Genomic DNA, 63,756 nt, shown 5'->3' with positions numbered 1-63,756 from the left:
CTATCACTTGTCTGTCAGTGGTGTATAAACTATTAACTTCACTTTTAAAAAGTAAAATGTATAAATTTTGTTCTGCCCATAAGCTACTAGCAGATGAACAACAAGGTTGCATTGAAGAGTCGATGGGCTGTAAAGTACAGCTAACTATAGATGGTATTATATTGCATCAAGCTAATAGAAGAAAGAGAAATTTACACATGTGTTACATCGACTACAAAAAAGCTTTCGATTCAGTTCCGCATGATTGGCTATTAAAAACCCTGGACATCCAAAGAATCAACCCAAGAATAAAACAACTATTGAAAGTCTGTATGGATAATTGGAAGATAAACCTGCACCTAAATCGTGATAAACTAGGTTCTGTGCACATAAGAAGAGGTATATACCAGTGTGACTCACTATCTCCACTCTGGTTCTGCCTAGCGATTAATCCTCTATCTACATTACTCCAAGACTCTACAAACGGTTTTAGGGTTGACACTAAATGTACAAAATGTGTGTCCCACTTATTATATATGGATGATCTAAAGCTATATGCAGAAACCGAGCAAAAATTACACACCTTAATCAAAACGGTAAAATGCTTTAGTGACGATATCTGTATGTCTTTTGGCCTGGATAAGTGTGGCATCATAAGCATTAAAAAGGGCAAGGCAACGAACACCAACATTGAATTTGAAGGCATCGAGGAATTGAACTCCGCCTCTATTTATAAATATCTTGGAATAAACCAGAATGCCAAGATAAACCATAAGAAATTAAAAGAGGACTTTCTTGGCAAATATAGGCAAAGAGTTAATAAAATCCTCAACACCAAACTGTCTGGCAGTAATCTCATCACTGCAATCAACAGCTGGGCCGTCCCTGTGCTCCTTTACACGTTCAGTGTGATCAAATGGACTGACACCAACCTACATGACATTGAGAGACTCACTAGAAAATTACTAACCAAGTTTCGATGTCTACACCCCAAGTCCTCCACCATAAGGTTATACCTGCCCAGGAAGGATGGGGGTCGTGGATTGCAGAACATCTTCAATTTGTGTAAGATGCAAGTTTTAAAAATACGATCAAAACTGCTCGCCTCCAGCAACAAATTAGTTTCCTTCCTACGGAAATACGACTCCGATGCAACCCCTCTGAACCTACATAATGCTGATGTCAATATCGTTTTGGACGACGTAGGGCATGAGATTCGCCAATGGGAAGAAAAAACACTCCACGGAAAATTTCCGGCTTCATTACATGGGGACAACATCGACAAGGCTGCTTCCTTAACATGGCTCAAAGCAGGTCATCTCTACCCTGAAACAGAAGGCTTTGTTACAGCAATAGAGGACAGAGTAATCAGGACAAAAAATTACGAGAAGCATATCCTGAAACTCAATGTTGTCGACAAATGCCGAAAATGTGGAAATGTGGGCGAGTCGATTGAACACATTATGGCAGGATGTCCAGCCCTATCAGAATCAGCCTACCTAGGTCGCCATAACCAAGTTGCAAAGTTAATACACCAACACCTGGCTTTGACGTACAAATTGATCGGTAAGGACACTCCTCCTTATTATAAATACTCTCCGCAAGAGGTTCTCGAGTCTACTGAACATCTGCTGTACTGGGATAGGCCTATTCTGACCGACAAAACGGTAGATTTCAATCGCCCGGACCTGCTGTTCATCGAAAAAAAAAGAAAAACCGCTACCATTATCGATATTGCCGTACCACTGTCTCATAATTTAAGAAAAACTGAGATAGAAAAACAAAGAAAATATGGGAACCTAGGCTTGGAGATTAAGCGTCTATGGAAATTGTCCAAAATAACAATATACCCCATTGTTATATCAACCGAGGGGATAATAAAAACTGACCTCACAGACACCTTCAAGCCCCTAAACTTTCCTAGGAACATCCTCGTTGCCTGTCCAAGGGCGGTACTGCTGCAGATCTGCCACATCACCAGAAAATTCCTCAGTGGAAACTGTTAAAGGGACTACGATGAATTTTGTTTCTCTTTAGCGAAACTCGACCCTGGCAGCGCCAGAGAATGACTACTCGTTCATTTCTAACATAATAATAATAATAATAATAATAATAATAATAATAATAATAATAATAATAGTAATAATGATGGCCGCCGGAAGCTATGGCGTGTTTTCCTTCTCTCTGACTCAGTGCACTTTTTAGCGAGATCAAGGAGGTATTTGTACTCTAGACTTTACAAATACTGAAGTACTGCTACATGGTTGTAGGTCTGCATATATTTAGGACTTTTTTATGCATTGGGTTTGAAAACTTTCTTGGTTTTAAGATCACTTCTTATCCGAGGCTAGGGACGCCATTTTCGCTGCGTCACTTCCATGTTTACTAGACCTAGATCTAAAAAGCTTCTGTACTGAGACAGTAGATCAAAATAAACTAGTTAACGCACGTTCATTTTTTTTATCTTCATTTTTGAATTTTGAGGAAATAGAACGGACCCATTGCTTCTTCCAGGACAGAGATGAATATGAAATAAATTAGGCCGTAAATATTATTCACCAATGAGTCGAGTGCTTACTGAGGGTAATTCACAACCTCATGACCAAACACAAGAAGTCGGTCTACTCCCTGACTCGCACCCCACACAATTGAGAGGTGCTGTTGGTGGTAGAACAAGAGGAGCCAAAAGGATCAAATGGACGAGAGAAATGAATATAGACATCATCAAATCGTTCTTCCGTGTAAACATTTGTGATGATAAACCTCTCCCAGGTTATAGGCAAAAACTCTCCCTGGAATTTAACAAATTATACCCTAATCTAAACCTTACAGAGCAGAATGTTGTAGACAGAAGATCTGTAATAATTAAAAAATGTTATTTGACCCCTGCAGAAATTGACGTGATAAGAAGGGAAGTAGGTCATGAGCTTCATATACAAGAGCTCATCTCAGACATAAACGAAACGCCCACACAGCCGACGAACGAAGACATTAGTAGAACACCCAACCAACAAGAGAATGACCCAACATCGGCAATAAGCAATGAGCTACACTCAAAATTTTCTAATCTTATAGACCGTTATAAAAACACCAATCTTAACTCTAGGCCTCGTATCCCCAAGCTAAACGTCAAGAAAGAGACAAACACATATATTAATGAAATAAATAAAGTCTTAGCCAACCATTTTGAAACACCAAGAAACTTATTTGAGACACACCTCGCTATATACTGCGCCGCTGTGGCTGTCACGGAGCTCTCTGGACAAAAGACCTTCGAACTAGGCCCAATTAATCAAAGACCAAAACAACATGTGCCAGCATGGAAAAGGCGCATTGAAGACAATATTAATCAACTGAGAAGCCAAATGGATACAATCGGACAATATCTGAGAAACAACCATTCCGCGAAAATACTTAACAAAATAAAGACAATACTAAAAACAACTGGAATCAAATTGACGGACTGTGATAGCCACGCACGACTCTTATGTTTGAAAGATACTCTGAGACAGAAAGCTAAACTAAAGGGAGCTAGGTTAAAGCGCTACAACGAAACCACCAAAAGAAAGGAGCATAACGCTTTATTTCAGCACACGAGAAAACAGTTCTTCCGTAAACTAGCTGATAATGGTGCTGACAAAATTCAAACCATTGATAGCACTAAACACGGCTCCTTTACCGACTACTGGGCGGCGCTTTGGTCCGACCCGCTACATTACAATGTGCAGGCTGACTGGATTGAGGAAATCCAAACTAAAAACAACCTAATACCAGAAATGCCTGATGAGGATTTCACAGCTGAGGAAGTCTCCGCAGCTATTTCAAAAACCCACAACTGGACTGCTCCTGGACCGGACAATATACACAACTTTTGGCTGAAAAAACTTACAGCCGTACATGCACCACTAACATCAAGTTTTAACGAGCTAATATCAGAACCGTCTTCAATGCTGTTAGAACTCACTGAAGGGAAAACATCTCTCCTCCCCAAAAAAGGGGATCCGAACCAACCATCAAACTATCGCCCTATCACTTGTCTGTCAGTGGTGTATAAACTATTAACTTCACTTTTAAAAAGTAAAATGTATAAATTTTGTTCTGCCCATAAGCTACTAGCAGATGAACAACAAGGTTGCATTGAAGAGTCGATGGGCTGTAAAGTACAGCTAACTATAGATGGTATTATATTGCATCAAGCTAATAGAAGAAAGAGAAATTTACACATGTGTTACATCGACTACAAAAAAGCTTTCGATTCAGTTCCGCATGATTGGCTATTAAAAACCCTGGACATCCATAGAATCAACCCAAGAATAAAACAACTATTAAAAGTCTGTATGAATAATTGGAAGATAAACCTGCACCTAAATCGTGATAAACTAGGTTCTGTGCACATAAGAAGAGGTATATACCAGGGTGACTCACTATCTCCACTCTGGTTCTGCCTAGCGATTAATCCTCTATCTACATTACTCCAAGACTCTACAAACGGTTTTAGGGTTGACACTAAATGTACAAAATGTGTGTCCCACTTATTATACATGGATGATCTAAAGCTATATGCAGAAACCGAGCAAAAATTACACACCTTAATCAAAACGGTAAAATGCTTTAGTGACGATATCTGTATGTCTTTTGGCCTGGATAAGTGTGGCATCATAAGCATTAAAAAGGGCAAGGCAACGAACACCAACATTGCATTTGAAGGCATCGAGGAATTGAACTCCGCCTCTATTTATAAATATCTTGGAATAAACCAGAATGCCAAGATAAACCATAAGAAATTAAAAGAGGACTTTCTTGGCAAATATAGGCAAAGAGTTAATAAAATCCTCAACACCAAACTGTCTGGCAGTAATCTCATCACTGCAATTAACAGCTGGGCCGTCCCTGTGCTCCTTTACACGTTCGGTGTGATCAAATGGACTGACACCGACCTACATGACATTGACAGACTCACTAGAAAATTACTAACCAAGTTTCGATGCCTACACCCCAAGTCCTCCACCATAAGGTTATACCTGCCCAGGAAGGATGGGGGTCGTGGATTGCAGAACATCTTCAAATTGTGTAAGATGCAAGTTTTAAAAATACGATCAAAACTTCTCGCCTCCAGCAACGAATTAGTTTCCTTCCTACGGAAATACGACTCCGATGCAACCCCTCTGAACCTACACAATGCTGATGTCAATATCGGTTTGGACGACGTAGGGCATGAGATTCGCCAATGGGAAGAAAAAACACTCCACGGAAAATTTCCGGCTTCATTACATGGGGACAACATCGACAAGGCTGCTTCCTTAACATGGCTCAAAGCAGGTCATCTCTACCCTGAAACAGAAGGCTTTATTACAGCAATACAGGACAGAGTAATCAGGACAAAAAATTACGAGAAGCATATCCTGAAACTCAATGTTGTCGACAAATGCCGAAAATGTGGAAATGTGGGCGAGTCGATTGAACACATTATGGCAGGATGTCCAGCCCTATCAGAATCAGCCTACCTAGGTCGCCATAACCAAGTTGCAAAGTTAATACACCAACACCTGGCTTTGACGTACAAATTGATCGATAAGGACACTCCCCCTTATTATAAATACTCTCCGCAAGAGGTTCTCGAGTCTACTGAACATCTGCTGTACTGGGATAGGCCTATTCTGACCGACAAAACGGTAGATTTCAATCGCCCGGATCTGCTGTTCATCGATAAAAAAGAAAAAACCGCTACCATTATCGATATCGCCGTACCACTGTCTCATAATTTAAGAAAAACTGAGATAGAAAAACAAAGAAAATATGGGAACCTAGGCTTGGAGATTAAGCGTCTATGGAAATTGTCCAAAATAACAATATACCCCATTGTTATATCAACCGAGGGGATAATAACAACTGACCTCACAGACACCTTCAAGGCCCTTAACTCTCCTAGGAACATCTTCGTTGCCTGTCAGAGGGCGGTACTGCTGCAGACCTGCCACATCACCAGAAAATTCCTCAGTGGAAACTGTTAAAGGGACTACGATGAATTTTGTTTCTCTTTAGCGAAACTCGACCCTGGCAGCGCCAGAGAATGACTACTCGTTCATTTCTAACATAATAATAATAATAATAATAATAATAATAATTCAAATAAAATAACAACAAGAAAAAAAAAACAAAATTAAAAAATAGAATAATACGCTTTCTGATAAGGGATGTTACTTTAATGAGTGTTATTAATATAACTATATCGAACATATCTTGTGTGTAGTCGCTCTTTATGTTGTTTGTATTATTTATGTGTATTTTTCTGTTGTGTTGTCTTTATATGAGAAAAAGAGTCCTTGTAATCACAACAAATTTCCATAAGGATTAATGAAGCAGTCTTAGTCTTAGTCATATGTTTTATTATTATAAAGCCCTAATACAATAAACAAATTCCTTTACATTTCTGTGGCATTGCACGTCTCGAGAGGTGATCTTTTCCCTTTGAAACTTCTTGTGTGACTAACGAAGCCGCGGTGACAGGATGGGCAGCTGTAAATACCAGGCACCGTTGCACTTTCACCCTTCTTTCTACTATTGTTGTGTATGGCATCTGCTATCCGAGACCCTATCTTTATACTCGCTTGCCATGTGTATCTACCCAATGTCCTTTTTTCCCAGGTGGGAAAAGCTTTAGATTTAAAACTAATTAATTTAAATGGTTGTGAAATTTCAACACTGAACAAAGAAAAAGGTCACCCAAAGAAAAAGGTCACCCAAAGTAAAAGGTCATCCACAACATAAATGAATGATATCCTGATAAAGACTGGAAAGATTTGAGAAATTTGGTTACTCCAATTGTCACAGCAAACCTACGAAGAACTGTCACAGTATCCCCTTCGACTAACTGTCACAGCACCCATAGGTCAAACTCTCACAGCACCCCAATGACGAACTGTTTAGACACCCTTACTACTATTGATAATTAATTATAAATATTAAAGTCAGCTCCCCTTGTTTACGTCGCTAAGGCAACAACCAGACAACCACTCCATTGGCAGTGGCCTTTTGAATTATTAAGGTTATGTCTGTTTATCAGCGGACTGTTCTTCTTCTACTTCTAGCCAGCTTTATTGCTGCTGAGCTGTGAGCTCTTTTGCGGACTGTGCCAAAGAAAAAAAGTGTGTGGACCGTTAAAAAGATGTTACGCCCACAGTTGTCTTAACTTTAAACTGCTAGTTTTATAAGGAAGAGTTTTTAATCTCTTATAAAGTGAATTGTATTATTTTTTTCATTTTGTATCATACTGACACGTATCTTAATTAAGAAAATATGAATCCAATATTGTTTCTTGTCACATTTCTATCAGGTAAGCTTTACATTTTTAAGTTTTTAACAACAAAAGAAAATACATACTGTATATTTTAAAAAAATCCGATATTAGGACTTAATCTTGCCTATATTGGTGTAACAAAGTGTTGCTTAAACAATATAACATATATAAAGCAAACGGGTGTCTCAAAATTTGCTGTGCATTAAAAAACCCTATTGGTAAGTATTTGTTTCTATTAGTAGACTTTATCTGTAATAAAATAACAACAACAGAGCAAACAAGATTAATCACAAAAGTAAATGAAACCATAAAAAAACATAAAAAAAACAAAGCTTATATTAAATGTAATTGTACCAATAAGTTTGGATTATTAATGCAATTCACACGGCAATCATCGTAGCCTAGTATTTATGTGCGATAGAAATACTTTTACCAATTGTTTTTTATTAGCTTTTAGCATTTTGAATGTGCCATGATCCTATCACATGCCTGGACCAGTTGTGAAAGAAGAAGGGAGAAGGGAGGTCTCTTGGTGAATGTTTGCATGATTGTTTTTTAAATCCATAAACAAAATGTTCACTTAAGGTCAAGATTTCTCAAGGAGACTAATTTAACGTATACAAACACAACTGTCAAGTACGATTTCTTTCTCTTGTTCAAGACACCAAACAAAAGAATTAATCACCAAAAGTTAAGTAACTAATTGATTTTTTTAAATTGATTCTGATACTGTCAGTCAAAAGAAATAAATGTGCAAAATTTCAAATTGATACGAGAGTCCAAACTTTTTTATCACATAGACAGACAGTGTGAGTTGTTAAAAAAACTTTCTAAAAACAAACGCGCAAGTCACATTGTGGATGTTTGCGCGAGTAATATCAAAAAGAAAATATTTTGTTCAGTCAGTGCACAGCAAACTTTCAGACACCTGGTAAATAAAAACACAAGAGAAATAGAGGAAGACGGTTGACAAGTTCAGCGTGGTGCTCCAGAAGTACCAACAGACTACGGGGTAGGTGAAGGTGTATAAAGTATATCAACTATGAGCATAATGATAGGAATGCCTGGTGCGGAATGCGCACGGGACTGTCGTTCGGTGGTCTCGATGTTCCCGGTTTCATGCCCTGCCCGATGCAATTCCCCGTCGTCCTGCGAGAGGTTTGGACTATGATGTAAATTATCTTCAAATTTGAAGAAAACATCCGAAAAATGACAAAAATTTGACTAACAAACTATATAGTCAGTAGTGTAAATAGACAAGATTTGACTAACAAACTATATAGTCAGTAGTGTAAATAGACAAGATTTGACTAACAAACTATATAGTCAGTAGTGTAAATAGACAAGATTTGACTAACAAACTATATAGTCAGTAGTGTAAATAGACAAGATTTGACTAACAAACTATATAGTCAGTAGTGTAAATAGACAAGATTTGACTAACAAACTATATAGTCAGTAGTGTAAATAGACAAGATTTGACTAACAAACTATATAGTCAGTAGTGTAAATAGACAAGATTTGACTAACAAACTATATAGTCAGTAGTGTAAATAGACAAGATTTGACTAACAAACTATATAGTCAGTAGTGTAAATAGACAAGATTTGACTAACAAACTATATAGTCAGTAGTGTAAATAGACAAGATTTGACTAACAAACTATATAGTCAGTAGTGTAAATAGACAAGATTTGACTAACAAACTATATAGTCAGTAGTGTAAATAGACAAGATTTGACTAACAAACTATATAGTCAGTAGTGTAAATAGACAAGATTTGACTAACAAACTATATAGTCAGTAGTGTAAATAGACAAGATTTCGAATGAGGAACTGTGGTCTAGAGCAAAGCAGCAGCCAAATGAAGTAAGATTTGAAACTAGGACCGCTTGGTTCTCCAGTCAAGCGCTTTATCACTCAGCCATCACGCCGTTATACTTGTAGTTCACACGAATGATGGCGTAATTATTTTTTCAAACTCATTCGTCACGTGATGAAATCTATTGCTACGTTTTCCAATTTAATTTTGTTTGAGAACAGGAGTTGAAACAACATAACCTTCACCTTTACCTATCTCTTAGTCTTCCAGGCCGTTGGGGCACCACACATGATATGTCTACCGTCTTTCCTCATTCACCAGTCTTTTGCCTTGGATAGAGCCTCTTTCAATGGCAGGCCCGTCCATTTTTATATGTTGTCTTCCGTCGTATTCTCTGTTTGCCTCTTCTTTTTTTCCTGGTACTGTTCCTTGAAGGAAGGTCTTTGCAAGCCCCGAATACTTTGTAACATGGACATAAAGGAGTAGTTTCCGTTTTTTTTTTTACATAGTTAGCAGGTCGTCGTGGGGTCCAATCGCTATAGTAATCCTGTCTCTTCGTTTATGTTTCGGTCTTTAAGCATGACACTATCTCTAAGAAAAACAAAACAGAACGTTACACAAGAATGTGTATAATTTTGTATATACCTACTTTTATACTTTTAGTAACACTGTGCCATGCAGCATTGACAACTACAAAATTTCAATTTCAAGTCGACTTGTATAAGACAATCCTCTCAATCAACAAGAACTTTTCCACTCAGACTTCAACTCGCTGCGCCATGAAATGTGCACAAGAGACAACGTGCAGGGTTACCAGTACGATACTGAGATACAAGTCTGTGCACTGGGTAATGCATTTATAAAATACTATGGTTAGTTGGTGAATATGTTTTTCTGGTTATTTGAATTTTGATATTTTTATAGACCTTGCGATATCTGATGTAAAAGGTATGTTATCTGACAATTGACTAGGGTGCCTAGCGGCCAGCACAACGGCCAAACGCCTAAACTTCCCCCAACATATGTCAGAAACCAATTAAAGTTGTTTGGACCTGGGAGTCATAAAAATCACGATGTTTGAAATCACACTTGACAGTATTTAAACTCGATCCCGCTCGGTTTGGAAGACTAGCGCTTTACCACTCGGCCATCATGTTTTTATTATTATTTGTTTTTTCGTGTTTTTTTTCGGAAGATGCACAGAACTGACCAGTCCATGTCTCGCTATTTTTTTTTCTTTTCCTAAAGTGAACAATTTAATTTTTTAAATTATATATGCAAGCAGATTTTTCAAAAATTACAACACTTTGAAATGAAAAACTTTAGGGAGGTATCTTGTTTTTTTAAAAGGTCATGGACTTCTTCGTTAATAACTCAGGTTTCATTCATAGATTCGCGCATTGGTACACAAAATTTGCAACTAAGGTCACAACAGAAAAAATTGTCAATGGATCTAATCTTATCCTATGTAATACATTATAAAATATATTTTCCATTTATTAACTAACCCATTGAATGGAATACTGATTCAAATGTTTTTTTTTTTAAAAAGGATTTTGATACGAACTTCGTTTTAGTTACAAGTTAAAAAATAACAAACTACTTTTATAGCGCGCAGTTTCGACACACAATAGTTGTGCACTTGACAGTCTAAATAAGGCTAAATAGAGCCAGTGGCGTAGCAACTAGCAAGGTACCCGTGCGCCAGGGTTCAAGAATATGTTGATGGACTCCTTCCTCCCCACCCCGCATGAAAAATATTTTATGTGACAAAGAAATCTAGTAGTTTGTATGTATCGGTACATTTACTAAAAGACATTTCAATGCAAGTTCATGAGCACAGCTGACAGAATAATTTTTGGTCATGTTTAAGTACTGTTTAACACAGTGAACATAATGCGCAAGCGGCTACTTTTGTCGAAACAAGACCTGAGGGGTATTGTACTGTCCGCTCATATTGGAAAACCGTCTTTGCCTTGACATCGTAAGTAATTTAAAGAAAGATGGTGTTACGTGCGCAGCATAGTGACAATGTGGAATGGTGAGAATGCGTATTGAAATAGTGTTTACAGTGTTAATGAAGATTAAATTAGTTATAAACTATGATGTTGTCGTTTGTGTTGGTGTAGTGTTAAAAAAGTCTCATCATAGAACAAAACGTAACAGATGGTGGGTGATATGTTATTTTTTAGTCATTCCTGCTGACTTCTGGTTCTCACAAATATAAAAAAAACAACAACTACAAGTGACTCTCTGATCGCCAATCTTTTTGAGTATGCCGTCTGGTCTCGTCATCGGAGCTCACAAAACAGTTTCAGAAAATACTGCTAATTTAATCAACTTTTAATACTTCTTGGATGCTGTCAATCATTATTGAGAAAATTGGCGCAGATTGAATCGCCTTTAGTATTTTTACTATGTAATAAAATGTAATAAAAGAGGGAAAAAACAAAAGAAAAAATGGAAGTATGGGACTTAAAACTCACCACCAACGCACCGCAACCATATTACATTAAACCTGGTGAAAGCAGTTCCTTAATCTCTGACTCTAGGTTAAAACATGGGTTAATGTTTTGAAGTTAATATAAAGCTTGATAGGACGTTTAGAGTATATAAAGGAAACTTTTTTATTTTTTAAAACTATTTTTCTACAAAATTGCAGAGTTGGGCAGGCCACTATTGGTCATTAGGCATGGGACCAGGCGATATGAAACCCCAACGCGCCATGAAGTGCCGTAGTTAGAGTTGAAAAGGCCTTACGCTATTTGAGATATGGGGCCCCATATAAGCCCAGATATTGTGTATAAATACTAAATATTTCTTGAAGGCCCTAAGCTAGAGCTTAGTCCTAGTCCCATGGTTGTTACACCATCGGGTGTGGGCCCCTAAATGGTCGTGGAAGCCATGGATGCTACACCACTAAATAGAGCCAGATCTAGATATATTTATAATAATATATATATATTATAAATGTATTAATTAATAATGTAAAAAAAAAATATTAAGACAATATCTTATCTTCTGACAGCTTAGGGGTGCAGATTTATTTATATTGTAAAAAGAAGTATCACATTAAGAAATGAATTGGATACGAACAGCTTAGTACATCATTACCCGATAACAAAAGGCCTACTATTCCTGATCATAACATTGGCCTAGATCTAGTAATTTTAAGATTAAACGTGTAAAGTTATACGAATTCTAGTTTAGATCTAGTACATTATATATCAAGATTTTAGATACATAAATCTAGACTTAGACCTAGCTCTAGTTTGTATGACAAATGACAATGGAGATATTAATTTTTATTTACGTCAAGTCATTTTAGCTAGCTCATTACCTAAAGTAGGTCAAGAATTTTTTTAGTGTTGCCAATTTATCTAATTTTGTAAGAAGAATAAATGTTTTTTAGTTTCTCTTTATTACATGTAACATGTTATTAATTTTGAATGAAAGGATAAGGTTAATAATTATTACTTTTAAAAAATATAAGTGTACGCAAAATGAGATATTGAGATGCTGTTGCTGAGGGTAAAGCACTTGAAACCGGAAGTCCTGTGTTTAAATCCTGGTGAAGACCCTAGGTGGACCACTTCGGGGGCCGATTTTGAGTTTATGTTTTCACAAAACTGTCTTTGTAACCTTGCTTGTTTGAAGTTTGATTGTATCGCTCATTTACTTCACTAAATATTTTAAGCATTAAAATGTAAATATTACATACACTTTTATATAATTCTAAACATAAGACAAGAACTTCAACCTAATGGAATCAGAACAGAGAAAGACAGTATTGTAATCACAAAATCAAAGAGCTCTGAGCCGAGACTTTCTCCAATTCAATCATTCTTAAGCTGGTCTATCAAACATTAATACAGGAACCCATCAGCGGCTTAGCATACGCCGCTATTTAGTGACGGATGAAACTTCCTAAAAGACAATGTTGTCCAAATGGGGTGGGTTTGGGCAAACGACTGTTTTCGCATGCCTAGAGAGCGAGGATGGCGCGGTTACGGGCGGAAGGAAGGTTAGAGAGTTGGCGTGCGTGCGCGCGTGTTGTCTGGCATGGTTGTGGACGTAGAGAATTATATATACAGAGAAGATTACTCGTTCTCCGAGTTTTCTGAGACGCGCTCTTTGTCGCCGCGAAAGTTACTTGGGGTAACTCTAGTCCAACTTGTAGAAATAAAAGAGTTATCTTTCCATAACATTTTCATCATGTAGGCGTGCGTGCGTGTCCCGCATTGTTGGGCAACGCAGAGAATTATATATACAGATAGGTCAGTTTTATTTCACTTTCGAGTCAACACAGCTTTTTGACATCAACAGACATTTTTTTATTCACAGATTCTTTTTATTCTGTACTTTAAAACGTTGGTTATCTGTTTCTGTAAGTTCCAGTTTATCTCATGCTTAACACCCCAAAGCTTTAAAAACATATTTTCTACTTTTAGTGCTTTTTAATAAAGGCGTTATTAGCGGCCAACAAAAGGGGAAAAGACGCTATAAGTTTTGTGTGGATTGTCTGTCCGTCCCCCCGTCCGTCCGTCCCATATAGATCTCGTAAACTAGAAAAGATAGTAACAATCCGACGTCATGATATTTTAGACCATTCAAAGTTCTGATGCAACAGCTACTTTTTTTCTTTCTGAAAACTAAAAATCTAATTTTTGAAATCAATTATGCAAGCAGTTTTTTTCACAAAAATATACCATTTTTACAACTATTCACTATTAATAGATACAAACACTGGGGTCTACTTAGTAAGGGTAACAATAATTTACCATATTTTTAACACATTTTGCAAATTGTTGTAGATTTTTATCCAAAAAAAAAATAAAAAAATTTTACCAATGTATTGGTAATTTAAATACGTTCTGTCACATACTAACTAATAAATTAAAAAACAAAATTAAAAAAAATTGTTTACTTTATTTTAAAGAAAAAAAAAATCTATTTAGTATGCATATAAGTTGGAAATAATTTAAAACCACATTTAATAAGTACATATAACACTAACCTCTGGCATTATGTAGTAGGACTGCATTCTTGAGGCTTGGAATAAGAGATTGACCCTTTACAAAGCAACTAGGTCAATAAGATAGTCATTACACGACATCAGTTAAGCCAGCTTCCAATATAATTTCTCTATCGCCTATGTCTTGGTCTTCCGACCGTTGGGGTATCACATACGATCGGTCAACCTTATTTCTCCTTTCCTCTCTGTACATTGCCTTTGATATTCTTTTTTCTTGAAAAAGAGATTGACTCTTTACAAAACAATTGCATCAATTAGATAATCATTATATGACATCAGTTAGGCCACATCTAGCTTTCCCTTTACTTTCACGATCGGTCAACCTTCTTTCTCCACTCTTCTTAGCTTTTAATAGAATTTCATTCTGATATTCTTTCTGAAAATATTGTTACGTATTTCTGGATCTTCTGGCTAAATGTACTAGTAGACACACAAATAAAAACACTGCAAAGAACTTGACGACTCAACTTTCAGCTTCATATAACTTTAATGACTATTAACTCTAACATTACTGTAACATGTAGCGTAGAAGACTGTACAATATCTGTCAGATTACAGTTAGCTATACTTCGTTACAATTCATCTCTTCACTTCGTTGCAATTTATCTCTTCTCAACTTGCATCGAGCCGTATTCCACAGAACAGACCAACGACACACTTCCCAGTGTCGCTCCAGGTCTCCCTAGCTGAACCAAGTCGTACTCAAGTCTACCGAATCAGAGCCGTACACGTCTTACATCGACTGTATCGACTGTAACGGCTCAAGTCCACTGTAGTTCGCTGTATAGACTTTAACGACAGTAGTCCACTCCAGTTAACTCTACCCTAGTTAACTTGCATCGAGTCGTACACATCTCTCTTCTACTGTCTCGTACAGTAGACAACAGTACCGACGACTCACTCACGACTGACTTTCACATTAACTCTCTGGCTTATATAAAGTCCCTAATCGCTCCTCCAAAGTTGTACAAACACTCCTAGTATCCTCTGGAATAACATGTGAGGAAACGTCACATCCTGTCTTTGTTTATACATGTAGATGCCAGAAAACATCGGCTGCATTGTCATCTTGCCGGGGTCACAAGTTGTGACCTCTATCTGTCACTGGACATTGCTAGTACCTTCTGGAACAACACGTAAGGACACGTCACATCCTGTCTTTGTTGATACATGTACATTCCAGAGAACAACCGCTGCTGTGTTATCTCGCCGGGGTCATACGTTGACCTCTACCTATCACTGTCATTTGTAACCTGTCGTTTACATGCCTAAGTGGACCTCTTCGGGGGCAATTTTGAATTTGTGTTTTCTCAAAAAACTGCCTTTATAGCCTTGTTTAATTTTTTTTTTTTTGGGGGGGGGGGGGAAGCGCAGTGGCTGAGAGGTTAATTGCTTAGCTTCTAAACCAGGGGTCCTGGTGTTCGAATCTCGGTGAAGACTGGGATATTGAATTTTGGGATTTGATTTTTAGGGCGCCCCTGTGATCAACAGACCCTAGTGGCTTCATTTGGGCACATTAAGGAAGGTTGGTCGTTGTGTTAGCAACAGAAACGGAGGACGTTAACATCACCTGCTCTATAGATCGCAAGGTCTGAAAGAGGAAAACTTTTACTTTTACATTTTAAAACTTGTACTATTTTAAATGTTTTATTTTCTATATTTTGTTCAGGCTCAACGGTGAAGTCATCAACAGTGAAAAGATTCTCTAGTCAGAAACTGTATTGGACGGGACGGTCTCCAGGACCAGCAATATGCGATGCCACTATTTGGGATGTACAGACAGTAGACGACGGGAAACGTATTTGCATTCGGCGTCTTGGCTTATATTCCTATTCACAATCTCAAGCTTATTCTATTTGTAAAGGTACTACTATCTACAAATCATAATAGAACCAACTACGCCCTTCACTGTATCATGATTGCGTTAACTGTCAAGACAAGATTTTTGTCGACCATAACTACGTAAATAGGGGGCACGGTGGATGTACTGTAAAGAACTTGGCTTTCAAACCTGAAGTCCTGGGGTTCGAATCTCGGTGAAGACTTGGATTTTGAATTTCGGGATTTTTAGGGCACCCCTGAGTCCACCCAACTCTAATGGGTACCTGACTAAAGTTGGTAAAGTAAAGGCGATTGGTCGTTGTGCTGGCCACAAGACACTCTGCTCGTTAAACGTTGGCCAAAGAAACAGAAGACCTTAACATCATCTGTCCAATAGATTGCAGGGTCAGAAAGGGAAACTTTACTTAACTACTTAAATAGGAGTCATTCCCTTTACTACATTTTCTACAGGTTTCTTGTTTTAAGTAGAATTGTGTGTACAATTATCTATAATCGATGACAATACACGAATCAATAAAAAAAATTAACACATTAGTTAATAAATTAGTGGTAATTAAATCAATTTTGTTTTATATTGCAGAAAGGGCGGTAATCAGGGAGGTAATCAGGGCGGTAATCAGCGCTCTGTCCATTGAACGTGCTTTTGTTTTCAAATAATAATTTTTGTGCATGTTGGATAACAAACCTGATGTATTTATCTAAATTTTTTTGTATTTAATAATTACAAACCAATAACAAATGAGATAAAAAAACAAACTTAATGAATTAGTTCATTAAAAGTTATTTAATTAAAAGTATCTTTACAAAAAAAAAAAACATTTCTTATTTCTCAGTGACTTTTCAAGGCGATCTGGTTGGTGCCGACACAAACTACAAAGTCACCCTCTTGAATTCTTATAATGTGGAACTTTGGGTAGGCCTGGAATATGACACAGGTACTCAGAAACATTATTGGTCCTATGATGGTAGCCCTCTGGATGATACTTGGAAAGCTTACATCTTTGGTAATTCTTTAGTCTTTATTGACGTGTTTTAAAAAAGTACAATTCATAAACATAAATATAATTTTAGTTTGATTCAATTAAAAAACAACAACAAATGCTATTAAATATATGCCCTGCCCTAGGTTAAAATGACAAACTTTATGATAAAAAAATTAAGAGAAGAATTAGAGCCGGCACTTATGCACCTTATGACCAAAATGTACAACTTCGAGGTTATTTCAACACTAGCAGATTTTTTTGTTTACCCACACTGTCTAAACTACTCTAGACAATAGCCGTTTTATCGGCATCTTGGACTTTGAAGTAGAAAAGTAAAGTGTCTTACGGTGCAAGCTGTAATGTATGCTCTAATTTCTGAGTGTTATTGTATAGTGTTTCTCAAATTGTGATCCGCTGATCTCAAGAGGTCTTCGAAACGACCTCAAGGGGTCCGCAGAAAAATGAAAAGTGAATAGAATAAATCGTTATAGTGGGCTTCAACTCTGGCCTGTGACGTCGCAAATTGAGGGCACTATAGACCAATAGCTCATTGGGAAGCGTGGTCGAGAGGCCAAGTGCGCTTGGCTACCTAGAAGGGGCTCGAGGTTCGACACCCGACTCGGGCAGAGTTGTGTTTACTGAGCGGAAAAGCAACTCCTAGATACCCCCCCCCAACTGGTCCACAAATGAGATTGGACTAAAAGCGCTCTGAGCATGCTATAAGCATGAAAGTAGCGCTGTATAAAAGCTATAATAATAATTATCACGTCGTACAGACCTGTGACGTGGCAACGAGCTATTGGTCACGTTGCAGGTCAGTGTTTAGGTCTCCTTTGACGATTGGGCTTTGATGCGATAGAAAACGTTATAAATATTTATTATTGAGGATTCATTTTTCAATAGTATATCTGATGTACAGAAAAAAGGAAGTTTTGATAGTTTTAGTTGGCAAGATGGAAGTTTAATTGAGCGTCCTTGACACTTTTTAGTTTATGGTTCAAATCTCCAATATCCTTCTGTGGACTAGGGTGAATATGACCTGAGAGTGGGGATTGTGTAGTTTTTCATGTGATACCCTGCTCTAACCTACATAAAAGTTTCATATCTAAAGTCTAAAATCCTTTTTTTTTTGCCTGGCCTTCTTTTTTGGGTTTCTTTTTGTCGCCTGCGTCTGTCATCCGTGGCAGATTTTTTTTTTATCTTTCGGTCAAAAATATGGTTCTTATAGCTTCTTAAAATTGCTTATGAATGTTTGTTTTCTTAAAGTAGTCTTATCAATTTTAAAAGTGAACTTTGGTGTGTGTGTGTGTTGTGTGTGTGTGTGTGTGAGAGAGAGAGAGAGAGAGAGAGAGAGGTGTGGGAAAAATCTAACATTAGTATTAACTATTTGGAAAGTTATTTATAATTTAATGTATTCGTACCTATTAGTATAGAATGTAACTTCGTTTTTTTTTGTCCTTTTTTAGGTCAAAACTATGTTTCTGGGAATTGTGCGACCTTCTACAACTCAAAGATCTACTTTAAATCTTGCTCCCTAGCACTTGGCTACGTATGTGAACTTGGTTAGGTATGGATATGACATATATGGCTGCATATATTTACGACGTTATTTCCCATTGACTTATGGATATGAACTATTAACTGTTAAGTGAATGACATTCTACGCTCTGCATCAATGAAGAGTGGGCATTTTGTTTATTTAATTGGTTTCAAAGTTAATACTAAAACAAGTTTTAGATAGTATGAATATAGATTCAGTAAATGTTAAAATTTTAGTAACATTGATCGTTAATTAAAATGTTATCTTGCGAGTTTCCACTCTCATCCATCCAATAATAATATAACAAAATATTACAATTATAAAACAATTTAAAACCTTAATGCAATAAAGTACAAATGATTTTCTTAATAATGAAAATGTTTGTTTGTAACTTTATACACTCCTGTATTGTCTAAGTGCACTATTAAACTCTATATTGATAGCTATTCTAAGTGCTTTTTCTTTATATCATCTAGAGCAGCGATGCCCAAACTACGGCCCGCGGGCCAGATCCGGCCCGCGACGTGCTTCTAACCGGCCCGCCAAAGCATTGGAACAAAATGTAAAAAAAAAAAAAAAAAAATGAAAAAAATAATTTTTTTTTTTTAAAATTAAAAAATTAGAATGTTGAAAAAATATTCTCTTTCATTTAGGATTCTCACTCATTCTTTGATGAATTCCATCTTTATGTTGGTATTTTAATATTTATAGTAAATATTTTTTGTATTGTAAGAAAACAAGTGTTGTTTTTTTTTCAATGGCGATAAAACTAGACAGCTATTTTTACTTCTTGGAAAATTCCGCTACTGTCTTGAGCTAGCCGTGTCCTTGACACCTTGTGTGTGCAACAAAGAGCATCATCGATGCATCATTTTGGGTTGCGTACTTTTGATGTCAAAGCGATTGATACCGTAGTGTTTAACGTTTAAGATTGAATGAAATGGCAGAGCCTAAGAAACGAAAAGTGGACTCTGAATGTAGAAACTTTCAAGAAAAGTGGACAGAGCTTTACTTTTGTTGTGGAATATGATAGTAAGCCAACATGTTTGATTTGTAAAGAAAGTGTGGCTGTTTTTAAAGAACATAAAAGGCATTATGAAGCCAAACACATAAACACATATGGTGGCATTCTTGGTTTGAGCCGCGAAGACAAGATTGGCAAGTTACGACTAGAGATTGGGGGATTGACAAGAATATTTAACAAAAAAAGACAAGAAAAAGAGTGTGCGATAAGGGCCAGCTAAAGAGTTGCTCACATCTTAAGTAGAGTAATGAAGCCTTTTTCCGATGGCGAATGTGTAAAAAAGTGCTTGCTAGCAGTGATGGAAGAAATGTGTCCTGAAAAGAAGAATACAGTAGAAGCTGTCAGCATTTCTCGCATGACAATTACAAGGCGAGTGGAAGATATGGGGGTAAATCTTCATTTACAATTAAAAGACAGAGCAGCAGAATTTGAAATGTTTTCTATTGCTGCTGACGAGTCCACTGACATAACTGATAGTGCGCAACTCTTGGTATTTATTCGCGGTAAAAACATCAATTTTGATATAAAAGAGGAGTTAGCAGCTATGAGGAGCATTCATGGGACTACAACTGGAGAAGACCTGTTCAAAGAAGTGTCAACCATCATAGAGGACCTTGCTCTTCCTTGGAATAAATTAGTTGGAGTGACTACTGATGGCGCTAGAAATATGGTTGGATGTCACAGCGGGCTAACAGCATGAGTTATTTAAAAAGTTGTTGAGTCAACTGGAACTGAACCCCTGCGGCTTCACTGTATCATTCACCAACAAAATCTCTGTGGAAAGGTTTTGAATCTGGACCATGTGATGATGATTGTGCTCAACACTGTAAATTTCATCAAATCACAGGCGTTGAATCACAGAACTTTCAACGATTTTCTGACAGAAATAGAGTCCGAATATGAAGACGTTCTATTTCACAATGAAGTGCGGGATGGTTAAGCCGAGGAAAGGTGTTAAAACGTTTTGTTTTTTTTTATTTGAGACACGAAATTGAAATATTTAGGACCGATAAATCAAAACAAGTGCCACAACTGAACGACCAATCATGGTTCTGGGATTTGGCTATTTTATGAGACATCACATCACATCTAAATGAACTCAACACCAAACTTAAAGGGAAAGACAAATTGATTTCGCATGTGTATGCAAACATATGTGTTTCAAAAAAAAATTGCATCTCTTCATTCAACAGGCGGAAAAGGTGCATCTTGTCCACTTTCCAAATTGTACCACTCTACAAAATGATAAGCAGCTAAATATGTCTTCCCCTAAAGAAAGAATGATCCAACTTCTGAGGCTCTTGATGAATAATTTCAGTAAAAGATTTGTGGATTTTCAGAATTTAAAAAATGAAATCCGTCTTTTTGAAAATCCGTTTGCAGACGATGTGTCAAGTGCCCGACAGATCTGCAACTGGAACGGATTGACTTACAAACCAGACATCCCTGCTTGACAAATTTCAAGTGATGCAGACCATTAACTTTTACTCTATGTTACCTGCAGAAACTTTTCCAAATCTTCGAAATAAGCGCTAAGGATGATCACAATGTTTTCAAGCACTTATTTGTGTGAACAAATTTATTCAATGATGAAACGGGTGAAAACCAAGTGACGTAATCGCCTCACGGATGAACATCTAGATTCAGTGCTCCGACCTGGTGTTTCATCTATGCAGCCAGATATTGAAAAGATGGTTTTGGATAAACTTCATGTATCACATTAATTTATGTAAGTAGGTCCACAAATAAAACTTTAAAAAGCTTATTGTATTTTTTTTTCATTTTGGTGTTATGGCCCGCGACACGAATGTCGAAAATTAAAATGGCCCGCAGACCGAATAAGGTTGGACATCACTGATCTAGAGCAGGGGTCTTTCAAACTAGGGGTAGCCTAAGGGCCATCGAAAATATGTTTTTTTTGTGTGTGTTTATATTTCGACGTGTAAAACTTGACATTTTGCAAAATTTTTCCATTGAAAGTTTCAATTTCATTAATGTCATTCGAAGATAAATAATGCAGACACTTAAATCAAAATGTTTTAAAACATTTTCATTGTAGCAGCGTAAATATTTGTAACAATTTAAATTAATGTAAATTAACTCATAACGTCACGTGACAATATTTTGGAATCATATGATGACGTCCTGACGTCATTGAAAATCTATTTCGTTTGTAATTAATAATACACACTCTTTTACTAGTCCATGTTATTGAAAGTAACATTTCATTATTAAGCAAACAATTAAAATGGATCTCGATCAAAAGAACGCTAAAAAAACACAAAATATAATGCCAATTTCTTTACGGTATATTTTTACTTTAATAGTTGACGCATGAATTCAAAAGCACTTCAACGCTGACAAGGATCCCCAGAATTTTAGATATAAGTTTAGGAATATAAATGATGGTGATTTTGAAAACGACTTTCTCTTTAGCAGCACGTGATGTATAAGAAAAAATTGTTTCTTTTTTTAATGCTAAAATCTTTTGGGACACAATGAATGGTGTCTGCACAGATGGTGCTCCAAGTTTGCTAGTATCTTGGTCTGGATTTTAACTTTCGGCAAATAATGAGTCACCAAGAGCCATGGGAGCTCATCGACAAATATTAGTGATGAAGACATGGCCACAACAATTACAAAATGCAATAAAAAGCTTCAAATGCAACATGCCACGATTTGTTTTGAAAAAAACAAATCCAATCCTTCCATCACAAAAGAGAAACAAGACACCGAAAGCAAAGACAAACAGACAGAAAACTTTTTTTATTTCTCAGGCAGTCAAATCATTTAATAGAAACTATTTAATATAAACTTTTCGCATGTAAATTATGAGTGAGTCTGGTGAGAATGTACATTTTGGTCTTTGATAGTTATAATGTTTTGTTTGGTGTAATGCACAAATTGTAAGACAAATTTCCTTACGGACAATAAAGATTTGTATTATTATTATGTTAGAAATGAAGGATTAGTCATTCTCTGGCGCTGCCAAGGTCGAGTTTAGCTAAAGAGAAACAAAATTCATCGTAGTCCCTTTAACAGTTTCCACTGAGGAATTTTCTGGTGAAAAAACATAAATCAATTAAAAAGTTAACCAATTAGACACTTCATTTGAAACAAATAATTTATTTGGTATCGAAAAGGGAAAAAAATTCTACATTAAAGAGAGTTATAATTGTATATGCTTTTCCCATAATATAGATTATTTTAAAAGTAGTTTTATATTTAGCTGATAACATTTTAAACTCACTGTTGACACATTTTTGCATCTAAGGTCACAATGGAAAAAGTATCAATGGATCATTTTAAAATAGATTTTCCATTTATTAACTATCTCATGAATTAGAATATTGATTCAAATGTTGTTTTTAAAAAGAATTTTAATACGAACTTCGTTTCAATTGTAAGTTTAATAAAAAAACGAACTACATTTATACCGCGCAGTTTTCCCTACTCGTCATTAGGCTATACACTTGACGACCATCTAAATTACAATAAATAGAGGCCAGACATAGATCTACATTTAGATTTAATTGTATTAAGCAATTTGAACAAAATTTACATGTATAATCCATTAAGGAAATAGTTAATCTTCTAATAGCTTTGGGTGCGGATTTATTTATTATGTAAGCAGTAGTATCACATCAAGAAGTGAATCTGATGCGAACAGCATAAGTGCACGATAACCCAGTAGTAAACCTACTTATCCTGATCATAATATTGACCTAGATCTAGCTCTAATAGATCTACATTCTATTTCTAGATCAAATCTAGATTCTAGTCTAGATTAGGCTATAGATTTAGTTCTAGGGTCTATTTAGTCTAGAAACACAAAGTCTAAATCTAGACATAATCTAGATTCTAAATCGAGATCTAAATCTAAATTAAGGTCTTGATCCAGATCAAGAGTCATATCTAGATCAAGAGTCTAGATCCTGATCTAAACTAGATTAAGTTATAGAACTAGTCTAGAAATCTAGTTCAAGCCTAGATCACAATTCTAGCTTTAGTCTGAATTTTAGTTCTAGATTTTACTTACTTACTTACTTAATGCTGTGTACTCCCATTGGAGCATAGGGCCCAACCACGCCTCTCCACCGAACTCGGCTCTGAGCAGCTTTCTTCATCTGCTCCCATGTCATTCCAGTACCTCCACCTTCACTGATGACTGACCTCCTCCAGGTTTGCTTGGGTCTGCCCACTTTCCTCTTTCCTTGTGGGTCCCAGTCAAGTGCCTGCCTTGCAACATTGGTAGCTGATTTTCGCAGGGTGTGTCATATCCAGCTCCATTTTCGTTTTGTGATGTCCTGGGCTATGGGCTTTTGTCTAGTTCTCTCCCACAAATCTACAGTAGTTATCTTTTCTGGCCAACTAATTCCTAATATCCGGCGTATTAACAAAAGTCTGGAGCTTTTCCATATTTGTTTTAGTGTCTCTCCAAATTTCTGAACCGTATAGAAGGAGAGACTTAACGTTTGTATTATAGATTCGTATTTTGTTATGTAGAGATAGTGCCTTAGAGCGCCAGATTGTTTGAAGAGTTGAAAATGCAGACCTAGCTTTATTGATCCGAATTAGTATATCATCATCAGCTCCGCCGTCTTTACTAACTCTACTTCCCAGATAAGTGAAGTGGACCGTATCAAGGATGTTCTCTCCCTGTAGCATGACTGGGTTCTCTTGTCTGTTGTTGATCCTCATAACTTCTGTTTTCTTTTTGTTGATTAGGAGTCCAGTCTTTTTCGCTTTTTCTGAGAGAAGTAGGTATCTTGGTGCAGTGGCGTCATTGGTGGGGGGGGGGGGAGGGCGGGGCGAGGGTGCGGTCCGCACCGGTCGACACCATTTTGGGGGTGGCAACCAAGCCTCTTTGAAATCTTGTTTATTTTTGTTATTGATAAATGTGTTGTCATCGACAATGAATAATTGTGCAAAGTTTCAACTTGATCCGAGAATGGGAAGTAGGAGAAGAAGAATCCTGACAGACAGAAAGAGTGAGTTAATAAAAGCTTTGTAAAAATGTAAAGACATTCATGAGAAATGAAGAAAAACGCATACATAACATTTCAGACATATTAAAAATAATATATATAAATATTGTTATTGTCGTGCGCGCGTGAAGTTTTCTTTACATTTAATACTGGTGTTTTAGCGTATAGGAAGTAGTTTCTTTTAAGTGCGTTTTGTTGTCTAGAGTATTGTGTATGTGTGTGTTTACGTCATCCTTAGTTCCCGCAAGAGAGAGAGCTTCTGTTGTGATCTAGGTAGCTGGTCTGGTTGTTTGTTTCCCCCTTGGTGTTAGGCTTTGGGCTATGGGAAAGCGTGTCGCCTTTCCGCCCTTGGAGTTGTGCAGTAACTCTTGTTGTTGAGGTGTTGGGAGTTGAGGTTACGTTGGGCACCGAGATGGAGTGTGAGCGTGAAGGTGTGTTATGTAAATTTATTGGCGTGATGTTAGACTAATTATTTATTCAATGATAACTTCAATGATAGTGATGTATATGTAAATATGTTGATAACTTATAATTAATTATTATTAAATATTGTTCATATTGATAACTGTTGTTATTCACTAACTGTTCAGTTGAATAACTGTTATTCGATGTTCGTATTTTACATGCCATTATTTTTAGGTTCTTGTGTTACTCTGTTCAGGCTGGGGATACGGGACCATCATATCATACCCTACTTAAGCGACTAAACCCCACCTGACAGTTATAACCCTATTCGCGACGCAAAAGGGTTAACTGTGTGTGATCAGCATACAGTTTAGCGTGCTATATTGAAAGGCAAGGGACAGTAATGACATGAACTTTGCACCTGAATAGCGCCCGTGTTATGGTCATCTGATCATAAGCCTGCTCAGACCAGAGACACAGTGTGTAGGAAAGCGGCAGTTCAAGACCGGAGAGCGTTGAGACCGGGACTGTTAGTCTGGCTATGAAGTCGGTCCTGGTGCAGTCCTCCAGTGAAACGTACGAGTCCAGTGTCGCGTAGTATAGACAAGTGTCTACTTCTTTCTCCTAACTCTGTTTTTTTTTTTTATTTCCTCTACTGGTAGTACGTGTACGGGGCGAGAGTGTCTTGTATTTTTTTTGTTTTTGAATTGTTTTGCTACGTCACAAAGTCCGGTGACATCTATGGGTCATTCTTTGTCATGAGGCAGTTCACCCTCTGAGTTTGGTTGTAACGGACGGTGTGTTGGCCCGTAAAACGTTATTTGTCTGTACCAGTTTCTCAGACTTATTATTCAGTTGGATTTTTGGGACCCCTGTTTAGGGTGAGTTATTCGTTTGTGATATCTATTATTGTATGTTGTATGAGGTTGTCACTATTTCTATTTTTAGTGTAGAAGTTGAGAGTATTGTGTTTATTTCGTTTATAGGGTGCCAGTGTTGGAGTTGTGGGCGTCGCTTGCCGTCTCAGAAATACATATTGAAGTTTTTTCATTGTCATTGTCAAACTTTACTATTACCGAGGTTGGCAGTGTTGCGACGCCAGTCGGTCAGAGTCTGGTGGACCATAAAGCCAGGGTGACAAGTTAATAGCCGTGGCAAAGGTGCTTAAATTAATTATTGTATAATATCTTCATATATACCTATTATATATATATATATATATATATATATATATATATATATATATATCTAATATATATACTGTCTATTTGTCATCCTCATTGTACATACACATATATGTTTCATACAATTAAATTCATTTATTTTTGTTGTTATTTAAACTATTCACCTAGTTGTTTACTGTATGTACGACTGTGTGTGAGTGATGTTCTTGTCAGGTTGAACCCCGGGACCTTAACAGTATACAGCTAGTTAAAAACGCAAATAAATCCTAAACCTGACATCCAGGAAAAGACAGTAGAGTTTATGAGTAGTACAGTGATATACAGTCTAACGTTGTAGTAGTTGATTGTGCTGCCAATTGTGTCATATTGGCTGTTTGATTTGACCATTATTAAAGTACCAGATTATTTGGAGCCTTGTTGTCAAGTTCTTGATGTGTTGATGAGATGTGTTGTGTTTAGCAGTGTTTACATGAAGCCTGATTAGGAGAGAGAATCGTAACATTATATATATATATATATATATGAACCAGTGAACCAGGTCTCAGAACCATACTGTTATCGTGATCGCTTTTTTAAAAGCATTATTTATATATATATATAAATGAGTTTTACATATACGTTAATAAAGAAGCCAAGGCACCTTTGGTGAAAGTGTTTAAAGAGCCTTTATTGTTTCTGTACAGCAACCAGGTTTCAGAACCATAGGAAGGGTTGAGAGAACTGCTGCTTGGTAGACCTTAATTTATTATTTGTGCATAAATTAAAAGCGGGTTAAAGTGCTGCTGCTAGTTTTAGCCATACGGTTACCTTCTTCCCAAGTAATGCGTCATGGATATCGTGCTTCCAAAGGCTAATTGGTTTACCACGTTGAAGGAGTGGCCGTTCAATGTGATTTGTAGGGATGTGCACATTATATTTGGGGATTTCCGGAACATAACTTCTGATTTCTCTAGGTTGGAACGATGCAACAGTATAAGCTGGCTAACTGCAGACTGAAGCTCAGGTACATTGTAAGCAAATTTATATATAAATACAAAATATCATTCTTAATATAAACTAATATTTATCTATCTATATGTATTGTAGTTATTTATGAACTGTTTCCAATGTTTATAGAATGTGAATCAATTCAAACGAGTTTTCAGCATTTCACATATACTGTAGTTCATTTTCCACTCGGAAACAACTATAATATTTTCATCATTGACGACACTTAAAAGTTCAGTCGGCAGCAAGGGGAGATAACTCTTATGTACCATTATAACAATTCTGGCCGGATTAGCTGGACTTTGTGCGTATATGGCTGATCTGATAGTAAACATTGACCAGTCCTCGTTCATTAAAAAACTTCTACTACAGACAAGTAAAATTCTCCAACAACTGTTCATTGCATTCACAATTCCACTGGCTTTGTCTAAAGAAGCTATTAAATCTCTGTCAAGAATAAATGTACTTAATTTTATTTTTGTTTCTAAATTCTCGCGTAATTCATTGCAAGGAAATCGATAGTCCTCATCTGAATAGCCAATATAAACATCTGTCTTATAATCCGATCGGGTGTGAAGTTTGAAATTGCCAAATATTTGTAGCAAATACGAAACAAAAAAGTTTTTATTCTTTAAAACCATAAATATTATGAATACGCCAATAACATACAGACATAATGTTATTAATGCAACGTAAAAGAAGAATTCGCCCCAACATTGTCTCCAAAGAGATTCTAGATCAGAGAACGTCAATGTGTTTGTCCTTTCACCATCTTTGTTCATGCAGGTGTAGTTTCTTTTGTTGTCTAAACGAACTAAAGTTGAATTCAACCATTGAAGAAAAGATCAATCATGGCAACCGCAAGAAAGTATGTTTCCATTTAACATGAGCTGAAATCCTTTGTTCTTTGAATTTAAATAGTCAAAGACTGCAGTAGTTTCCGCTGTGAGCGTTGTGATAACGTTAAAACTAATATCTAAAGTTTTGAGATTCGGTGTGAGTTTTAAATCAAACGGAATGTCTTTGAACAGATTAGTAGATAAGCTTATATAGATTAGTTCCGAATTTCGAGAAAATGTTCCTTTGCTTAAAGTATTTAGAGAATTCTCAGAGAGGTCAAGCTGTTTTAGTTTTGTTGTATTTTGAAAGACACGGTTACTTTTGATAGCGGAAAAATCTCTATCCAGTCCACAGTTAGAAAGAGCGACGTTCTCTAAACCGAAAAACTCATCGAAAAAATAGTCAGCAAAATTTGAAAGATCGTTTCCTGACAATATTAGAGTTTTGAGAGACGACAAGCCTTGAATACGGCCAACTAATGTGTTAACTCCGCAATCTGAGAAATCAATATATTCAATGTTAACAGGTCCCCGAAAGACTAAGTCTCGTTGTAAAGATAAACGTTGGAATAATCTCGGGGAATGCCACATTTTAAAATCTTTTGGTATAGTTGCATACAATGTTCCATTTAGCATATAAAATATTTTATTCATCGCTGCTTGTGTCTCGTGCGTAATGTTTTTAGTCAAGGGGAATGCACCTTCTACATTTAACGCCATTTCATCGTAGAATGACAAATCAAAATGTAAAATCTCTTCAACGAAATAATTTCTATTTAAACTGAAACGAGGGAAAGGGGAAAACTCTTCACATACTCGCAATGCGTTGCCTACAAATGCTGTTTGTAGGTTTTCAGACAAAATAAATGGAATTAAAGCAAAAGGACTTCCAATTAGGGGGTTCATGTCCACTTTTATATGGCGTAGACAACGGTTCAATGAGGCTCTGGTATCAATAAAAGCATCAGTTGTTATGTAAAAAATATAGCATTTTATTATTGCAATTGTATTTACACAAATGTCTTTTAAATACCTAAAGTCATTTCTAGTGAGAAAGCCATCTATCATTGGATTAGTCATACCTTGCGTCGTTGAGACGCCTTCAAAATAAATCTCAGACATATTTCTGCCTTTAAACGGCCACAACAAAGATAAAACCAGTTGTAAATTAATCACGTCATATTCCATTCTTAGACTTGTCAGGTTGTTTAAATGTGCAAATACTTGATCATCCATCGATTTGATAAAATACATGTCTCTTAGAATCAATGTCTTCACGCCGCTGACGTTCTCAAACGATGTGTTTGTTATATTTTGTGTCCAGCCAGTAATCTCTAACACTTCCAGGCTTGTTAAGTTTCGAAACTCTGGTTCAAAATACAGAGTGTAGGTCACTGTACTGATGGACAGATTCCGTAACTGTGTAAGTGGTAGCAACATCAAACCTGGAACATTAGATTTTTGCTTTAAAAGTTTTTGTATCAGAATCAACGTCTCCAGACTTTTTAATGGTTCAAAAAAACCTCTCAAATGTCTATTAAAGGCGATTTCATTATTACCGAGACTTAAATATTTCAAAGATGTCAAACCCTCAAAGGCAAGAGGTTCAATGTATGAAATCTTGTTATTGGAAATATCTAAATGAATTAGATGAAGTAAGTGTTCAAATGTGGAATTGACCAATTTACTGAGTATGTTGTCCTGCAAAAAGATAAGCTCTGTGTTATTTGGAAACCATGAAGAATTGATTTCCTTTAAATGTAGATTTGAACAGTCTACAGTGACGTCATGCTCTATACACATGGAGTCAGAATTCACAGAAAAATCCACATTTAGTGAAAACCTATTCTTAGCATTTTTCGAAGACCTCGCATTGTCAAGCTGTCCAAGTAACTGAAATAGACCTGTTAAAAAATTAATTGTACTATTTTAGTTTTAGATTATTAATAACAAAAATGGAATAAATTTTAAACTATTGACACATCTTAATGCCTTTGATTAATTTGTCGAGGTAGATTAATGCTTAAACTATGAATATATTTCAATTTACTAAACTGATAAAAGAAAGTGTTTTCCATTTCCCACTTTTCATTATGCAATATAAGCGCTTATATCTTGTCTATCAATTTGTTTCTGTTTTTTAACGGTTAACGAGGGTGTCATGTGTCAAGCAACCGCCTTTACTTTTCCCCAACTAACGTCAGATACCCGTTAGAGCTGGGTGGACTCAGAGGAGCCCGAAAGATCCTGAAATTAAAAGTCCCAGTCCTCACCAGGATTCGAACCCCGGACACCGGTTCGGTAGCCAAGCGCTTTACCGCTCAGCAACCGCGACTCCTAAATCCTACTCTGGCTACTGATAAAGTTTGATCATGGCTGCTTAACAAGTACACGCCTTCCATATAATTGGAAACGACCGATATCACCGGTTCATTTGTCTGTACTTGTTTCTGAATTGACATCCCGTTCTAAAATAGAATCAAACTTACTGAACAGTTTACTTCGACATTAAAAAATACACTAACGCCCGTGATGTTTTTAAGTTTTCAGTTAATTAAGTTAAGAAATTTGGTAATGCCTAATTATTTTACTTTCCCCTTTTAGACCTATCGGGCAGATTATGTTAAAGGCCATCTATTTTTTTGGCCAACGTTTAACAGGGTGTTATGTGGCCAGCACAACGGCCAATCGCCTCTACTTTCCTCAACTTAAGTCAGGTACCCATAAGGTTTGTGTGGACTTAGAGGCACCCTAAAAATCCCGAAGTTTAAAATCCCAGTCTTTCCAGAGATTCGAACACAGGACCCCAGGTTCGGAAGCCAAGCGCTTAACCACTCAACCACCGCGCCCATGACAAAATAAAATCCCCCCTACCAATAAAAAACAACACTAACCTTTCCTCCTAGACGGAAATAATTCTTTCGCGTCGAAATCGTCCCATTGGTGTATTTTATCGTATCCATCTTTTATTGAATAACTTATGGTGTCAGAAGATGGGCGTGTTATTATGCTACACACAATTAGAGCAAGCGCCTTTATTAAAGTAAAGGCCATTACTTTTACAGCTTAGTCACTTTTACAAGCAAAGTAGCAAACTGTGTATATTTAATAACATAACGTGGCACTAATGTTGATCTCAACACATGTACTTTGTTTAAATGTGTCTTTATATATCTTACATGCTCATAAATAGAATCACTTGTAAAACTATCTGATTTACTTCCTAGTTATGCGAAGGAAAAAAACAACAGGATTTTTTCGTTTTTACGTTTCACATAGCTCATCATCTAAGTGTGTTTTTATATAATGATAATATAAAAATATTATTTATTACTTTATAATAATATATTTCATAATGGTCAGTTTTCACATCAATTAGAAACTGGAAATTATTAAAGAAATACATGTTTTGTAAACTGATATTAACAAACAATAATACCATGAGCATGGAATGTAACTCTGAGTAGAACCTCGTTGAAAAATATTTTTTTTTCCTGTAAGTTCATGCTATAAGAAGACATCCAATAAAAGAAATCATCTTTCTTCTTCCATTATTTGCCAATGACCTAGATTTTTCCTGCCGTGATATTATGCTTCTTTGCTATTATATTGTTACGAATCTCACTATCCAGGCTCTCTGCAAACTGCACCATACACCACCAACGTAAAGAATTTGACAACTCAGGGCTCCAGAGTAACGTAACACTTTAATAAGTGAATAAATAACAGCCAATACTGTACAATTGGCAACAAGTACACTGTACAAATATCTCTCCGATAACACCGTACCGCCGTATCAACTCTTGCACTGGCCTCTCCGTCTCGTTCCGGGCTTGCACTGGGTTCAACAGTTCAGGACTGACTTCACACACTAGACTCGTTGTGTCGGACTCGATCACAGACCAAGATCAAGACGCCAGTCGTCTCAACTGTACTTTACAGTACTCCGCACTGAACCGTCGTAATGCTCCGTACATAACCACACCGTTGAACTGTGCTGTAGTCGACCGTGTTCTGAACCCCTGCCGTGAACCTTCTGTCGTGAACACTCTTGACTGGACACCTCCACTCTTAATATAGGGTCCCTACTGGCCTTCTAAAACCGGACGGAACATCGCTCGACGTTTCTAGCTTCGTCACATGACTACATCCCTCGTGACGCCCCTGAGCTCTGTTCACGACGGCGATCCTTCCCGAACCATCCTGTTGACACTCGACTCGGCTGACCTTCGTAACTCGTCACGGTTGACCGCTCGTCTAGCGCAGGCCTGGGGCGATTTGAGTCGGCTGACTACACTCACACCACTACCACCATATGTGTCACCACCAGGTTTATAACAATAGTTTGCTTACAGTCCCGATTCGACATTGATGCTGTTGTAGCTATCCAAAGATCACTTCCACGATAAGAATCTAATCTATACTTTATTTTTATTTACTAATCTATACATCTAATAATTTCCTTCTCTAGAAAACATTCTAGATTTAGGATCTAGCTTGAAGGATTAATTCAAACATGGATATCTCACTGGCGATCTATGCAGCAATAATTGTAAGATTGCAGTTGCCAAGGACTGCTAGATCTAGAATTTGAATCTAAATATAGACAAAATCTAGACTATAACTAAATATTTAGTCAGGAACAAATTTAGATCTATAATAATGATATATATCTAGATCTAGATTCAGAAGAATCTTTTTTACTGTAAGGACTAATTCTTGATGGTGGAGTGGGGGCCGGTTAAGACTAGACTCTCGGATGTTTGATCTCTAGACTCTCGGATGTTTGCTCTCTAGACTCACGGATGTTTGTTCTCTAGACTCTCGGATGTTTGTTCTCTAGACTCTCGGATGTTTGTTCTCTAGACTCAGGGATGTTTGTTCTCTAGACTCTCGAATGTTTGTTCTCTAGACTCTCGGATGTTTGTTCTCTAGACTCTCGGATGTTTGTTCTCTAGACTCACGGATGTTTTTTCTCTAGACTCTCGGATGTTTGTTCTCTAGACTCTCGGATGTTTGTTCTCTAGACTCACGGATGTTTGTTCTCTAGACTCTCGGATGTATGTTCTCTAGTCTCTAGGATGTTTTTTCTCTAGACTCTCGGATGTTTGTTCTCTAGACACACGGATGTTTGTTCTCTAGACTCTCAGATGTTTGTTCTCTAGACTCTCGGATGTTTGTTCTCTAGACTCTCGGATGTTTGTTCGCTAGACTCTCGGATGTTTGTTCTCTAGACTCTCGGATGTTTGTTCTCTAGACTCTCGGATGTTTGTTCTCTAGACTCGCAGATGTTTGTTCTCTAGACTCTCGGACGTTTGTTCTCTAGACTCTCGGATGTTTGTTCTCACCCTGGGCCACTTCCACCGTTTCATTCAATCGAGACCATTCATTAGAGAAGGCCTCAACACTCACCTTCAACGTCGCAACTTGTGGGCAGTGGAGACCAATATCTAGCTGTCACGTTGCAAAGACCTGCAGATTCATTATTATTATTTTATGTTATTATTCTGGTTCTAAGATTATTCTCTGTTTTAAATTTGTCATAACTATTTAAAGAAAATACCTAACAAAACATGATTCAATTAAACAAAAACAGCCAATTCGTCAATTAATAATTGGAGAGTAGATCTAATTTTTGTTTGATACCGAAAACGGAACATAACTTCTACATAATTGATATAGTCTCAAGGGTAGGGGTTCTTCCCCTTCTAGATAATTTTTATTTAAAAAAAAAAGGATTTTTAAGAATACTTTGCTTGTTATTGACATGAATAAGATGACAGACTGAAGACTGACATAACACACTAAGAAACTTAAGAAACACCTGAACATGCTGAACAAGGAAGATTGCACGAAGAAAACACACGGGGAGTTATTCCCTTAGATTCGTGTTTTCTTTCTTGTTAGAGTATTTTTTTATATTTATTTTCTTACCGTGTAAATGCAAGTCTTTTGAAAGGTCACGGTTGATGGCCTGCAATGCGACTGAGTATTGTGCTATCACCTAACTGTTTCAAGTTGACTTGATGGTTACGGTTGGATTTGGTCTTACATTTTTCATCGTGTTACTTGGTTTTACAAATATGTTTGATTCGTTGACGTCACTGAACCAAAGCATAAACAAGATTACAATGAGAGTTGATGTTATCACACAAACTCAGAGGCGGCCCAGATCGAATATTCAAGCCCCTGTATTGTTAAGATCGTTTAAAGTAATAAAATTTTAAAAAATCATTTGTTGTTATTTTTCACATAAAATCAAACAATGCAACACGTCGTCTTTGATAAGACTCTTCTAAATCTTCTGGAATAGAGTAGCGTTAACTGATCACCTAAGAACAGAATGTAAACCTCCCAGACAGTGTCGTTGTCACCTGGTAGCTCCGGATGTCCCCTTCCCCCATCAACTTTCTTAAAATATATTGCAATAAACACTACAGAACCAATACAGTGAGCTTATTACCTACTTTCATTGATTTTAGTTCAAATTTAAAATGAGTGTCAATTCTATTATAAAATCTTACTGTTTATGATGTAGTCAATTGGTATTACAAATTTTACAATGATATTTAAATCAAATTAGAAACAGACTTAACATCACCTGAACAGGTTTCCTTGATTATACTGTAAGACAGAAATCGTATCACGTTGTGCAGTGTCATTTAAACGTAAACTAATCTTAAAAGTAACAGGTGACCGAGCTTCACCTCGTTAAATCATTTCTTAAGGAAAAATATATAGGTTGGGCTAGTTGTCACAATTTTCAATATTTTTTTTGTTTTCACCCATTTAGAATGATTTATTTTTACCAAAACTTCCCATGGTGCAACTTACACATTCAGACAACAGAAAGGACAAATGATATAAGCTTTACTTCTTTATTCTTCAGAGCTATTCATAATCAATGTGGTTGTGTGAAGGTTTTGACAGTTTGCCCCACACCGGAGAAAGTTTAAACGTGGGGTAAGACGTCACACTCAGAGCAACGTCTCAAAAGCATAGACTCTTTTTTTTATCAAGAACTGCCAGGTTTCTTATGTCCATGTAGTGCGGAATCTTGGAGTTTTCTTCGACTCAACACTTTCTTTCGACCCACACATAAGTCAGTTCTGCAAAGGTCTTTATCTGCAGCTGCGCAGATTAGGCCAGATCTGACCATATTTAACAACGGAGTCAACCAATACTCTAGCTGTGGCATTCATACTCTCCCGCCTTGACTACTGTAACACCGTCCTAGCAGGTATACCTGATGACAAAATAGCCAAGTTGCCACGTATTCAGAGCAACACCGCTAGAAATGTACATAGAAAAACAAGACGAGATTCTGCTACTACGATCTTGCGCACGCTCCATTGACTTCCCGTGAAAGCGAGAATCGATTACAAGCTATGGTCTGCGGGCTTTTTCAGTGCACGGACCAAAGGCTAGGAACTCACTCCCCATTGATCTCAGACAGACAACATGCTACACCACTTTTAAGAACAACATTAGGACCTATCTGTTTAAAACTTATTTAGATTAGTTTGTCATTGTAGCTGTCGTGTTTGTAATGTTATTACAGCGCCTTGAGCCTACATTTTGTTTGTTAACTGCGCTTTATAAATAAAACTATTATTATTATTATTATTAAGAAGCGTTTACGTGGGACATCTCTGTTACGACGACTACGCAAATTCTTTGAACGCGAGCTAGGCTTCACGTTTAGAGTGAGCAAGTAAGGCGTAGAGCAGCTGTGTTAAGACCACTTCCATTATCTTATCTTATAAAATACAGACGTTACTTCAAAAAAGAAGATAATTGCGTCCTACGCGTTATGCATCTAGTCATGCATGTTAACCAAAGACTTAAATTCTGCCAAGTCACTGGTTTTTCTGGCTGTCTCAGGCAACCTATTCCATGCTCTAATAACACTAGGGAAGAAGGAGTATTTGTACAAATTTGTCCTAGCATTTGGAACGAGGAGTGTGCCTTTATATTTGTGTCTTTCTGGTTATTTTAATAGATTGTGTTTTTTATTAAAAATTATGGTTCAGTTTTTACGTATAATTGCTTCTTTTTTTTTTTGAGTCTTCTATCCTGAAGGCTTTCTAAATTTAATGATTTTACTAAAGGTGTTACTCTAGTCAAATGTGAATATTCATTTGTTATGAATCTCACTACTCTATTTTGTGTCTTTCCAGTTTCTTAATGTTTTTTTGAGTTGAGGGTCCCAAACAAAGGGCGCATACTCTTTTATTGGTCTAACCAAAGTTAAATAACATTTTAGTTTTATTTGATTTATAGAAATTTATAAAAAACCCTATGCTTTGTTTGATTTTTAATAGTTTCATTAATATGGGGATTCTTTATCAATTTTTTTATTCATTATAACCTCCACGTATTTTGAGTTTTTAGTCTGCATTACTGGTTTGCAATAAAAAGATAAGTGGAATTAACTAGATAACTACACACTGGCCATCGTTAATGACTGACATTTTGCTGGGTAGAAAGACATGCTCCAATTTGATTCCCATTTCTGTAATCATTCTAATTTTGTTTATAAAATATCTGTATCTTGTGTTGTTTTTAATATTCTATATATTGAGAAATCATCTGCAAATAATCTAACTTTTGTTCTTGAACTAATGCAATTTGGTAAATCATTTATGTAAATTAAAAATAGTAGTGGACCCAAGACTGTTTCTTGAGGTACACCTGAGTTTACTGTTATTGATGTTGAATTAAAGCCATTTCTTATGGCAGTTCAATGGATTAATGCGAAAATATATTTTTTTTTATCATGCTATCGTGTTGAACTTTGTCCAAAGCCTTGAAAAAATCTAATAAGATAGCATCCATTTGCAGACTGTTATCTATAGCTTTTGAAAAATCATCAATTAGTCCATAAGCTGTGTTTTACATGATCTATATTTTCTAAAGACATGTTTGTATGAAGAAAAGACAATATGTTTTTCTAAATAGATTATGATGTTACTACAAATTATGTGTTCTAGAATTTTACATGTGATGCTGGTTAGTGAAACTGGTCTGAAGTTTCCTGGGTCAGATTTTTCTTCTTTCTTTAAAATATTGCATGCATAGATAATTTTAAAAATTAAATTTTTCGCTTTCAGAAAAGAAAAAAAAGTAGCAAGAACTTTGAATATTATGATGTCGGATTTTCAATATCTTTTGCTAGTTTACGAGATCTAAACGGAACGGACAGACAGGCCACTCACTAAAAATTACAATTCTCATTTTCAATTCGTTGTTAAGTGTGGATTTATTTTAAAAAAAAACGCCAAATGATACTTTGAAATTGCTTTTTCGAATGATATTGTAACTAGTCTTTTTTGTGAAAAGGTAGTGGTCATTGTTATGCTAAATAACACCCTCGTTAAACGCGGGCACAGAAACAGATGGCTTTTACATTATCTTCCTCATAGATAGCAAAGGGTACTTCCCACATCCGCACAAATCATTTGTAACAACATGCATGAGTGTGTGTTAGATATTTTAATTTCTTCAAACTTTAAAGTGAAATATTATAATTATTAACTTTTGCAGCATATTTTTTTAGCGGCTCCCGAAAGGGGAAAAGACGCTTTTAGTTTTGTGCGAAATGTCTGTCCGTCTGTCCGTCCGTCCCGTTTAGATCTCGTAAACTAAAAAAGATATTGAAAATCCGACATCACAATATTTTAGACCATTCAAAGTTCTGATGCAACGGCTATTTTTTTCTTTCTGAAAGCGAAAAATCTAATTTTTAAAATCAGTTATGCAAGCAGTTTTTAAAGAGAAAAAGCTAATTAGTATGCATAGTAAATTAGATCTAATTTGAAACGAATAGTAATCTTGTTAACATAATTTTCCTGAACATTTTTTTATATTGCGGATTAATTTTTTTCTTTTTTTGAGGATTCGAATAAGAGGTTGAGCCTGTTCAAAACAATTGGACCAATTATAAGACATCAGTTAGGCCAGGGGAGTCGCGGTTGCTGAGCGGTAAAGCGCTTGGCTTCCGAATAGGGGTCCTGGGTTCAACTTTGGAATCTTTGGGAGCCTCTGAGTCCACTCAGCTCTAATGGGTACCTGACATTAGTTGGGGAAAAGTTAAGGCGGTTGGTCGTTGTGCTGGCTAAATGACACCCTCGTTAACCGTAGGCCACAAAAACAGATGAACTTTACATCATCTGCCCTATAGACCACAAGGTCTAAAAGGGGAACTAGTTAGGCCAGGTTCACATCTAAATTTACATTCACTTTCACCTATTCTTTGATCCGCGGGACCATGGGGCACTACACAAGATCTGTTAACCTTCTTTCTCCATTCTTATCTCTCATTTGTCTTTGAAATAATTTCATTTAGATGTTCTTTCTGAAAATATTAAAGACTGCCTGGGTGGATCACTTCGGAGGCCGATTTTGAGTTTGTATCTCCACACAAACTGTCTTTTGTAACCTTGTTATGTTTTACATTTAATGTAACTTTTAAAAATGTCGATCTCAGTGTTGTTGTTTTTTAAACCGTTACTGGTTGACTTTATTAATTGACTTATTGACACATGTAAAAGTGACTTTAAGCCATCAAACGTGTTCTCAACTTTTCACTTACAATTAAGTTTATTTTCCACTCAGAAACAACTAAAATATTTTCATCATTGACGACACTTAATAGTTCGGTGGGAAGCAAAGAGAGGCAACTCGTATAAATCATTATAACAATCCTTGCAGGATTAGCTGGACTTTGTGCGTACATGGCTAACCTCATAGTAAACATTGACCAGTCCTCGTAATTTAAGAAGCTCTTGCTACATCTCGATATACCCAAAACATATGCACGAATCCTCTTCGTAGATTTCTCCTCAGCTTTCAATACCATACAGCCACATCTAATGATAAACGAACTGAGTGACTTAAATGTAAGCCCTTACTTACAAGCATGGGTTCTAAATTTTTTAACCCAACGGCTCCAGTATGTTAAAGTCAACAACACCAAATCGTCAACTCGAGTACTATGTATGGGTGCTCCACAGGGTTGTGTACTTTCTCATGTACTATACACTATACACTCTTTACACTAATGACATAAGAAGCATCTATGACTCATTTAAACTGAATGTCACAAAAACTAAAGAACTTATAATAGATTTTAGAAAGAAAAAACAAACTATACGTGAACTGCAAATAAACATCTATAGAAGAAGTAAACGCATGTAAATATCTAGGCGTTATCATCAACAACAATTTTTCATGGGAAGACCACCTTGGAACTCTGACAAAGAAAACAGCCCAGCGACTCTTTTCTATACAAACTCAATAGCTTTTAACTAAACAAGAAGATCCTTGAGGCTTTTTCTATACAAAACTATACAAAATCTGCTAACATACGGAATAACTTGTTGGCAAGGCAACGCCTCATCTAAACTGTTGCGACGTCTAGAAAACATCATTAAAAAGGCATAAAAAATTACACTCACAACATTACAACATTTAAAGGAACTTTTAAACAAAAGTGCCTAAGAAAAATCGAAAAAAACGAAAGACAACGGTCAACCGTCAGAACTACGTCAGGTCGTCGCGAAGTGGGCGACTGCTGTCAATCAAAACAAGAACGGAGCGGTACAAAAACTCGTTCGTACCTCACTCGGTCGGACTCTATCACCGCCACTCATTGATCAGGGAACATGAAATGCACCAAGATACCTGTGTGTAGTCGCTAAATGAACTCTTTATGTTGTCTGTTGTATTTATGTGTATTTTTCTGTTGTGTTGTCTTTATATGAGAAAAGAGTCATTTTAATCACAACAAATCTCCGTAAGGATCAATAAAGCAGTTATAGTCTTAGTCTTAGTCTTACATACAAGTAAAACTCTCCAACACGAGTTGATTGCATTCACCATACCACTGGCTTTGTCCAAAGAAGCCAAGAGATCTCCCTGTCTATTAGATGTTCGTGTAGTCCAACACATGGAAAGCGATAGTCTTCATCTGAATAGCCAATATAAACATTATAAACGTCTTGTAATCGATCTAGTGTGAAGTTTGAAACTGCCAAAAATGTGTAAGAAATACGAAACAAAAAATGTTTTTATTCTTTAACATCAGAAATATTAAGACTGCGCCAGTTACATAAAGGCATAATGCTATTAATGCAATGTAGAAGAAGAATTCGCCCCAACATTGTCTCCAGAGAGATTCTAGATCAGAGAACGTTAATGTAATTGTCCTTTGACCATCTTTGTTCATGCAGGTGTAGTTTCTATTGTTGTCTAAACGAACTAAAGTTGAATTCAACCATTGAAGAAAAGATAAATCATGGCAACCACAAGAAAGTATGTTTCCATTCAACATGAACTGAAACCCTTTGTTCTTCGAATTTAAGAAATTAAGTGATTTAGTAGATTCTGTTCTAAGTGTAGTGATGACATTATTACTCAAATCTAAAATTTTAAGATGTTGAGTAAATTTTAAATAAAACGTATGTCTTGGAACTGATTGCCAGATAAACTTAAATAAATTAGTTCTGAATTCAGTGCGAACGTTTCTTTGCTGAAAGCATTGAGAGAGTTTACAGAGAGATCAAGTTCTTTTAATTTTGTAGTATTCTGAAAGATACGATCACTTTTCAGAGCAAACAAGTCTCTGTCAAGTTGACAATGAACAGCTCTCGTAGCTTCGTAAGGGGCTGCAACATCAAGCCTGGAACATTAGATTTTTGCTTAGGAAGTTTTTGAATCAGATTCAACGTCTCCAAACTTTTTAATGGTTTAAAAACATGCGTCAAATCTCTGTCAAAGGCGATTTCATTATTAGCAAGACTTAAATATATCAAAGATGTCAAACCCTCAAAGGCTAGAAGTCCAATGTTGGAAATCTTATTATTAGAAATATCTAGATACATTAAATCCATTAAGAGTTTAAATGTGGAATTGACCAATTCACTGAGTATATTATCATTCAAAAAGATAAGCTCTGTGTTATTTGGAAACCATGAAGAATTGATTTTCTTTAAATGTAGACTGGAACAGTCTACAGTTAGTTCATATTCTATACACATGAAGTCAGGATTCACAGAAAAAATTCACTTTTTGTAATATAGAATAGTCATTTTTGTATGACTTCGGTTGATCAAGCCTTCCATTTCGCTGAAAAAAATCTGTAAAAAAAAAGAGAAATTTGTTATATTTTATTATAAAATTATTTTTTAGATGAAAAAAAAAAAAAAAAAAAAAAAACTATTATCTTAACATCTTCGATTATTTTTGTTGAGGCAGATTAATGTTTAAAATATGAATATGTTTTATTTTAATAAACTTATGAAAGAAAGGTGTATTCCGATGTTTACTTTCAATCAATGTTAACTTCAACTTCTCAATACCAAATGTTCTTTTCTGCTGTGAGAAGTGCTGATGGAAGAATCGTAGTACCAAAGTCAAAGAACGTCTAGACATTAAGTGTGCTATTCTTTCAGAAGTAGAGTCATTTAGCTGCGCACGGTAGGGTGCTTACCTTATAAAATACAGACGTTACTTCAAAAAGAAGATGATTACGTATTGGTATTGTATTCCATGATTTATTTAACGTTGGTTACTTTGCACTGTAGGCTTGCGATGATTCGGGCTTTGGACTTATGTTTTTGGTCATCAGGAATCGGTCGCCATTGACTCATGCTAGATTATCACTTTTAGCTTGCAAACTCTTCATGGGGGTCAAGGTTAGGCACAGCCTGGACGGGTATTTCGAAGACGGCTATAAAGATTTTCTAAGAAATTCGAAATTTTATTTATACATCTCGAGAAAAAAAAAGCCTAACTAATTGGCCGCTCAGTGAAAACTCTGGTTTAACGGGATAATTAATGTAAAATATAAACATCTTCACATTTAATTTGGTTTTATTGGAAATTACCGCACTTGACTTAAATGTTGTTTTTAGCGGCCCCCGAAAGGTGAAAAGACGCTATTAGTTTTGTGTGAAACGTCTGTCCGTCCGTCCCATTTAGATCTCGTAAACTAGAAAAGATATTGAAAATCGGACATCAGAATATTTTAGACCATTCAAAGTTCTGATGCAAAAGCTACTTTTTTTTTCTGAAAGCGAAAAATCTAATTTTTAAAATCAGTTATGCAAGTATTTTTTTTTAAAGAGAAAAAGCTAATTAGTATGCATTATAAGTTAGACCTAATTGAAAACGAATAGTAATCTTGTAAACTCCATTTTCATGAATACGTTTAATTGCGGAGAATTAGATTCTCATCTTTTTTTTTTTTAGGATTCTAATAAATGATATAGCCTTTTCAAAAAATTAGATCAATTAAAAGACATCAGTTAGGCGCGGTGGCTTAGCGGTAAAGCGCTTGGCTTCCGAACCGGGGGTCCCGGGTTCAAATCCTGAGGAAGACTGGGATTTTAAACTTTGGAATCTTTGGGCTCCACTCAGTTCTAATGGGTACATAACTTTAATTGGGGAAAAGTAAAGGCGGTTGGTCGTTGTGCTGGCTAGGTTCACATCTAACTTTACATTCACTTTCACCTATCCTTTGATCTGCTGGACCGTTTTAGGCACTAAACAAGATCTGTTAACCTTCTTTCTCCATTCTTATCTCTCATTTGTCTTTGATATAATTTCATTTGGATGTTCTTTCTGAAAATATTGAAGCCTGCCTGGGTGGACCACTTCGGGGGTCGATTTTGAGTTTGTGTTTCCACACAAACTGTCTTTTATAACCTTGTTTTTATTTAATTTAGTAAATAGTTTGATGATCTAGATGTACATATACTTGTCGCGCAACGTCTCAAGAAGAATTAGCTGAAATAATAATACACGAAATTGAGTTAGGAAATCTGGAAAGACTACCTACTTACTGCCTTACTGCATTTCAGACCTTGCTGCCTATTGGAGTGATCGTTAAATGAACTTGTGTGTTACCCGTGCTTGTAATCGTGCTAGTATTTGTAATCGTGTTCGCATTATCGTAGTCTGTGAATCGTGACCAGTCTGTACTGTGTTATTGTGTGTATCAGTCGTGTTTTATTGAAATAAAGCCTTGTTTCTAAGGTTATGAATTGACTTAGTATATTACAATTTATTTCAATAAAACCATTCTTAAATGGACAAGTTTTTGCGTCCCAATAGACTGGATGCTGATCCTAGTTCAACTAATGCTTCAGTTACATGGAAACATTGGATTTCTTGTTTTGACAGATTCGCAACGAAGGTAGGGGCTAGTGAAAGCGAACAGTTTGACCTGCTATGCAACTTTGTGTCTCCATCCTTATATCAGTATATTTCTACCTGTTCTAAATACTCAGAAGCAAAATCTATTCTTGAGAATTTATTTGTGAAGGCCCCTAATGAAACATTGGCCAGACATTTGCTTGCAACTTGCAAACAAGAAGTCGATCAAAGTCTTGATCAATTTGTACACAAGCTGAGAGTGATGGCCAGAGATTGTCAGTTCCGAGCTGTCAGTGCTGACAAAAATGAAGAGGACGCCATTCGCGATGCCTTTGTTAGCGGCATGCGTTCGAGTGTAATTAGACAGAGGCTACTTGAGAAAAGATCCCTTGACTTGAAAATGGCTTTAGATATTGCCAAGACACTCGACATGGCCCAAAAAGAATCCAGTTCGTTTAGTACTCCTTCTCAATTGGTAGAGTCAACTCTTTCGTCATCGGCAATCTCAACCGAAGAAATGGTGGACTCAGAAACAATCGCAACAGTGAGTACTAAATGTTTCTTTTGCGGAGGTAGTCGGCATCTCAGAGCGAAATGCCCTGCCAAAGACTGCATGTGTCATTCGTGCGGGAAAAATGGACATTTTTCGAAGGTTTGCAGGTCTCGCAACACTCCTATAACCAAAACAAAAGTCAAAACATCTCCTAGCCACGAGATTAAAAGACAATCTTGTAAAGATTGTAGCTGCATTAAGGACTCTACACATCTAACATCACTAATTGCTACTTCGTCTGTATCTGGTTTAACTAAATCAACAGTACACATCTCTGTAAATGGCGTGAACCTAAAAGCCCTAATTGATACAGGTAGCGGGGAAAGCTACATTTCTTCAAACATACCAAGAGAATACGATTGGTCAGTGACACGTTCAAAGCACAAAATTTCTATGGCGTCATCTCAACTGTCAAGCGTCACAAGAGGCCACATGTTTGCATCGCTAAAATACAAAGGGGAAGTTTACAATCAATTCAAACTTTCGTTACTAGATGAACTTTGCACTGATGTAGTGCTTGGGCTAGATTTCCTCGCATTGCACAAAGAACTGATAATTCCATTCAAAGGTGGTCGACCTGCATTTCATGTCTGCTCGCTCAATGCTGTTAAGGTAGAGGCACCACAATTGTTTGCAAATTTATCCCCTGATTGCAGACCTATTGCTACTAAATCTCCTCGTTACTCCTTCCAAGACACACAATTTATTAAAGCTGAAGTTGAGAAATTGATACGAAACGGTATCATTGAACCTTCCAAATCACCTTGGAGAGCTCAAGTCCTTGTCACGACCAATGAGCGGCACAAAAAGCGAATGGTCGTTGATTATAGCCAAACTATAAATAGATTTACTTACCTGGACGCTTACCCCATGCCTAGAGTGGATGAAATGGTGGAGAAAATTTCCAGGTATGAAATCTTTAGCACATTGGATCTGGAGAGTGCTTATCACCAAATACCTATCCAACAGAGCGAAAAGAAATACACAGCCTTCGAAGCTTGTGGTAAACTCTACCAGTTTTGCAGAATACCCTTTGGGGTCACTAACGGTGTAGCTTGCTTCCAGAAAACCATAGACACTATTATAGAAAAAGAAAAGTTGTCTGACACGTTTGCCTATGTCGACAATGTAACAATATGTGGTACAGATGTAGACTCCCATAACAAAAATCTTTTGCATTTTCAGAAGGTAGCTCAGGAATACGGAATAACTTTCAACGAAAGTAAAAGTGTATTTGCTACTAAGAAGGTAAAGCTGCTTGGATATGAAATATCCAAAGGACATTTAAAGCCGGACCCTGATAGATTTCAAGCTCTGCGAGATTTGCCACCTCCAAAAGATCTGAAGTCTCAGAAAAGGATTGTAGGACTTTTGGCATATTATGCTCACTGGATACAAAATTTCTCCGACAAATTGTATCCTATAATGAAAAATCAAATTTTTCCTGTACCTACAGAAGTAAAAACAGCGTTTGAAGACTTGAAAGAAGAATTGCAGAAAGCAGCAATTTTTTCACCATAAAGTATGACCATCCTCTAATTGTGGAAACTGACGCTTCTGACATCGCAGTAGCTGCCACTTTAAATCAGGACGGAAGACCTATTGCATTCTTCTCTAGAACTCTTTCACCTAGTGAAAGGCATCAATCTGCCATAGAGAAAGAAGCAACTGCAATAATTGAAGCTATACGCAAATGGAAGCATTATTTGTGTGGCAATTATTTTACCCTTATTACGGACCAGCGGTCTATTTCATACATATTTAAAGACACTCATGACAAGAAAATTAAAAACGATAAGATACAAAGGTGGAAATTGGAACTGGCAAGCTTCAAGTTTGATATACAGTATAGACCTGGGAACGCCAACACAGCAGCAGACACCTTGTCTAGAGGGCACTGTGCAACCATGACGAAACAAAGTAGCCTGAAGACGTACCATGACTACCTGTGTCATCCAGGTGTCACTAGACTTCTACATTATGTCAGGTCAAAGAACTTACCCTTCTCGGTTGAAGAGGTCAGGCAGACCATTCAACAATGCAGAACCTGCAATAGAATTAAACCGCAATTCTATAAGGAATTTGCAGGTACGCTCATCAAGGCCACACAGCCGTTTGAAAGAATAAGTGTTGACTTTAAAGGTCCTTTGCCATCAGCTACTCGCAACAAGTACTTGTTAACAATGATTGACGAATATTCGCGGTTTCCATTCGCTTTTCCCTGTCCTGATATGACATCTAAGACAGTAATAAAGTGCTTCGACCAGTTATTTTTCCTCTTTGGAACACCCAGTTACATCCACTCTGATCGTGGCTCATCATTTATGTCCACAGAAACTACAGAATATCTACATTCTAAGGGCATAGCCACTAGCAGGACAACGCCCTATGACGCAAAAGGAAATGGTCAAATAGAAAAGCTGAATAAAACATTGTGGCAGGCTATTTTATTAGCATTGGACTCAGGGAAGTTGGAACTATCACAGTGGGAATCTGTGTTGCCCCAGGCACTTCACTCCATTCGATCATTACTGTGTACTTCTACTAATGAAACTCCACACGAACGGATCTTCAAATTCAACAGAAGATCGCCAACGGGAACATCCTTGCCTACTTGGCTACAGAACCCAGGCAAAGTATTGCTAAAATCACCTGTAAGATCTTCAAAATTTGACCCATTGGTACAAGAGGTTGAACTTATTAGCTGCAACCCACAGTACGCCCATATACGATTTCCAAATGGCCGGGAGGAGACAGTGTCGCTTAGGCAGCTGGCGCCGAAGGAAAGTTCCACGAACGACTATTTCGAACCAGAGAACGGTATTCTGCCTCAAGAGGTCGGTGACTCTTTGGATCTCTCACCAGGGAGTCGCTACGTGCCTGAAGCTATCAGTAATTCACAGAGTCCCACCCCAATGATGTACAACCAGCCAGAAGTCATCAGTGACTCACATGGGAGCCACCCAATGCCAGAGGCCAATATTGACTCGAGTCCCGTGCAGGACAGTTACGACTTGCAAGGAGAAAAGTCTACGCCAGAGATACCTCCGGATCCTTCCCTTCATACGCATGGCTATAACCTAAGACCCAGAAAGAAATGAAGGAGGGGTGAATGGAGTGATCGTTAAATGAACTTGTGTGTTACCCGTGCTTGTAATCGTGCTAGTATTTGTAATCGTGTTCGCATTATCGTAGTCTGTGAATCGTGACCAGTCTGTACTGTGTTATTGTGTGTATCAGTCGTGTTTTATTGAAATAAAGCCTTGTTTCTAAGGTTATGAATTGACTTAGTATATTACACCTATGTTAATGGCCATTTGTATCTTTGGCGAACAGTTAGCGAGCTGAATTTCATGTGGTCAGCACAAAGTCCAACCACATTTATTTAACCTAACTTAAGTCAGGTACCTATTAGAGTTGTGTGGACTCAGGGATGAGTTTTAAAAATCTGGAAACCAAAACTACTAGACTTCACGGAGATTCGAACCCGGGACTTCTCTAACAATTTTTCTGAAATGTAACAGCTGATGTATATCGTACATTGTTCGTTGATCACACTCGGAACAAAATTAGTGAGTGGGGAGGGGAAATAAAAAAGGAGGTATAAAAAATCAATTCTTTTTTTCAAATCAAACATTCATTTGTTATTAAGACCAAATTAATTGCTTTATACAAAGCCGGTCCTACAGGTTGCGGGGCCCTATGCGAAACGGATAGCGCGGGGCCTAATTTGGGTTGTGATAAGGATAATAAGTGAAAATTAAGATTATGTATTAAAATATAAAGTCATCTTTGCATTGTATTTATACTTTTACTAAGTACAAAATCATTGTAAAATTAACTTTACATTTACTTTACAGTAGATAGTAGTTTTCCAACAAAAAGCCGATAAACATGCAGATCTGCATTTTAGATTTACTATCGACTAGCAAAATTTCGCTTTTTTTTTTCAGAAGTCGAGATATATTTATATCTACATATATTAGTATGCCAGTGACTAAAAAAGTAAATAAGGTATTTGAACTTCTTGTTTTGGTTAACATTCGACTTATTATTACATTTTAATTAAATGAAAGTTGACAATGCCATTTTTTTAAATCGCGATTAAAATGGTTTAATTTAATAATTTACACTTAGATTTCGCATCGCACGGGGCCTATGAAAGAGCGGGGCCCAATGCGACCGCATAGGTTGCAGTGGCATAAGACCGGCCCTGGCTTTATACGTTGTATAAACGAGATATTGCCTTTTGTTTTTTTTTAAATGTATTTATACAATACCTCTATTCAAGTCACTCTTTTATGTTACCTTGGTGGGTGGATAGACAGCTGATCTTAAAAAACGGTTCGACAATTTTTCTAGAAATTTTACAGTTGATAAATATCGCTGAGAAAAGAATGACTAGCTTGTTGACCACAAGGGAAAATTCTAGTTTGACCGTTAAAATTTTTAATTAGTAAAAAATAAATAATTGTAAATTTGGCTGGAGACTATATCTAGATCTAGAGCCAACATGGCGTAGTCAGCCGTAAATGTGATAACTGAGTAAATTTAAAGTGGCTTCAATTTTATTGAGGTTTATAAGCGTTCCTTATATTTTTACGTAAATCTAATATAGATTACATCTAGATTCTAGATCTAGAAGTAGCTCTAGAAAAGATCTTAAGGGTTCTAGATCAGAAATTTAGGCCTATTGTTAGATCTAGATGCCCATATAATGAACCGATAAATAATCGAACAAATATACCTTCCTCGCTGACTGAATCATAACATGCAGGGCCGGTCTTAGGTCACTGCAACCTATGCAACCGCAGTGGGCCCCGCGCTTTCATATGCCCCGCTCGATGCGAATTCTATGTGTAAATTATTATATTAAACCATTTTAACTTAATATTAAAGGGTTCTTGGAATTCTCCTGAAATTATCAAATATAAGAAAAAGTCATGAAAATCTCCTGAAATTATTAAAATCTTCTGAAAACTGATGAAAATCTCCTTAAAACAGACAAAATTATGATTTCGGGGTGTCATTCAATATGGAAAACGCCAATCCTACTGGCGATTAAAAAAATACAAAAAACGGCATTGTCACCTTTCATTTAATAAAAATGTAATGATAAGCCGAATTTTAACCAAAACAAGAAGTTCTAATACTTAATTTACTTTAATAGTCACTGGCATACAAATATAGATTTTTATCTATCTCGACCTCTTGAAAAAAAAAAAGAGATATTTTGTTAGTGGATAGTAAATCTAAAAGGCAGATCTGAATGTTTATCGGCTTTTTGTTGAAAAACTACTATCTACTGTAGATGGCTCGTAAAGTTAATTTTTGACGGTGATTTTGTACTTAGTAAACTATAAATAAAATGCAAAGACGAATTTTTTTTTCTAATACAAAGTCTTAATTTTCACTTATTTATCCTTATCACAACCCAAATTAGGCCCCGCAAAATCCGTTTCGCATAGGGCCGCGCAACCTGTAGGACCGGCCCTGATAACATGCATATTATTTGTCACGAGGTCGATACTTTTACCAAATATGTAATATTATGTTCATAGACCTATATAAATTATAGACTGGAAAACGGAAACAAATTGTTATCCGATAATGATCAGATCATATACCTATATATAGATTATTATGTACGTAACTCTTTTTCAAGCCATAGACATAAATAAATATAGACTGGAAGTAGGAAGTTATTTTTATTTGGGGGAAGTCAAATATGTTTTATGTACTCTATCTATGTGAAAAAAAAATGGCGGCAATTGAGCTATAAATTCTAGGACTAACATTTCAGCCAATATATAATTATGATCTTTAGTTTTGAAAAGTACAAAACTGCCATATTCCCAATATTTTGCCTTTGTTTTATAATCATAGACATAGGCAAATATATATAGGTTTGTGATGTGGATCTATGTTTGTTGACATGGCTTCTTTATTAATGTATGGCGGTCGTCTTATCGATTCAAATTGTTAGAATTAGTTTTTAGTCAATAAAGTCAAAGAAAATGAGCAGAACGTGCTCTAATGTTCGTAGTACGATAGGCCAAGGATAAATTCTAAAGGTTGAAAAAAAATTGAATATTATACACAGTAACTTTCAGTTTCAGTAAGTCAAAATAATTCAGACATTCAGTATCACTGTGACTGTGACTGTCACTAATTTAATATTGATAGATCTAAATCTAATAAATATGACTAATATTTGTAATAACTAGGTCTAATAATTTTCATACTTTTTACTACTAACTATTAAACTAGTCAGTCTATCAATCATCTATGCATGCAGACTATTGACTAGATCTAGTATAAGTATAGATTATAGATCTAGTGACAATCTAGTCCTAGACTATTTATATACTAACTATACACTATACTATAGACTAGATTATACAGATGACAATTATAGTTTATAGTATAGTACTAGTAGTAAGTAGTATTTTTTTACTATAGTATTTATATAGACTAGATCTAAATCTAGTATTTAAAACTATTTATAATTATTTTAATTATTTTAAATTTAATAGATTTGGTAGGCACGATTAGAGATAAAATAATACAGAAGGGGTTCTATCAATTATATAGGTTATGGCTGAAAAAAAAACTATAAATACTTTTAATTTTACACTGCTCATAACTGCTGTATAGCTCATACAAATTTATCTTTTCCCAAATGTTTCCCATAATAATTTTTACTTTATCGTCCAGTCTATATATATATATGTCTATGTTTCAAGCTAAAAGGGAGGTCGCCCGTATCTAGGAAAATCGATCTTTTCTGTCTTAGAATATTAATGATTTTTAGTTTTCACAGTTTAGAAATAACGCAATGCCATTTTGCAGATTTAATGGAATGGGCTATTCATCACTATATATTCACGCAAATAGGCCTATATGTTATAAAGTAATTTGCTGTTAGCTTCCTATGAGATAATGTTTCGAAAATCCTAGATAGAAATAATTCAGTCTGTTGATTTTTATCATCTTATGTACAATTAAATTGATTGATTACCTAGATCTTTTTAGATTCTAGATGAAATTGCAAAATAATAATTATGAGACGAGGGTGCTGTTTTTTTTTTCGATGTTCAATCAACGGATCTAGATCTACATATTAAAATATATGTTACATTGGTTAGGGTTGAAAAAAAACAACGTAACTTTTCATTACTACTTTACAAAACAACGCATTGTTTCAGCTTTAAAACAATTTTCTCATATTTTTTGTAGTGTTAAAAAATCTCAATGTCCAGTATAGATATCAGGGCTAATGCTAGGGCACTGAAACCTATGTGAACACAGTGGGCCCCGCACTTTCATAGGTCTTCTAAGTCCTCTAAGTGCACTAATTATATAAAAAAAATATTGAATATGACATTTGATAGACTTCCAATACATTTTCATAAAACAGTCTGCAACCATTGTAATTAGATATAGAAATGAATGAGATAGCAATCACAATAAAATGTTTATTACAACATTCTATTCTTTCAATCATAAAGTAAAGATATAAATCAATTGTACTCTTGACCAACTCAGAAATCAGCTTGTCCTCACTGGCATAGTGGTAACGAATAAAATGTAAAGGTTTTCTAAAAAAAAGAGCTGGACAAAGGTAACAATGGTTCCAGGATATTTGCAACTAGAAACATCTATCACAGAATACAAGATCATGCGGCGAAACATTAACCTAAATAGACCCCAGCAAATATTAACTTTGTCTGCTTTTAAGTAGACAAAATAGATACATTTTAACTGGTTCTGCTTAGCCACGTGAAAAAAATGCAAGCTTCTTTAAAGCTCTGACTCAATCACAATGCCGGATTATATTTTGGAAGTCACAAAAATTCGAAAAAAAAAATACAAACCTTTCCTTTTAGACAGAAATGATTTTTAGCTGCCGAGATTTCCGATTTGGTGAATCTCATCGTTTACGTCTGTTATTGAATAACTTGTGGTGTCAGAAGTGGTACATGATAATATGGTCGTGAGAGCAAGTACCTTTAAACTAGATGCCATTATACTTACAGCCTAATCCATTTACAAACACAATGCAGAGATAATGAACACGACTAATGATGAAACTTATAATATTGTTAATTAAAAGTTTGTTATTTGTATACAAGTATCGTTTATATCTTACATTGTTCCTGAACAGAATGATAATTTTTAAAATCTCTATTACTATACGAAGACCTGAGACTACTTAGATCTGGATCGTGCATATGATGTCAATGTCATATTCAGTTTAAATTCGAATAAAAAAAAATGGAAAAGAAATCTTTATCAATCAATCAAAAATGAGAATCACTATTAAGAGAGTTACATTCTAGTGGTACAAAAATAACTTACTTCCCTTTTGTGTTTGTCAAGTGATCTAAGTTCTCTTATTCTTCAAACGAATGTGTCTCCAGTTGAGTTCTTCTGACTTCTACAAATTATATTTCTTCATTTCATTGTTTTCCCTAAAGATTAATACATCTATAAGTTGTGTATGAGTTATGCATTTGTTAAGTGTAGAACAGTTGCATTTTTGTTTACAAAGATTATATCAGCTCACTCTGTCTGTGTGACTGTCTTTGTGTTTGTCTGTCTGTCTGTCTGTCTGTCTGTCCAAAAGTTTGTAAACGTTATTTCGGATCAAGCTAAAATTTTGCACAATTATTTCTTTTACCTAACAACACAAAAATAAGTTTAAAAAAAAATAACCATTAGTTAAGTAACAATTGATAATGAATTACTTTTTTTTGTATCTTAAACAAGGAAAGAAATAGTACTTGACTGTAGCGGTGGTATAAGATGTATTACTCACTGTTATAGATTGAGGCTTATTACAAAGTTAATTACATGACTTATCCAAACTAATTAATACACTTAATATAAACTTAGTTTTTTATTAAGGATTTTTTTATTTTGATTGCTTTTTCCCATTAGATTTAGGAATGAATGAGTAGTTAGACTAAAGACGTTTAGAACGGAGTCAATAGTTTAGGTAGTTAGGTTACATAGCATGGTAGTACCATTTATAAATTAAAATTTATAAAAATGTTTTAGAAGTGGTACATGGATAGAGAGAAATGAAGAAAAAGTTTATATCTCGCTTATCTTGACCTTTGAGAGTTGAATTATCCATCCATCCATTCATCCATACATCCATCTCCCCCTCACCACGTTCACCTATCCTTTTGTCTGTTTGACCGCCTTTTGTTTTGCCTTTGATAGAACCTCTTTCATTGAAAGGCCCTTTCATTGTTTTATATTGTCTTTTTCTTACTTTCTCTGTCTGCCTTCATGGTAGTGTTCACCGAAGGAAAGTTTTTTTTGCGAGCACTAAGGACCCTGTGATATGGCATTAGAGTTTTAGTTTACGTTTTTTGAATGTAATGTGTAGATCATTGTAAGATCCCTGTGCTTATCTAATCTTGTCTCTAATCTCTTCGTTTGTGATGCAGTCTTTGTATGTGATACCTTTAATCGTTTGTAGTATGTTGATTCCATTGCGAGGATTCTCCTCTCTAGAACGTCAGACATCGTTCAAAATTCCCAAACACCATTGCTGACTCCTTGGCCCACAAAGGAAGGTTAATACTGTCATGGTTGGATTTCAGATTAGCTAGGGTATGATATTATGGTCCCGTATTCCCAACCTGAACAGTGTAACGCAAGAACATAAAGGTAATACCATGTAAAATACACACATTGAATGAAAGTTATTCAACTGAACATTTAGTCAATACCAACAGTTGTTCAACGTGAACAATATTAATGACAACGTAAGTTAATGTACATTAGTTAACAACAAGATTGTACGTTTAACAATTTAATGAAAATATGATATGATGAAGCATACATTACGAATTAATATCAATAGCAATTACAAATTACATTCAAAGGAACTATAGCACACCTTAATCTCAGTGCCATAGTCCAGCAGGGCTCACAACGCCCAACTGAACGCCACGGGCAATAGTCAAATACCAATCCTGCAACTCAGACTCGGCTCCAGCAGAGTCCCAAGCCTGAGTCCCCAATACTGGGGAAGAAAACCCATAAAAGAAACTCACAGGAGATCTAGCCTCATCACACAACAGAATCAAAAAAACTTAGAAAATGACATCAACAAAAGTGCGTTCCTAGAAACCAAATCACAATCTCTTATGGTACACAAAGGAAAACACCAAAAGAAGATGCGCATGACAAATACCACCTACTGAGCACACTGTGAAGATGTCTCTATCGCAGCTAACATAAAGTCTAGTCTGCGTCTATCACTCTAAACCAGCTATAATAAGGTCATAGTCTGAGTCTATCTCTCTATCCCAGCTATCATAAGGTCATAGTCCGGCTCTTTCCTCGCTAACACGATAGGTATAATTCTTTGGTGATAATAAATCAGGCATCAGTCGTTGTGAAACCAACCGAACGAATCCTTAGAGACATAAATATACATGTTACCATTTAGTATGTTAAAAGACGTTCTTCCTTTCACTTGAGCAAAAATCAACTGTCCCTTCTTTAGCGTTTAAACAGCTCCTTCATATCCAGTGATGGATAGTATGCTGTTAAGCACTATAAGCGCTTGGGCAGGGCAGAGTTACAACGCTACTACATATCGTCTTTTTAAAGTTAATTTAAACAAGGTTACAAAGACAGTTTGTGTGGAAACACAAATTCAAAATCGGCCCCCGAAGTGGTCCAACCAGGCAGGCTTCAATATTTTCAGAAAGAACATCCGAATGAAATTATATCAAAGACAAATGAGAGATAAGAATGGAGAAAGAAGGTTGACAGAGCTTGTTTAGTGCCCCAACGGTCCAGCAGATCAAATAATAGGTGCAAGTAAATGCAAAGTTATATTTGAACCTGGCCTAACTAGTTCCCCTTTCAGACCTTGTGGTCTATAGGGCAGATGATGTAAAGTTCGTCTGTTTTTGTGGCCTATGGTTAACGAGGTTGTCATGTAGCCAGCACAACGACCAACCGCCTTTACTTTTCCCCAATTAATGTCAGGTACCCATTAGAGCTGGGTGGACTCAGAGGCGCACAAAGTTGAAAAACCCAGTCTTCACCAGAATTCAAACCCGGGACCCCCGGTTCGGAAGCCAAGAGCTTTACCGCTGAGATACAGCGCCTCACCTGGCCTAACTCAATTGTTATAATTGATGTAATTGTTTAGAAAAGTCTCAATCCCTTATTCGAATCCTCAAAATTAAAACATAATTAACATTTGCCATTGTGCAAAATAATTGTTCAAGAAAATGCATTTTACAAGATAACTGTTTTAAATTAGGTCTAACTTTTAATGCATACTAAATAGCTTTTTTAAAAAAAAAAACTGCTTGAATAAGTGATTTAAAAATTAGATTTTTCGCATCCAGAAAAAAAAAGTAGCCGTTGCATCAGAACTTTGAATGGTCTAAAATATTGCGATATCGGATTTTCACTATCTTTTCTAGTTTTCGAGATCTAAACGGGACGGACAGACCGACGGACAGACATTTCACACTGAACTAATAGCGTCCATTCCCCTTTCGGGGGCGCTAATAAGGGCCCAAAATTTAATCGTTTTTAAATTAAACTAGATCTAGCTGTTTACTTTTTCTGTGTTTGTGTGAATCTATTCAATGCTTTCTCGAACTTATTTCAATCATCTCTCTTACATCTAGCAGCTTGTGTATCTACGCATACCTTGTCCAATTGGATTACAATGTAAAATAAAGTAACAATGGGTAATATTTAACTTAAGGATATAGGAACTAACACAGAAAATGATAAATTTAGGTATTGTATAAGAATATAATAAGCTAAAACAAAAAAGGTATCATACAAAGATATTGTGAGGTATCATGCAAGGATGCTGTTATGCGCATGTAATTATCATACAAGGATAGTGTTAATAATAATACAATGATATTTTAAGTTATTATACAAGGAGATCTTAAGGAATCATAAAAGGATATTATAATGTATCATACAAGGATATTTTAATGTATCATACAAGGATATTGTTGGCTACATTTTAAGATTTCTTTGAGGCAGTAGAAAGAAAAACGAATCAAACTGAAAAATAAGACTGGTTTCTTTAAACACATGCAATGGCTTCCTGAACTTTTAAATAAATTTGAATGATAGTGTTCCTACAGAATACAGTTCAATAGCTACAGTAAACAGTTCTTTATAAGCCTTGGTCGATTTACTCATGAAGGCGGCCTACACAAAGCGCTTACATAAAAAGTCTAAACGAATTGTTTCGTCTGTGGGAATAACATTTGAGGAAGTGAAAATTGAAGTGGACAATAGAAGACTTTCTAACTGTAATGTTTACATCGACTCATTAAGATCAGTAATGAGATATCGTCAAAGGAAGTGACCCAGATAGCCTCGTTTCTGAAATGCATCTAAAGAGACGTTTTGAAAAATATATTAAAAAAAACTATAAATCAGTTTCTAAATATTTAATAAGTTGGGTGCCTATCATTATGATGTAGCAGTCATGTCTAGAAACTAGCTGCTGTTTTGCATGTGGATAAAATTTTACTTTCTGAAGCTTTCTTCTTTGTAAAATAATTTTAAAGTTTACTGTCATTTTTTTCACATATTTTAAGACATTTATGCTCGATAATCCTCAACCTATTTTTGATAATTATAAATTTCCAAAATACGTGTTAAGGCAACATCTAATACTTTTTCATTACTTTTTTCTTTAACTCTTTCTCTTCTAACTGAAGATGCCAACGTTGATTCCACCAGAATGTGGTAAATAAATACGGAGAGAAAGAGTTAACATTCTGATTGACAGCTCTTAAGGCTGAGGTTGCGAACGGTTGATTATCACCACGTCATGGACAGGGTATAGTTTAGAATGACCGTTTTTAGTGCTTAAGAAATGCCTAACAGTTTATGCGATTTAAAAAATCAACAATTAATAATAATTCTCGTAATTTTTTTGTCCTGATTTCTCTGTCCTGTATTGCTGTAACAAAGCCTTCTGTTTCAGGGTAGAGATGACCTGCTTTGAGCCATGTTAAGGAAGCAGCCTTGTCGATGTTGTCCCCATGTAATGAAGCCGGAAATTTTCCGTGGAGTGTTTTTTCTTCCCATTGGCGAATCTCATGCCCTACGTCGTCCAAACCGACATTGACATCAGCATTGTGTAGGTTCAGAGTGGTTGCTTCGCAGTCATATTAGCAATACAGGACAGAGTCATCAGGACAAAAAATTACGAAAAGCATATCATGAAACTTAATGTTGTCGACAAATGCCGAAAATGTGGAAATGTGGGCGAGTCGATTGAACACATTATGACAGGATGTTCAGCCCTATCAGAATCCGCCTACCTAGGTCGCCATAACCAAGTTGCAAAGTTAATACACCAACACCTTGCTTTAAAGTACAATTTGATCGGTAAGTACACTCCTCCTTATTATAAATACTTTCCACAAGAGGTTCTCGAGTCTACTGAACATCTGATGTACTGGGATAGGCCTATTCTGACCGACAAAACGGTAGATTTCAATCGCCCGGATCTGCTGTTCATCGATAAAAAAGAAAATACCGCTACCATTATCGATATCGCCGTACCACTGTCTCATAACTGAGATAGAAAAGCAAAGAAAATATGGGAACCTAGGCTTGGAGATTAAGCGTCTATGGAAATTGTCCAAAATAACAACATACCCATTGTTATATCAACCGAGGGGATAATAACAACTGACTTCACAGACACCCTCAAGGCCCTTAACATTCCTAGGAACATCTTCGTTGCCTGTCAGAGGGCGGTACTGCTGCAAACCTGCCACATCACCAGAAAATTCCTCAGTGGAAACTGTTAAAGGGACTACGATGAATTTTGTTTCTCTTTAGCGAAACTCGACCCTGGCAGCGCCAGAGAATGACTACTCGTTCATTTATAACAATAATAAGAATAATAATACACAGATACTCTCAAGGCTCGTAACATTCCTAGGAAGATCCTCGTTGCCTGCCAGATGTCGGTACTGCTGCAGACCTGCAACATCACCAGAAAATTTCTCATTGAAAACTAATAAAGAGACTACGGTGAACTTTGTTTCTCTTTAGCAAAACTCGACCCTGGTAGTGTCAGAAAATGAATACCCATTCGTTTCTAACATAATAATAATACTACTAATAATGTTTATTATCCGTGAGGAAATTTGTTTTAAAATTAAACGTTTAAAAAATATACATGATTAGATCAAACATTTATACAATACACACAAGATATACGTTCTTACCCCAGTTTCTCCTTAACATTACATGCGAAAGTTACAACAGTAAGTTCCATATTGTTCTCTTTGTTTTTGTGATTAGTGTTTTATATTTTCTTTGTGATGGTCAAATGTTAAAACCATACAGAAGAGGCAGATTTTTTATTGCTTAAAATCTGTATAACTTTCTTAGCACCGTTTTTCTCAAATAGGTATCCAAGTGCGGTTTGTTTATTGCCTATGATCTTGCTGGCAGTTTTACCATTGTATAAAGTTTATTTATTTATTTTTTTAAAATAATCTCTGAGATTTATGTTGCTTTGTTATATTTTACGATATTGTTAAATTAATCTGAATAGTGAATTATTATATTATCGTTATTAATTTCGAAAGCAGAGAATTTTTTTTTTTCATTTCGTATAAAGCTCCCACTGTATGACATATAGTGACATGTAAAAATGACTTTAAGCCATCAAACGTGTTCTCAACATTTCACTTAGAATGTAGTTTATTTTCCACTCAGAAACAACTAAAATATTTTCATCGTTGACGACACTTAACAGTTCTGTGGGAAGCAAAAAGAGACAACTCGTATGAACCATTAAAACAATTCTTGCAGGATTAGATGGATTTTGTGCGTACATGGCTGACCTCAGTGTAAACATTGACCAGTCCTCGTCCGTTAAGAAGCTCTTACTGCAGACAAGTAAAACTCTCCAACAAGAGTTGATTGCATCCATGATACCACTGGCTTTGTCCAAAGATGCCAAAAGATCTCTGTCTATTAAAAAAGTGCTCAATTTCAAATTTCTTTCTAGATGTTCGCGTAGTTCAATGCAAGGAAATCGATAGTCTTCTTCTGAATATCCAATATAAACATCTGTCTTATAATCGAATCTGGTGTGAAGTTTGGAATTGCCAAAAATTTGTAAGAAATACGAAACAAAAAAGTTTTTATTCCTCAATATCAGAAATATTAAGACTGCACCAATAACATACAGACATAATGTAATCAACGCAATGTAGAAGAAGAATTCGCCCCAACATTGTCTCCAGAGAGATTCTAGATCAGAGAATGTCAATGTGTTTGTCCTTTCACCATCTTTGTTCATGCAGGTGTAGTTTCTATTGTTGTCTAAACTAACTAAAGTTGAATTCAACCATTGAAGAAAAGATAAATCATGGCAACCACAAGAAAGTATGTTTCCATTTAACATGAGCTGAAACCCTCCGTTCCTTGAATTTAATAAATCCAAGGCTTCAGTAGTGTCCGTTGTGAGAGTAGTGATGATATTACTACTTAAATCTAAAATTTTAAGATTCGGAGTAAATTTTAAATCAAACGGAATGTCTTTGAACTGATTGCCAGATAAACTTAAATATGTTAGTTCTGAATTTCGAGAGAAAGTTCCTTTGCTTAAACCATTTAGCGAGTTGTTGGAAATATCAAGCACTTTTAGTTTTGTTATATTCTGTAGGATACGAGCACTTTTCAGTGCGATAAAATTTCTATCAAGCTGACATTTAGACACAGCCAAATTCTCTAAGCCATATATTTCATCTAGAAAGTATTCAGAAAGAATAGAGATATCATTCCCTGAGATTATTGCAGTTTTGACTGACGATAAACCGCGAATATGTCCAGTAAATGTGTGAAAACCGCTGTCTGATATATCAATGTATTGAAGGTTATCAGCTCCACAAAAAGTGACGTCCAGTTGTAATGATAAACCAGGCACCAATCGTTTTAAATTCCAAATAATTAAACTCTTAGAGACATATAAATAGAAAGTGCCATTCAGAATGCTAAGTTCTTGATTTGCTAAATTGTTTTTAAATTTCGTTTGACCATCAAAAGATAAATTGTGGATTGAAATGTCTTGAAAGAAATATTCCATAAAACTTAAACGTGGGAACGGAGAAAACGTCTGACATGTTCTTATACCTTCACTAACAGTAAGTTTAGTCAAGTTCTGTAGTAGGACTAGTGGAAAGAAAACAAATGAACTTCCAATGAATGGGTTTCTTGATATATACATATTACGCAGACAACGATCCCATGTTGTTCTGTTTGAAAAGGCATCCGCCGTTATGTAATATATATTACAATCTATTACTGTAAATGTGTCTAAACAGATGTCTGTTACATACATCAAGTCTTTTTTAGTGATATAGCCGTTTTTCATTAGATTAGGCAAATACAATGTCGTAGTAACGCCTTGTAAATAAATCTCAGACATTGATCTTCCCTTAAACGGCCACAACAAAGCTAAAACCCTCTGCAAATCTATTGAAACATACGCCAGTGTAAGACTCGTTAGTTTGTCTAAATGTACAAATACTTTGTCATCCATTCGTTTCAATAATGGCATGTCTCGTACAATCAGCTCTTTTAAGCCATTGACATTTTTAAAGGATGACTCAGTTACGTTTCTTGTTGATCCAGTAATCTCTAATACTTCCAGATGCGTTAAGTTAAGGAACTCAGGCCCAAAGTAGAGAGTAGAATTAAATGTATTAATCGCCAGAGTGCGTAACTTTGTCAATGATTGCAACAATGAAACTGGAACATCGGTTATTCCAGCACTAGGCTGCTGTATTAGATTCAATAGCTGCAAATTATTTAAAGGTTTTAAAATGTTAGTGGAAACCTCGTTAAAAGAGATGCTATTGTGACGTAGGCTTAAATATTTCAAACTGGTCAAACCGTCAAATGCGAGAAGATCAATGAGTGAAATCTCATTGTTTGAGAGATCTAAATGAGTTAAATGACTTAAGTGTACAAATGTTGAATTGACGAGTCGAGTCAGGAGATTGTCGTTCAGTAAAATCATCTCCGTGTTATTCGTAAACCAGGAAGAATTTATTTCCTTTAGATGTAGCTTTGAACAGTCAACAGTGAGATTATATACATGACACTCGGAGCCTACGTTGATAGAGATGTTGATGTCTTTTAAAATTACATTCTTCGTATTTTTTGATGATTTGTCTTTATAAACCTGTTTGTTGTGCTCCAATGTACCTGTTTAATAATAAATATTATAAGATTTAGTTAGAATATATAGGCCTACATTTTTTGAAAGTTACTTTGTCCAATAATTTCATCTAACATTACTCTTTATTGTCAGATCATATTACAATAAATTAATTGACCTGCTTTGAAAAAATACACACTTAATGTGACCATACTAGACCACCACAAATAGATATTAATGTATCAACAGGATAAATAATAAGAAAAGATTACGTCACGTTAACAGTAATTTGTATTTATGTTTGACTTGTCGTGCTTCTTATAACACGGTAGTAGCGAGGCTATTAGAGGTTGATACAATGGAAGTGATAGTAATAGAGAGCTTCAGTGAGATTAGAATTCTGGAGTTTGTTAAAATGTTTGTTAAATGTTTTACATGTTTCGGATGTTCCTTCAGAGTTGAAGATAATTACTTCCTAGTCCAAACCTCCCGCAGGACGACGGGGGATGGGAGCGGGCAGGGTTTGAACCCGGGACCATCGATAAATCTGAACGACAGTCCAGCGTGCAAACCGCACGACCAGGCAGCCATCCTGGGGGGGAGTTTATTATTAACAACATCCTTTTGAAACTGAAGTAATTTCAGTCTTTTGAAAAGTTATGGGTAATGAAGCTACAACCATTGGAATGGATGCCACGTTGTATGATCGAACTATGTAGATATCTGGAATAAGAACATTCTTCGTAATGGTCACTCAAAAAAAACAACAAAACTTTCGCTGATGACAAAACAAAGCAGCAATTGAGAAAGATGGAAAAATACTAACAAATATTATAAAGAATTTTTGCATAGATATTAAATCAATTTACCGAATAAATGAATGAAGAGTATAAATTCAAAAGTAATTCTTTCAAAATGGTTATTGCAGAAAATCATGAAAATATGTAATAAAGATAGTGGACAATCCTGTGAAAGTTTTGAATAGATCATTTATCTGGTTGGACTTAAAAAATATATAAACACTTTTAAGCCCATTACAACATTTAAGCAGTGTGTGTGTGGGGGGGGGGAGGGGGTAGTCCATTTTCGAAATTTTTAGCACAAAAATAAGAAGCTATCACTAACTCCAATCTTAGTTCCTCTCTAAAAAAAACTATTCGTTAAAATCAAGCTTGTGGAGCCCTATGCGAAACGGATTTCACGTGGCCAAGTTTGGGTAGGGAAGCGGATAATAATTGAAATTTAAGAGTTTAGTCATTCTTTGCTACGTACAAAATTACTTTACGAGCCTTGCGTGTAGCAAAGTCATACAGTATATCATAATAATTCTGTTTCCTACATAGATCCCGCTCAATAGCAAGAATTACCAAATGTTTCAATCTATCTTTCAGAATTGTTGACCTCAAGTAATTCTTTATTAGTTTGAGGCGCGAAAAGATTACACAATTACGGCTAATGCATAATGCCGTTTTTATTTATCGCGCATTGGATTGGCGTTTTCCATATTGAATGACACCCCAAAATGACAACTTTTGTTTACATATTTCCTTATATTTGAAGGACTTTTTCGTATATTTTGCAATTTCGGGAGATTTCCAGGAGCTCCTGGTAAATCGACAGAAGGGTGCGGGAGATATGTTTTAAGTTTTAAAATGGTTTATTTTAATAATTTATACAACTAGAATTAGCGCGGGTCCTATGAAAATGCCGGGCCTACTGAGGTCGCATAAGTTGCAGTGGCCGGTCGACTAGTGTATTATATTTATATAATCAAAGTTATTTAAATAGACATTCTACACCGAAGTTGGTTTCTAAAATTTAATACTTTTTTTTAGTAATTAAACAGATAAAGAAAAATTTTAATTAAATGAAAATTACTAAGCTTGCAGATGAGTACAAAGGCGAAAAATTTAAATTTATCACAATATAAAAAATACTTATTTTTAAATCTGATTTTTTGTAACTGGCAAATTGAGCAGACTTGTTTATTTACTACAATCGTAAGTTACATTTTCATATCTAATGTTTGTAATCGAAGTACAAGACCATCATTGATTTCAGTGTGACTGTGGTTGATAAAATGAACACAGCTGATCTGATGCAACTGATTGGCTGTATCGAAGGTAGGAGTCTATCTTTGAGTGTCTTATCAATACAAAATGCATTTAAGCAATATTTAAACTATTTTATTTAGTTACTTTCAAAAGCAATACAAACCTTTTCTTCTATACCGGTTAAATTCTCTGCTGTCAAGAGCTTCCACGTTCTGAATAGCATCGAGATACTCGTCCTTTGACTCACTTGCTATGAAAGAACATTGATGGCCAAGTATATTACACACAATAATAACAAGTATTTTCCCAATGAGAAAAGTGGCCATTTTAAAATTCAGAAGAATCGCAGTTCGCATAAGGTTGACACTAGGTCTTCATTATTCAACAGAAGTAATACAATAGTTGTTTTTATTTTGAGACTACTATTTTATAATGATGTCTTGCTAGATGTATATTGGTCCTATAGAACGTGAAATTTACTTCCTAGTTCAATTATATAGGCCTACATGGTCTTAAGTTCCGGGTCATTCATTAGATTTTTAATTCTCTCCTATGATAATTATGTCTCGATAAGAAATAATAAATACTAAAAATACTATGTTAAATTACTTTTAAAAAGTTACTTAGAAGAAATCTTTCTATTGGGTCTCAAAGGATTGTCCAGTGACATTTGTGAAAGCTTGTTAGCTTTCTTTCAGAAGCCATTTGATGCTAGGGGCTCTTCTTTTATTTTTATTTTATTTTCTGTGGACGTTAAATAGTTCATCTGCACTGCCTACACCGGCTTCCACTAGAACATGGTTAATTAAATGACGGTTTTACCATAGTGTATCATTATGCGTCTTCCGATGACT

General features: G+C 35.9%; 2 protein-coding genes across 2 annotated transcripts; both read right to left on the bottom strand.

Moving 5' to 3' along the window:
* Positions 1 to 26,745: 26,745 nt before the first annotated feature.
* LOC106076428 (uncharacterized) lies at positions 26,746 to 31,083 on the bottom strand. Its single transcript, XM_056011687.1, has 2 exons — positions 30,819 to 31,083; positions 26,746 to 29,828 (listed from the first exon to the last, which is right to left on the bottom strand). Exons 1-2 carry the CDS (start codon positions 30,976 to 30,978, stop codon positions 27,931 to 27,933), a joined length of 2,058 nt encoding a protein of 685 aa, XP_055867662.1. The 5' UTR covers positions 30,979 to 31,083; the 3' UTR covers positions 26,746 to 27,930.
* A 22,044-nt stretch (positions 31,084 to 53,127) lies between these two features.
* Positions 53,128 to 63,350, bottom strand: LOC106051325 (toll-like receptor 4). The gene is made up of 2 exons (XM_056011148.1): positions 63,066 to 63,350; positions 53,128 to 60,895 (listed from the first exon to the last, which is right to left on the bottom strand). The coding sequence occupies exons 1-2, from the start codon at positions 63,256 to 63,258 to the stop codon at positions 58,338 to 58,340; spliced, it is 2,751 nt and encodes a 916-aa protein (XP_055867123.1). The 5' UTR covers positions 63,259 to 63,350; the 3' UTR covers positions 53,128 to 58,337.
* Positions 63,351 to 63,756: the final 406 nt, after the last annotated feature.

The sequence above is a fragment of the Biomphalaria glabrata genome, chromosome 14 (assembly GCF_947242115.1).
Source record: "Biomphalaria glabrata chromosome 14, xgBioGlab47.1, whole genome shotgun sequence".
NCBI lineage: Eukaryota > Metazoa > Mollusca > Gastropoda > Planorbidae > Biomphalaria > Biomphalaria glabrata.
This window is presented reverse-complemented; position numbering and strand designations above follow the sequence as displayed.

Bases quoted from the DNA above. Each gene is read 5' to 3' on its own strand.
- LOC106076428 (XM_056011687.1), bottom strand. From the start codon at position 30,978: ATGGCCTTTACTTTAATAAAGGCGCTTGCTCTAATTGTGTGTAGCATA. The intron at 29,829-30,818 runs GTTAGTGTTGTT...ATTTTTTAACAG, and splicing joins ATTTCCGTCTAGGAGGAAAG to GTCTATTTCAGTTACTTGGA.
- LOC106051325 (XM_056011148.1), bottom strand. From the start codon at position 63,258: ATGCGAACTGCGATTCTTCTGAATTTTAAAATGGCCACTTTTCTCATT. The intron at 60,896-63,065 runs GTTTGTATTGCT...ATTATTAAACAG, and splicing joins TAACCGGTATAGAAGAAAAG to GTACATTGGAGCACAACAAA.